The sequence below is a fragment of the Tinamus guttatus genome, unplaced genomic scaffold (genome assembly GCF_059628265.1).
Source record: "Tinamus guttatus ecotype Peru unplaced genomic scaffold, ASM5962826v1 Tinamus_guttatus_pri_ptg000288l, whole genome shotgun sequence".
In the NCBI taxonomy this organism is placed as follows: Eukaryota; Metazoa; Chordata; class Aves; order Tinamiformes; family Tinamidae; genus Tinamus; species Tinamus guttatus.
In genome coordinates this window covers 3,983,262-4,045,457 of record NW_028288822.1, presented here as the reverse complement: position 1 = coordinate 4,045,457, position 62,196 = coordinate 3,983,262, and the positions used below count along the sequence as shown (strand labels likewise).

The 62,196-nt window shown below is 36.9% G+C and overlaps 1 protein-coding gene across 4 annotated transcripts; it reads right to left on the bottom strand.

The window, feature by feature from the left end:
* Positions 1–8,562: 8,562 nt before the first annotated feature.
* On the bottom strand, positions 8,563–59,962 carry PDE5A (phosphodiesterase 5A). Of its 4 annotated transcripts, none has more exons than XM_088527686.1 (21): positions 59,839–59,962; positions 46,747–47,329; positions 45,241–45,330; positions 35,828–35,899; positions 34,732–34,821; positions 33,808–33,945; positions 32,675–32,742; positions 30,435–30,543; positions 27,501–27,585; positions 23,276–23,451; positions 21,641–21,691; positions 19,753–19,899; positions 18,329–18,454; positions 16,351–16,445; positions 12,867–12,954; positions 11,643–11,743; positions 11,468–11,545; positions 11,023–11,086; positions 10,001–10,075; positions 9,434–9,517; positions 8,563–8,818 (listed from the first exon to the last, which is right to left on the bottom strand). In XM_088527686.1, exons 1-21 carry the CDS (start codon positions 59,940–59,942, stop codon positions 8,681–8,683), a joined length of 2,562 nt encoding a protein of 853 aa, XP_088383812.1. In that variant the 5' UTR covers positions 59,943–59,962; the 3' UTR covers positions 8,563–8,680. The 4 variants fall into 4 exon arrangements, with proteins under 4 accessions (XP_088383812.1, XP_010224241.2, XP_010224240.1 ...); XM_010225939.2 differs by having other exon boundaries at positions 21,632–21,691; positions 59,839–59,961; XM_010225938.2 differs by lacking the exon at positions 59,839–59,962 and adding an exon at positions 58,881–58,984 and having other exon boundaries at positions 21,632–21,691.
* Between the last annotated feature and the right edge of the window lie 2,234 nt (positions 59,963–62,196).

Below are 62,196 nucleotides of genomic sequence, written 5' to 3'. Positions count from 1 at the left end.
TGTGGTTTTTGGCTGAATAGTTTTCTTTGTGGCTTATTCTTCAACCTGTCAGTTTTAGAATACTAGGAATAGGTTGCAAGACATCTTAACTTTGAAGTTTGATCTTTGAATGAGGTGGATGAATATAAATTATTAACTTATATGGTCATGCTAATCTCATCATGCCAATATCTGATAATCAAGTACATGTCACATCAGATTACGCTGTGAAATTTGACAATGAGATTTCAAAGATCAGGGTGAAAAATTGCTTTTGCAGAGAGTTACATTCTTCTGTCCATTTATTGTGTCTTGTCTTCAAGTTGTTTAGCCTAAAAGGTGGAACAGTAAACTCCACAGAATGACAATTGGCTCAAGGCTAAGATAAACATATTAAAATATATAAATTAAATAAATGCGAATCATGCTAAAGCCATGCAGATTAACTGGTTTCTGCCAGGGAGCTGTGAACTGAATTGGTAGCACTGAGGCATGTGTTCTACTGGATGATTCTTCTAGGTGTCTTAGCATGGATAATAAAGGGATTCAGGCACACTTAAGCACTTCTGGTTCCCTTATTGTTAAGTTTTACCATAATGCTTAAATGACAAAACTCAAATTTACATTGACTTGGCAATTAGTTCTTTCTTTTGTTCTCTTATACCCATGTTAACTTTCTGTTGGCTCCCAGTTTTATTTCAAGAATTAAAATTCAAGTGCCTAAGATGTGCATGAACTTGCAGTTTTAGCAGGTGTAGTATGAAATTACTAAACTCAAAGGGAATGGTATCAAATCCCTGTAACTCAGTAGAACACCCCAGATAGATAGTTCATTGCTTTGGGGTTATGTCTGCATGGTCTCACATCAATAAACCAACTCTAGTGTAACTATAGATGGAGTATAAACAAGGAGCTTAGTTTGGCCTAAATAGTTTAGCCTAAATAATGCCATCTCGATGTACATTTTGCAATTGGATGCTGTATTGCAGCAGGATTAGATCATGCTCAATCAGGTTTTTTTTTTTTTTTGTTGCTGTTCAGGAAGAATATTCTTGCTGCTGTTGATGCTGCAACTTGCTCAACATCAAGATTCAACTTAATTGGAATTTTTCTGTGAGTATAGAATCCATTTGTGTGATAAGTTAGTAGTCAGCTCTGGATCTTAAAGCTTTCACTCATACATCAAAGTGCTGCATGATTTAAGCATTGAGTATTGTAGAGAACTAAAAGACATGAGCCAATAAGCTCCAGCTTAAAAAATCTAGAAACAAAATGCAGAAGGTTAAAGCTCTGCCAGCTTTGGTATTTGCTTCATCCATTGGTTCATCCTAAAATTAGTCTTAAGAGTTACCAGAAATAGTTGAATCTGGCCTAGTTGCAGTGAAGAAAGAAGGTGTGGTATTGACCCATTGCCAACATAAATACACCTAGGACCCAGATCTCAGTTCTGCTTCCAGGTCAGAAACAGACTTTCTGTGTAACCTTGATCAAGTTAATCCTTCTGTTTATCTGTAAAATGAAGATAACACTTCTCTTCCATGAAAATCTCTTGTCATCATAAAATCACTTATGGCAGTGACTTAAATGCTACAAAGAATATTTTGAAGAAATACACGTATATGAATGTATCACGTGTAACCTAGCGGTATGAGTTAACGATGTATTTTACTCTGTGTGTTTGTGTGTGTGTCATTTTTTATTTTTTTTCTTTAAAGATCTTGTGTTGGACAACTAAATATAGTTTGTTCAAAGGAGGTATTCTGGGGTACTATGTGTAGGTGCTGTGGTACACATTCTGATACACTATAAAATATATTGATTTGCTACAGAAGGTACTTCAAACTTAGGTGTTAAAACAAAAGAAACTCATGCAAAGATCAACTATGGATCTATTACCTTACTATGAACCATTGGATGGGCAGGAACAGACTATATCTGAATTGATTATCCTGGTGATTCATCAGGAAAGAGGATTTTATCTTGATAGTATTGATTCAGAACAGGAAATAATACAGCTGTTTGGAAAACAGCTTACTCAAAAATGTAAAAAAAAAAAAAAAAAAAGAAAAGAAAAGAAAAAAGAAAAAAATCCACCTTAAATAAAAGACTTGGAATATTGGGGGATAACAGGAAGCCAAGTTTTTAAAAATATTTGAATTGAGAATATTGAAGTGAAAATATATTTATGAATTGTTGAGATATCTTTCAACTGGAATTGAAATTCTGAAGTTATGGTTTTATAAGAACTGAGATGTGCTACCTGCCTCTGAAAGCTGAGAAATTCAGTGGCTGTCTGACTGCATAGATCACTAAGGATCCTAAAGCTCAAGAATCACTGTAGCAAACTCATACGTCTGAATTATCTCATTAAATTTTTAAAAGGTGAGATTTCAGAGGAACGTGCCATGTATTTCCACTAGAGCTCTTACAGCTATTATTAAAAATAGGTCTGGAGGAACACGCCATTGACTTTTCCATTTGTTAAAGAGTCATGGTTGTTGTGCATGATGTGTAAGATTTTTCACTTTTTCAAGAAAAAAGACTGTACTTCAAGGCTATGTTCTTTTCTGGAGTAGTCAAGGAACATATTCTAATCCTCCTGGTAAAAACTGTGCTACCTCTCAGGAAAGAACTCAAATACTGAAGTAGTCCAGCAGGAGCATGACCAAGCTGGTGAGTGAGTGGAAAGCTTGCAGTCCCAGCAGCACATGGTTACCAGATATATGTGTATGCACATAGACAGTTGTTCAGTTGCACTCGCCAATTGCAGTTGGTTTGGGCGAACAGTGCTCATGTTTTGTGCTGGACTAAATCTGGCCCTTCATAACTTTTTGAATAGCACTGTTGTTTGTCAGGGATGTACATACTTGTTGGTTTTGCCTAGAGCTAAAAAAAACCCATCTGCTGCTGCAGAGAACTTACTTAACTGGCAAAAGAGAGGAAGTGCCAAGAAGGCTGCTGGTCTGGATCTATTTCTTCATCAGCACTTTACACAAGATGTGGCTTTATTGTCAAAAATGTTTTTCACACACTTTTTTTTTTTTTGAAGTCACTGGATTGACTGTTTTGGTATATCTTATACACTGTTGCCCCCAAGAAATTGATACTTGGGGGCAGAAGGTAAGGATGAACACTGACTAGTTTTATTCACACAATTCCCACAGTTGTATTTGCCACTTCTACTTGTGCAATAAATAGCCTGCTTTCTGACAATTCTTGGTAAGTGTAGCTGTAGTGCGCTCTAGTGGTTAATAGGAGTGAATTATTTTGTTGTTACTGCTTTTTGACAAAGAATACCATACCAATGACAGTGCTTATTTCAGGAGTATCTTGATATTAATAGTGAAGTTCTTCTCAATAGAAGGACCCAGAGAAGTTGTTAATATATGCAGTGAATATTTATGGAAGCAATTATTTGAGCGAAGGAAAAATCAGTGCTGATTTTGATAATCTGATTATCCAGATAATCACTGATTATTGATTCAACCTCAATAATACTAATAGACAGTAAAATTACATTGACATTGGTCATTTTTATTTTACAAATCATGAAAACAGTACAAAGAGAAGTATGAGGAAAGTAAGTAGTTAAGCAGTAGTCTGACCACAGAAAACAACCTATGTTCTCTAATTGTGCACTAAGGAGGACAAATGATTCTCAAAAGTAATGTAAATAGTTGTGGGACAGCAGAAGCAAGATTGTAACATTCTTATGACTTCAATACTACTAAAACGCAGAACATAATATACAGAGTAACCCCATCTCAACCTGATACAAAAATACTGTGCTCAGAAACTATATATTTGATCAAATATTTTTAAAAGTTAAAAGAATACAAATAGACAAACTCAGTGGCTAGTGACCGTGATTAAGATTTTTATTAAACTATAATAGCAGTGTATATTGAAACTATTTACAGTGCATTTCACACTACATTCTTTGAGACACATTTGTGTGTCTGCCATATGAATACACAGAGGGCTCAAATTCTAACTTCAGTTACATCTGTAAGGTACCTTGGACATCATCAGGAATAGCTGAATACACTAAAGAATAGGTAAAGCAGATGTTACCAAGGGTAGGAGTTTGGTCCCTCTTTATACGTATAGGCAAAAAGGTAGTTTTGACCCATTCCTTCACTTTCTGTATAACTCAATCAAACTCCCACTGAGGTAAACTGGAATCATTTAGTTAACTGCAAATGAGGATTTAAACATATCCTAGGCCCTGGCATGACAAGTTCAGTTAATGGAAACTAGCTATTCAAATAGCATTGTCACATTAGTATACATTTACAAACAGTGGTATTTAGATATGAGTTTCTCTATGGAAATGTATTTCTTTATGTAGAAGGTAAACTTTCCCATGCAATTTTCATTCATCTAGCAATGACAAAGATAAAATATCTTGATAACACAGTTTTCTATATTAAGCAAGTATCACTATTTGCCAGGCTAGACTCTAAATTGTTTCTTATTCCAATAAAATTCAAACTGAAACTGCAGCTTGTTATTTCTCATCCTTTCAGCAAACTAAAATTTCTATTTAAGCTCCGCAACTCAAGCTTGTGTTTCAAATTAATGCCTGTCCCTAAAGCAGCTCTCTGGGGTTGTATTATATAGTGGGCAGTTGTAAAATAAAGCTGAATCTCTGGATTGTAAACTGCATGTGATTTGACATGAAGAAGAACGTACACTGTCACAGAGACAGGATTTCTAAAGCTAATATAAAACTTTGCCTTGAAGGTGAGGTCTCTATAAAATCCTTACAACTATATGAATTTATTTTGATGTTTTTTCCATCAGCAGTCCCCACTTTGACTCCCATGCATAATTCAAGGAGTCAAAACCAGATTGCTCAAGCAACACCTCATAATTTTAAATTTCTCTATGCCGGGTTGAAATAGTCAATTACTAAGATTTGAAAAATCTTAGATATGAATTAGACACTGCTCTGAAACTGGCAGTTCATGCCAGTGCCAGATAAACTGGTTGGAATGGAGTTCCAACTTACCTTTATGTTTCCAGTTGGCAGAGGGCAATGCATAAAATCAGGCTGCAGTCGTCTCTTCTAAGAGGAGACAGCTAGCAGTGAGTGGAGTACTTTGTTCGCTTTTAGCTCGAGCCCACTTGTACTTGCATTCTGCTCAGTGATCCACGCTTAACTACTAATCAAAGATCAATAGTATCTCTACCATCTGAATTACAAATAAGACATTAAAGACCGATGGTTTATTTTTCTCTCCTTTCTTTTACTGTGTGAGATAATGTAAAACCTATACATTCTACAGCTAATATTAGATGAGTGACTAACTTCTTGGAAAACAAGTGCTATCTACAGAGACTCACTGTTCTTTTTAACTAGAACTAGGGTCAATCAACAAATTTTTAGATGTTACTATATATGTTATTTTTTAAAAACAGGAAAAGAAAATCAAGTGTACTCTAAGCACTAAACTGCTGTGGAGTGACTTCATAGGAAAAATACGTGTGTGTCTGCGAACAAATAGGTTCCTAACTTAGATGTATTTATCAAGAAATATATTAAAAACATAGTGGCACAAATACTGCACCCAAAAATTTCAACATCAAATTTCACAGTAGCTCTAGTGGAATTAAGAATGAACTAATAAATTGGTAAATTCCATTTCAGTTTGTATCTTGCACAGTCCTTGCTGATTTCTTTATCTAGGCGATGTGAATTAGGATGGAATATGTCTGAGAACTGACTAAAATAATTGGATGCACAACCTATGATGAAATTAATGACCGCATGGCTATAATCCAGTAGCTATGTTTGCAAATCTTGAGCCTTGAATGCAATATATTTCAGGCAGAGAACAGCCTGGTATTTTTCATGTTGTCACCTATATGTATTATAAAATGTAAGAACAATTTTTCTGCACACAGTCTTCACAAAAGCTATGAGACAAAACACCACCTTTGATTTTACTTTCAGGCAGACTGAAACACCATATAAATAACTTACTGTCTGAATTTTCAGGGAGCAAATTACACTTTTAAGGTCCTTGCAGCAGTAGTTTAAAAGGTTTCGTTTTATAGAAATACATACAAGTACAGGTGAATTAAGACATTTAGATGGTATATTTGCCATAATCTGTATTTTTATATTTGTTTTGATCTTTGATGTGGAAGAAATTCTATGGTTTAAATGTGTAAAGATGTGTACCTAAATATATGCATATGTTGTATGACTAGGTACACTTTAAATAGAACTTTGAAAAAATGCAACCTGTTATGTTTATTTTTATCGTGTCAAGGTATGAATCCAGCACTCCTCTGTATGCAGTTACAAGTTTGTCATAAAGCTGTGCTGAACACACAATATAGCAGAGAAATATAAATACTGGGATCTTAATGTAAATGATATGTCACTATACTGTAATATTACTATAGTTGATTTGCTGTGTTACCATGAATTACTAGTCTCAGCTGTACTAGCAGAATATACCTTTATATACATATACTTTGTTCAGATCTATATTAAATATATATCCTACCAGCTGGCTTAGTTAATGATTCTGTTTCAGTGTCTGAAGCATCCAAGGAATAGAATGAAAATACAAAGGCTATAAAAATCCTGAAGCAAAATGTCCTGTTTATCAAAAAGGAACTGAAAACTTCTAGGAGGAGTACTATAGTTTTTCTGCATATATAGGATGTATATTCTAAACGTACACATACCTTGTACAGTATGGGTATAAATACACATATGAACTACTACATAACAGTGCCTCTGAAATTCTAAATTATTACATTATTCCATAACTTTTGGGAAAAATTGAAAAAAATAGCTATTACTATAAATACTTTCATAGAAAAAATGTTTTCAAATTTATGTGCAATAATATATTATTGGTAGTTACTAGAGAAATCTGAGATAAAATTTTATCAGTGACAAAAAAATAGGTTGGTAAAAATGCTGCAGACCATGCTGCTTCCTACATTTTAATAACTTACAGAACTCAGTATTGTGGAATATTTTGAAACATTTGCTTCATCTTTCATTAATTTTTGGTACTTTTTATCAAATAGAGACAAATAGAGATAGGGGTTGTTTTCCTGGCCAGCAATTAATTTCTGGCTAGAAATTTTTCTGGCCACAATTAATAATTTCTTGGGAAAGAAGAATTTTTGCAGTTTCCAACTAAAATTTTCTGGATTACTTTGATACTAATAAAAGCTTGCACTTCAATGTACAATCCCAAATGCATGTATTTTACCTAAAATTACTGCCAATTTTAATTAAAGGTTCATTGTTACAGATTTAAATACTTAACATTTTTTTGCGGGTGCATGCACCAAAGGTGCATCTCTATTACTAACCAGTCTTACACTGCTGACATTAATCTCATAATCCTATATAGAGAGGTCTATGTAGACCTCTCTTAGGCAGTATGTTGTGGATTTGTCTTGTGCATATATTTTCTTTAATTGCTTCCCAATGACCAATTCAAAACAATTTATTAGTCATCTTCATTTAAATAAAATGTCAGTTCCTACTTTTCCTACTGCAAGTTAGTTGTTTCTTTTTCTCTATTTCAATATTTGTTGATGTTTCCTATACAGATATTTTTGTTGTCAGTCTTCCTTTTTTTTTTTTGACTTGTTGATTAATAATTGTTGAAAGTAACTAATACTCAAAATGATTTCTAAAAAAAATGTTATCATAAAATTTTCTGAAACATCAAGCAGTTCTTCAAAGTGGTCATAATCATTTCACAACAGCACTGGCACTAACAGTTGCCACAAGTCTGCCATGCCCAGGTCATTCTCAATCAGACTGTCAGTTCTTGCTCTTATAGTCACATGGTCTTCTACCTTTCCTGCCTTGCTTTCGGTGTTTATGGTGATGTTAAATTTATCTTCAAGATGAAGATGAAGCCAGCATACAAAACCAACCTTGTTTAGTTTCCATTTCTCTGTTTTGCTTCTTGAAGCCTTCTTCCAAGTCAGCCTGTCACTAATGTGGAGTTCTGACTTTTTAGCACTCGTTAAGCAGACATCCTCATCTGTGGATAACTGTGACACTTCAATGCTCAGACTCATAGTGGCAGGGTTTTTCTTAATACTTCTCCAAATGTAAGACATTTTGTTGTGATATTCTTCTAATGTGAAAGAGCCCCTGGGTAAACAAATTCTGGGGCTTTTCCATTTCAAAGACCCATTCTGTCTCCTGAAAGGTTAGCATAGTATATGCTGGATTAGGCTCCCCAGAGTTAGTCCTAAACCTTCCTCTAAAACCTCTGGGAAAAGAACAGGCAACACTGCTCCTCACTTACTTATATATCCTAACACAACATGACTGAAAGAGGAAAAAAGGTGCCAAATGCAGTAGTCTTTAACATACTGGCCAAACATGATCACTAAACAACTATATACATCTCTAAAGTAATAGGCTCTCAAGGACAGTCAAGTAACTGCACTCGTACCATCTTGTAGAACAGGGTAGCATAAACTAACTGCATTTTTTTTCCATTTTAACTCAAATGAAATAGAAGAAATATACAGTCTTTACATACCTTGTCATATACACGGTCATGCTATGTTTTAAAATGTGGAAAAATAATACAGCAGTGGCAAAACATAAGCCAAATCCATACAGTGTTTAGCAAAATGCAGTACTACCCAATTACTGTCTTCTGTGTGTAGTTAAGCTCGTGGTTGTCAAATCAGCACCTCAGTTCCGTTTAGCTTGATTGCTTTCTCCATTAATGAGATTCTTTTCTTGTTGTTCAGCTAACGACTGCCATTTCTGCCTATTTTTTCTACAGCCATCCAGTAAGGGGTAGCAGGCCTCTGATATGTGTGTTAGGGCCTGAAATAAATTAAGAACATGTAAAACAGGTTATATGTGACAACCAAATAAGTGTTCTTAAAATTTCACACTGTATCTGACCAAATACCTGCTTAGAGTGGTTTGTGACTATGATGAATATTTCCAGTTCTCTCAGGCATTTTTTGTGTGTGTGACAAGAGAGAGGGAGAAAAAAAGGCATGGGGAACGTTAACCTCAGTGAATTTCCTACATATATAGCATGTCACTTTTTGCTTGACAAATTCAGAATGCTTTAAAAGTATTTTAAGAACAGTCTTTATCAGTCCAGTAGATGGATACTGTTATTTTCATTATTAGCGAAGCTCATAGCAGCTCACTGGCAGAACCACAAATATAATGCAGAGATCTAACACCCAGTTCCTAGAACCCAGTATTTACTGTTTTAAAAAAAAGTATGTAACAAAAGTCTTTGATGGTAAATAATAATCACAGCAATGAAACATATGTAAAATATACCAAAGTAATTCGTCTTTTTTAGCTAAGGAACTACAACAAACTTGATTCTAATTTTAAATTTGCAGCTATTACAGGCCACAGTGAGCAGTTCCGGTTTTAGATCTTTGCAATCTTTTTTTTTTTTTTTATGTACCCTACCTCATACAGCTGTAAACAAACAGCATCTATGAATCCAACCTGCATGCTGGGAATTTTATTCTTCTTCTCTCTGTTCATTAGATCCTGAAAAAAAAAGTAAATAAGTTTTATATTTAATACATTATATAAAAAGGAAATTGAAGAGAAAGCTGGAATTACATAGTAGCAGCTTAAAACGCACAGTAAGCTCAGCATAGCAGGCTATCTATGTGCGGTATGCTAGTAGTCTGACTGCATGACTCGCCTTCCGAGCTTTGGACCGGCGCAGCCCATTTTCCCGGAAGAACAGACAAACTCACCTTCTTGGGATAGGTCACAAATAGGCACCAGCCTAGAAATATATTTCCCAGACAATTTAACAGTATCGCCCTGGAGGAAATAATGCTGTCTGTTCTTCTGGCTCAGAGAGAATGAGACAGTGTTGGTTTGTGAACCACAGAAGAAAAAGTGACTACTAGGAAGGCAGGGAAGGAGTCGGTTCCATGGTTACTAGCAGAAAAGCTGTTTTTTGAAAACTGTGCAAAGTCCTGTTTGAAAGAGGTGATTCTGTGCAACTCTGTCACTTACTGTTGGTTCTATGTTGAGTTCCTTCCGCTCTTTATCTCCTTGGTCAAAAAACTCTGTAGCTACGAGCTCAGCAATCTGTAAGAAATGTCACACATTGAGAGCTATGTAAGTTTAATTGCTACCTATGATTGAAAGAGTTTTCTTGTGTAGAGCTTCTAGCCTATATGATGAATACAATGAATCATAAGAATACATACATGAAATATAAATATTTCATGTATTGTCTCATGTCTGTGTATAACACTCCGGACTTGTGTAAACTCTACTACCAAAGCTACTTTACGTATTAGTTAAATCTCAAAATAATCCTACGAGGTACTGATGTACAAATTAAAAAATATAAATGCTAAGGACTGTATTTTAAATCTACAACTAAAAGCAATTACTTTCAAAAATCACTAATGATTTTAAATTATTACTTTCTGGATATTCTACCTGTAAAATCTGATATCTTGCACTTAAAAAAACATTAGGCACCTGCTGTTTGAAAAATCATTTCAGTTTAGAATATATCAAAGTTGGAGCTGCTATCATTAGACTCTTCAGCTTAAAAGTTGGTTTAGAATTATTCTTCACATGCTGTGCAGAAAAAAATATCACCTGCATGTGCTGATACCTACTCTGACAGTGCAAGCCAATTGAATAAAATGGCTGGAATATTTGATGGCTTGTAACAGCTGGCATGATAAACACAAAAGTCAGCTGTTTTGAAGTAGCGTGTTGCATTAGTTGACTGCCTTGTGATAACACAGGAATGTTCAAAACTACAAAAAAATATTTAAATGTGCCTTCAGATACACCTTCAGATACTTCTAACAACATGACATAGCTAAATGCACATATCTTGCTGTAAATACTGGAGAAAATCTTTAACCCTCCCATTTAGCTCTTTGGAGGATGGCTTCCTAAAGCTCTGCATTCCACCAATGCTTTTACAATACAGGAGACTAGATAGAAGAAGCAGAGGCTATTATGTATTACGTAGAGCTTATGTTTAGCAAAACTTAAAATTAAGCATATACCCGTTGTTGAACTGGCCAGGGTTTGGTGATGGCTGATAAATCACAAGCAGTCATCAGCATTGCTCTGTAGGAAAAAAAAAACAAAAGAAAAAGAAATCTATGAATCATTGTACAGTGAAACTTATGTAGCCATCAAGTCAAATGATTACTAAATAGAATATCCAGTTTCCAGAAAAATCAAGGTCAGGAAAAAAGTGAAATGAAAGCAAGTTATGAAGATGCCCTAGGTTTGATAATGTGGTAGACTCCACATGCTCCTTATCCAAGTTTATTATGCAGGCTACAGAGCTAGACCCAGGAAGTCATTCAGTGATAAATGTCACCTGTACCAGTTTGCACAGGCCCGGAGTACACAGATCTGATGTTTTTACTGAAATTCACAGCAGTGGGGCATGGAAAATCTGGCGGCTATTATGCGGCTTTTTAATCATCTGTATTTACTTACAAAAATAGCTCCTTCTGCACAGGATCTTCCCAGTTAAATTGCTTCTTCCTCAGAAGCTCAAAAAACTCTCCTCTCCTCCTTTAAAATAAGTAAAAACAGGAAAAAAAATTACAGCATGTTGACACAATCCAAACATGCAACAAAGACTATCCAGCCAAACTTGCTTCTGACTTACTTTATATATAGTGCTAGATCTGTTGCAAGAATGGCTTGTTTTATCATTTTCAGTGTGGCCTTGTATTCTTCAATGGAAAGGCTGCTGAGAATCTGATTTCCCTTTACAGAAAACAAAACCAATGTTAAGAATAAAATGTGCAACAACTCACCAATATGTTAAAATCTCTCTTAAATGCTGAATCATTCTTATTGGTTTAGTAGTGTCTCTTCTTACACTTTTATCCTGCTACACCTTTTTCAGATTCCTCAATTTAAAAATAAAAATAACAGTGTTCTTGAGTAATGACAGCCAGTCCTGCAGCAGCAGTGTCATAACCAACTCTATTACAAAATGAAACTGCAGTCAGAGCAATGTCAAAGCCTATAAATTTCATCCACCAGAAATCAATTTGCTCCTAGCCATATTCTAGCATTTCTTTTCTTTCTTTCCTCTCCTGAAGTAAAGGAAGCTCATATATACCTGCTTATAAAACTCACGCAAATTAAAATACTTTTCTTTTATGAAGCAACATAAATAACAAACTATTACATAAAAACGTAAGATCAGCAGCCCATTGTGAAACTGAAGTATTACAGAGCTGATGGGGTGGCAGTTTGCCTCTGCTTTTTTTCCCATATTTTCCTGTCTGAATAAGAGACTCACTTACATGAAAGGTGCCAAAACTACCAAAGCTGTGATAGGAAATGAAGACTGAAAATATACTGCTTTGAAATGACTGTCCATGCTGAATAACTGATCTTAATTAATAATATAGGAGAAGAAGAATGTGGTTTTACTTGCGTATTTAGTTAACTTAGGTTTGGCTTCACTTGGGCGTTTGGAATGTCAACAATAGCCGTGTTTAGTTTGGTCTCATCAGGACTGCCTTGTGTATGTGTAGGCAGCAATGTTTTTTTGAAATGAAAGCAGGGACATGAGTTTATATGGTGGCTCATAAGAGGCCATGAAAATGGCAACAAAACCTTTTGTTTCATTTGGTCCAAGGAAGCAGGTACTCAAAAGTATATTAGCAAAGCTTCCCTTATCAGGCAACACTTGGAAATGTTTGGTGGCACTCAGAAATGGAACTGTAATTTCAAAAGTGCTGCATTTGCTTTCTTTACCCAAAAAGGAATAAAGTTCATTTAGGAATGTATAAGGGTGGGAATCTATCCAAAAGCTAAAAATAAAAGTGAAACAGGGAACAGCTTCCTTCAGTATGCACAGAAATGAGGCACTCACTGGACTATTCAGGATCATAAGGCATTGATCAAAATGGTGATGCTCCATGATTGAGTGGCAATACAGTTGAGCCAGTGGATGTTCACTTCTGAGGAGCAGAAAAAAAAGCACACATATTGAAAAATCAAATTAAATCAGCCAGAATTAATTGGCCAACTAACGTCCGTGGTATCAACTCACCTCTTCAAATGCTTTTTTTTTTAACCTGTTTCTTTCCCCCTACCCCAGTGTAATTGGCCAAACAGAACGAATGCATTTGAAAGGAGGCAGGGGGAGTACGGCTACAAAGCTGAGCTGTTAGGGAATCGTTGTGGCTACAAAGACAAGGCTGTTACCTCATCAGGCCACTGACAATTCTAACTTCTTACCTTCTGTTACCTGTAGAGATCGCATGAACACAGAGTGAGAAAAATCATACAGTCATTTTAAAGTGCAGAAATTCTTGTTTGAAAAAGAAAGGTAACAAGAAAAGTTCCTTCACAAAGCAGAAACTGTTAAGTGGCATTTTTTTTGTGTCTGGCATTTTAGACATGTGTCTAGCATATTAGTCAGCTCAACTATCAACTGTGCAAGTAATAGTGCAAACCTAATGCAAAGCCCAGTGGTATCAATGGAAAACCTTCTATTGACCTCAGTGGGATTTGCTGCAGGGGTGGAAGAGTTATCAAATTATTTCCTATTGTGCTACTAATCTTAGCAATAGTGCATTTGTTACCACTGTCTTCATAACGAAACTACTTCAATATCATTATCTTCCCTCTGCCCAGTGAAAAATCCAAAGGGAAACAGGATATCAGCTGCATTACAGGCAGTGAAAAACAGTAGTGAAAAAAGAAAAGTCAACTGGAGGAATACAGATTTTAAACTTGAGTTTTTAACACAGAATTTACTGCTTTGGGTAGCTTTAGACAGAATACAGTTCTTCCTCTCTGAGGATTTCTATGCTTTCTTCTCCTTCCTCATTGCATAATAAGGTTCTTAGCTTTTGCTGCTTTTGTCTTCATTTGCATCCGCTCTTCCAAGAATGTTTATCTCATCTCTAACTAAATTGGGATCTTGGAAGTCTGCTTCATTGATGATCCTGAATCTAGTAGTATAATTATAACCTTGTTATAAAATGTTAAATGTCTAATCATGTGAGAAATCCTTTTCTAACATAGAGTTCCACAGGACTTTTTATATGGTTATGGATCATTCACATGAATAAATGATTTCAGGATTGGGTCACTGTGTGAGTGACTGCATACATAAAACTCATAAAAGACAGAAGAGGAGACTCCAGGGATTTAAACAGCACAGAAATGAGAGAAAGATGGAAAGACAAACAGAAATACAGAAAGGAAGATTAAAGGATGCAAGCCCCTGAGGATTATGGGCTGGCTGCCCAGCACCTCCTCTGAGACCACTGCGAAAGCAGTATAATACAAATAACTCTGTGTTTCTGTAGGGAAAGAAATTGTAAAATGGTGCCAGCACATCCTGGGTGAAATTCCCATTGAGTTAACTGGGATGTATCCTATTCCTAAAATCCATCCTGACTGAAGGGAGAAGTACGTGAGAAAAATCTGAGGTTATCTTCCCAAGAATGGCACCAAATGAGGGCTTGCTCAGGACTCAGAGACTCTGTTTGGGTATCTGGAAGCCACCAGTACTGGAAGCACCAGTTCCTGGTGCTGTACGGAGCGGGCCAGGGGCCAGGCCAAAGGGGCATCATTGCTTTCTAAACATAGTGGCTTAGTTACACAGTTTTCATAGGCTAGGCTTGCTGTCTTTACACGATGGTTTGGAAGGAAAACAAAACAAAAACCCTGCATATCTACCAAAAGACCTTAAAACAGACAACTTCCTGTAATTTCTGCTACCAGAACAGTTTTAATTTTTGAAGCCCTGTTGCTTTAGAAAAGAATCATATGCCAAGTATCCACTCTTCCTGCTTCTAAGTGAGAAACAGAAGCAATCCATTCCTGGAAAAATAACTTTTCAGTTAGATATAAATGAGGGATTTTAAAAAACAAGATTCAGGAACTGTTTGCACTGAAAAAGAATTACTAAGTTGTAATCATCTCTGCTTTACAGTGTGTGTGAATGTTAGATTTTGCTGTCTATGACACTTTCCCAGGACATTTTTGAGAGGAGATGACGCATCTCCAGATGTTTTCCAGGAAATTTATTTTTAAATAAATAAAGCAGAAAATAGCTAACTGGTTCAGATTGTTGCAAGGCTGCAAGTTACTGGATTCCCCTATTAAGGAACTAGAAAAAGGTCATTTTCTTTTTTTTTTCTTTCTTTTTTTTTTTTTTTGCTTTACACATAAGAGTTAGTGTAACTATTAGCAATATATCTGAAAGGCAGGAATTTATCCTGCTTCAGCTCAGTGAATACTACTAGTATTTTCTGCCTCAAACAATCTTTTCCTCCCTTAATATCTTAACTTTACACACAGCAAGAAGAGCAGATCATTTCTTCCAGAGATACCTTCAAAACCACTCTCCAGCTCTGCCATGAAGAGATATAGGCATACATTTCTGGATGTCTTTTGCCCATCTCTGGTAAGATCAGGACACTACAATATTACAGTAGTTACATTATAGCCATGTTTAAGTCAAGCTGTTTATTTAATCAAAGAATCACATACTTTTATATGTGGAATTCTCTGAAGCGAAGTTCTTCTTTGGGAAGAACTGAAACTAATAATAAATTGTACAAAAACACAAACCCACAATTTTTAGCTAAAAATTAAAATAGGGGGAAAATTTTATAGTAATTGAAATGCTTCATTTTGGTAACATGAAAATAAAGGATTTTGTTTAGTAAAAAAAAAAAGTTTTATTTCAAGTTTTAAACTCATGTTTTGTCTTTTTGTTTTGCTCTTGCTTTGCTTAAATTTTAAAAGGGAAGAATACATGTTATTCCAAATCAATGCAAAACAGTTATGCCTTTCGAATGTGATTTTAAATATGCACCTTATCCAAAGCAGTTCCAAATTCATGGAAAGCTTGGCTAAATTATGAGTGAAACAATCAGAGCTACAAGTGATACCAGACCCTTTGTATCACTGAGATGGCTGCAAATCCCAAACTCTGTGCTGGCTCAGCCCGGCGAGCAAACAGCCACTTAGTGAAAAACTGGTTAAAAGCTGCATGTTTCTCCTACGTGAACTCCCTTAGGAGCTGTGACCTTTCACTACTCTGTACGGGAAATGGGGAAAGGGACATCTTGAACAGGCGCCAGGAGATATTGCCCCTGCACAGTCTACAGAGTCTGCATCCACCATCAGCAGTTAGTCAGCTCAGTGAGGTTACGCATCTCTGCTTTGTATTGCTTAAATATTTCTGACTCTTCTTGTCCCTACTGCTTTGCAAATGCCTGCTTCTCTATACAGCCCCACACTGCCAAACACTGTCAAATCGATGAGGCTGAACTTCATTTAGCTCTCTGATTTTGGTATTCAGTTGCTTAACTCCTCCTCTCTGACTGACTTACCTTTGTATGTAGGAGTTGTTTACTCCTCTGTGATCCAAATCGTGGCTTAGAGTTGCTATCAGCAAAGCAAGTGTTTCTAAGTCAGTCAGTTTGCTCTGTAGAGGTAGTACAAGTGAATTAGTGTTGCATTAGGGTTTTATTTTGCACGTTGTATATTATATTTGTTGTCTTTACTATATAACTGATAAAAACTCTAGCCCAAAGAGGACAAGGACATAAAATTTTATGGCAAGAATAAAGAGTTATCTCTTAAGGTGTGGCAAATAGTTATAATACCTGTCCATGGACCTCAAAGTAATTTACAGAGGGAAGTAATATCCCCTAGCCCAATATTACAGGTGAGGAAATTGATCTTGAAGAAGAGGATATTACTTGCAAAAACCTGACAGGAAAGAGACAGCATCTCTTTTTTTTTTTTTTTTTTTTTTTTTAATTCTAGCTCTTAAAAATCTGATAAAAAATCTTTAAAAAAATTTTTTTTGACTTACTATTAACAGTTTACTAACAGAGCCCCCCAAAGATTAGTCTTCCAATAACAGAAAGAGAGCTTATAGTTTTCTCTCTCATTAATATATCATATCCTTAAATTGATTAATACTGTTTTATAGATACTTCATTTAAATCAGGCCAGTAAGAAGCAGAGGCTGGGCAAAGCTGCAGTATTCATGCAGTATTTTTTTAATGGGAGAAGAATAGCAGACACAACAGTCAGGACAGAAATTTGAAGAACAGTTGGTGATAGCACAGCCACTGGCAGGGGGATTGTACCCTGAGTACTATACAATCAAATTCAAATTTTCTTTAAGAGGTTACAACTTCTCTGGAGTTATATCTGCCTTCCAGATAATGAATCCTGTCCTTCATGTAGTCAAAAGACAAATCATTTTGGAAATGGCTGATCTTACGTAGGGAATTTGATTCGCAGTGCTTGCTTTACCTCCTGGAGCAGAAAAAAAATGAGAGATTTCAATGTGGGTTCTGACTCCAGAATTTAAGCCATGAAAATCAGTGGAGTGAATCCAATGTAGTTAGAAATGAAACATTTTATAGAAATCACAGTGGGGACTGTCAGGATTCCAAAAATAGCAAGCAACCAAATTATCAGAATCATCTGAGATTGCTAGACTACACAGAGCAAAACTGCCATGCCCATTTCTTTTCAGTGTAGGAGGATCCTAAACGTGAATGTCTTTGTTATTTCCATGTTCTTTTTTTTTTCTTTTCTTAGTGAAGAGGGGAATGCCTCTTCCTTATTGGTATTGGTCTTTGCTCTACAAATAGGATTTATTTATCCTCTTAAAAGGGACTATTGTAAAATAGGATAAAACAACTTATATCAACTCTCCAATTGATCAAATTGAAGAAAAATGTTAATTCCAAATAAGCAGAAGCATTTTGTTTTCATTAAGAAAAAATGTTTGGCAGAAATCTTGAACAATCTTTTCTTAGCTAACCCTTCAGTATTTGTAAAAAAGAATCATTAAATTGTTTGGGAATAATAATTTAAGTGAAAGGTTGAAGCACTGTTCAAAAGCATTGAAATGAAGATGTCCTTATTTCCAGAAAATGCTCTATTTTTTGTACTCAGATGTTTCTGAGTCTAATGAAAATTAGAAGGAAACGTCTTGCAATATGGCCAGTCCTGTTCTTCTACAACTTCTTCACTGACTTGTGGCATAATCATTAACTTTATAGAAGGACATAATCAAGTGCCTCATTTGAGAGATTCCCATTGGGAGTATCCACCTGATCATTCCCAAAGGATTTAACTGAACCCAAGTACTGAACCCAATTGTTCATGTGAGAACAATTTAATAAATCAGGCACTTAAGGCCAGAATTCTTCAGCAGAAATATTTTGATTTTACTAAGGAGACTGCAGAATGATACATGTTTTACTGACATCACAATCAAAACTATGCATCATTACAGCATTTGCTTAGTCAGAAGGTTCTTAACGTAGAAACAGCAAAACGTACCTGAATTTTACCAGATTTTAAAGCAGCAAACATGCATTGGGCTGTATTAAAGGCATGCCTCCAATTATGATAGGCAACATTTTTCCGATAATTTTTCTTTACACTTAAAATCCATCTGCAGAGAACCTTTAAGAAACAGTAATATGTAGTTAGCTGCAAAGTCTGATTTTTTTCTTTTTATAAAATAAGAAACACATGGTTACAGTAACTAATTTAGTCTCTTCAGTATGTAACATGGGTGGCTGCGTTTTTTTTTTTTTTATCATAGAGGGCTAAATGTTAGTCAGTTGCATTGCTGTTGATCCAGAAAATGAGTTACGCTGAGCTAAGTGGGAGGAAAAAAAGGTTTGCTTGTAACCACTATTTCGTAGAGACAATTAATTCTTGAGTTATAGAGATTACTTAGGAACTGTTTTGAAAATGATCGTGTGTTTTTTTTCCACTCATATCAGTTTGTCAAAAGACAAACAGAATTGGACTTTGGAAACAAGTAAGTATGATATAAAGGTACTGATTACTATATTGCAGGATAGTATCTTTTTTAATGATTATTGTGTAGATTTTATGTACATAAGTACATATGTAGAAGGAAAATATGTCCTGACTGCTTTGCAGAACAGATTTACAAATTGTGGATTGTATTTCAGTTTTATGAAAGTGCAAACTATAAAGGCCAGAGTGTATTTTGATGTATGCTGGAACAGATCTCTTAGCTTAAATGGATATATCATACTGTTTTGTGTTATGTCTGTTTTGAGCATCTAATTTGGTTTAAGATTATTTTTAGGGTTTGTAGTGAAGGAGTCATGTCATATGGACAGAAAAGGATGTCTAGTATCCATCCATCCAAACAGAAGACAAGAGCAGCAGTATTCTGTATCTTTCTACAATGAATTAAGAGTATCTTGCTACTTCTGGTGTTTTTTAGGTCTATTAAGGAAAGAGGAAAGTGTAGCTTCAAAACTGTTAATGCTCTGTTGTTTTCATTGAGACATATAATTGTGTCTGTTGTCACAGTGTTACCTTGTTGATGCAAATCTATAAGGATTACTCCATTAGGAAGCAGAAGTTCACCCATTTCTGGGCTGCCTATCACCGTAACTCTCCTTTATTGAAACATATCCCTTAAAGAAGTACAAGTTCCTGGCATTACTGCAAAATGAAACTTTCGCACTGTGGTATTGAAGAGATAATCCTAGATAATATAATACTTCTGTCTGCCCTTATGCTTTGCTAATCTAAAAGTATATATAAATTGATCTAGAAATTAAATATCTCTTTTCCCCTTACTAGTTTACCTGCCTATTTCCACAAATATATAATGGAATTTCTACAGCTGCATAAGTAATCCCCTGTAGGCTTATTTCATTATTTTCCTGATAAGTTGTCTCATTATGTGAAATAGCATTTGACAGTAGTCGTACCTCATGCTTCATTTGGAAATTTTGCACCAGGTTGAGGTCTGTGAACATTCGAATTGTGCACAGGGTTGTTTCAAAATCCGATAGTTCAAAATCACTGAAGTTGAAATCAGTTAAGTTGAGAGATTGTGCAGATGGTACTACAGCAGCCTAGAGAAGAACAAGGGAACAACATTTAGCAATGGAAAAGAGAAAGCATAATATAACTGGAGAAAGAGTAGTGCAATCTAGTCATTTTTTCTTTTGTTTTATCTTTCTTTAATCTTTCTTATTTGCTTCTTAGAATTGACATATGCTTCTTTTTTTTTTTTTTTTTTTTTTTAACTCAAGCAAACCAGTCTGTTACCTAAATCACCTAACACAAACTGTAACCAAGAATATATGTGAAAATAAAGATCTGGGAAATAAAACAGTGAAATTAAATGTTTGGTTTTTCGGATGGGCAGAATTCAAAATCAGTAATTGCTGGCATTTTTTTTTCTAAAAATAGTGAGGAAAGACATGTCTGTAGCTAGAATCATAGAACCAGAGAATCATAGAATGCTTAAGGTTGGGAGGGACCTCTAGAGATCATCTAGTCCAACCCCCTGCACACGCAGGGTCACCCTCACTTTTAAGAAGTTTTTCCTTAAGTTCCTGTGAAACTTTTGGTGCTTCAGTTTGTGGCCATTTTCTCTAGTTCTATCAGTGGCCACCACTGAAAACACAGAGTATCTAGCAGCATCCATATCCAGCATTATTGTACCCTGAATCTGTCCATAGGCAGAGCTTTCTCAGGGCTAGGATTCTGTGATCAAATTATCCTTAAAAGGTTTGGACAGTGTTTCTGAGTAAGATCCCGTTTTTGTGAATTTGTTTTGAAATTCGGAATTCTAGTCTCATCCATGAGGCCCACTGACGATGGCCTGTGCTGTAAGCTTTTATAATGGCTTAGAAAGCGTTGGTTGATATGGGCCAAGATTGTGCTAAGAAGCTCGTGGTCAGTGAAGCAGCAGGGGTGATCAGTGGTGCCACAGTTTTGTTTTGTACGGCTGTAAAGGTGCAGCCACAGAGATTAAGGCAAGTGATAAAGAGAAACCATTAGCAATGAGGAGTGCATTGTAGCATCAGTACCTCTGTATGAGTGAGCAACAGCACATCCGGACTGAGGCTTAACATGCATGTGCTGCTAACTGTGCCACATCTAGGCACTACTGCCTCTCTCGTGTATGAGCAGCAGTCTAGGGCCTTGTTTTGTGGCACCTTGCCTTGTCTAGTCCTGTCCCACTGCGCACTACCCGTCTTGTGATCCCCTGCGTCTCTTCCTCTCCATCCCTCCTGTTGTCCTTACCATAGCCATGATGCCGTCTGCTCAACACCTCCACTTCAGCGAGAGAGCAGGAGGGAGTGAGCTCTGGCTATACATTGAACAACACTTGAAATCACAGCTTTAGTTACTCCTAAGGCAGTGGTTTCTAAACATACAAATAGATATGAGTAGAACAGGGCACTGCATAGAAAAGTAATCACAGAAATGAAAATAATCATAGAATTAACAATTAGAGAACTTCTGTGAAAAGCCATAAAGCTGCACCCATATTGTGGAAGTCTGAAATATAAAAAATACAAAAGTACAAAATTTGGACTTAATAATACTGACTGATTTGGAGTTGACATGAATACTGCATCAGTGAGTACTGTCATATTGTCACTTCAATTCTTGAGAATGATAGTAGTGTATTTGTATTTCAGTTTTTCCGGTAAGTTCCAACTTAGGCTTCGTTCTTTTATTTCTGAAAATATGATACCTGACATGCAGGGACACATATGGGTAAGGGGCTGCCTTTCATTGTTTCACCTCTTGATAAAGCATTTCTAAAGGAATAGTAAAAAATTCAATTACCGCTGTTACCTGCAGCTCCCTCGTTTCCTCCTCAGCAGCAGAAGCGTGGTATGAGAGAACCTGCAGGAAGAGAAAAAGAGCCCGTAGTACAAACAAAGTGCAATTCTATAAAAAGCTCTTTCTTTTCTTTTCTTTTTTTTTTCCCCCCTAAAGCAGAAGTTACAGCCTGCAGCTGCAGTCCTGCAATGCACTGCACTTGCTGAAACCAAGGGTCCATGCAAGGCCTCTGCTGGTTCTAAGGGAAATCTCAAAAGGCATCTGGGGAGATATCTGCAGCTTTTACAAATCTCACAAAGTCTTCTTGATTTAACTAGGCCAACAAAATGTAAATAGTTTCTATAAATGAACAAAGAACTCTGATTTTCTCTTTGGAAAGTTTTCATGCCCCACTTTCAAAGACAAATAATTCAAGGAACAGCTATAATTATGGGCCTGACATTGTTGCCATAATAATCCTTTCAGGGGTTTACTCAGACATAAAAGAGTTTTGTCCTAGCTGAAACTTGGCAGAAAAGTCTGAAAGAAAACATGGTTCTTTTTAAATTAACCAAATAGAATCGTAGAATCACAGAATGCTTAAGTTTGGAAGGGACCTCTAGAGGTCATCTAGTCCAACCCCCCTGCACACGCAGGGTCACCTAGAGCACGTGGCACAGAAAGCACGAAATCAACTTACATTTTCTAGCTGTAAAAATGAACAGAACATTGAAATGAAGTTCCTTTTAGCATACATGCAACTGAAAGAATAACTATTTTATGAAGAAGATGTTTTAAATGTTAATTTATAGGATTTTTCTCATATTGGAATTTGCATGTATGGACTGACCATAGTATCTGAGAGATGTTAAAGTAGGAAAAATACTAATTAGTCTTAAACAAACAGCTCATCTCTTTTAAAGCACTGAAACTATTTTGACAATAATATTACCACCTTTTCTTATCACTAAATACATACTTATTTGGGAGTTTTAATGTTTCTTTTAGAGGCTACAAGGCACATTTTAGGAATTCTGTAAACTCTGTGTTTATATAATGAACGTTGGATGATCCAAAGTCTACAAAGTTTTGACTTCAGCCTCAAGTTATCAGCACAGAGTAATTCAGCTTCTTAGGCTAAAATCTTGTTCAGCCATTAAACAGAACAGTATCCAGCTCAATGACAGGGACCAGGTGACATTCCTCTTTATATGGTTTGATGAAGTCTGAGAAATTGCAGTTTTCTCAGACAATAACCCTGCCATTACTCCACAAACAGGACTGAGCCACAAACATCACAGAAAACCTCTGAAAAAAAAAACAAAGGAAGACCCTAATCCCCCAAACCATTTCCTTTTCCTATGCAACAGAACAAACAAGCTATGTTGCCAACATGTTGCCTTATATAGAGGAAAAATTGAATTCAACACTAAATATAATAAAGTTAAAATATAATACCAATAAAATAGTGTGCAGGCAAATATGGAAACAATCAGAACAACAGTGTTTCTGTGCAACTCCAGGGACCAAATGCTGTTCTCATGTGAGAGAACAATTTCTGCTGAGCATTTAAGTGAGTGGCAGCAGTTATATGTAGAACAGGCAGGGTATGGTGAAAATTAGAACCTGTACTGCACCAATTAAAGACCACCAAGATTTTGAGCTTACCTCTAATGTTACCATCTGCTTGGCCATGGCTCTTTCTACAGCTTCGTACATCTGTGTATTCTGGATTCCCAAGCCACAGAAGATGACAAATGCTTCCAGGAACTGTTCATCATTTCTGTTGAAAGCCTTGATTTTGCCTGAGTTTTCTTCCATCTTATTCACAAGCTGGCAAACCCCTAACCAGGATACCAAAATTGAAAGTTGTAATATAGAGAATTGCCAAACCATCACCTTATTGTAGGAACATCAACAGAAAAAATAAGGTTCTGTTTAGCCTACAGTACAAATCAATAGTACACGTGGAAGTGACAAATGAGAATACTACAGAATACACCCCAAATTCTTTTAGAATGATTTCACTGTATTACAGAACAAATACTTAAAATACTATATACTGTTTAGCAAACTCAAAAATATTTATCAGGATTTATAAAGCAGAAATGTCAGGCTTTACAGGCTTGATTATCTTGCAAAATTCTAGGGTAGTTTTCATCCTGACTTTTATTATTAATTGTATTCTAGATTGATTTAATCCCTAAAGACAATTTGTCCTTTGGAGGCTAATTAAATTTTTGTAACCATGCCAGAAGAACATTTATGAAAGTCAGAACAGTGGTACACAGAGTTTTCACTTCCTTCTTTGAGTCAGTACGGGATTTTTTTAATGAACTAAACAGAAAATACTGAAGTTGAGGTTCAAAGTTCAATTATACTTGATGATTCTATGAAGATCCGACTACATTACAGCCTGGTGCAAAGCATATAGTCAAGGGAAAGTCTCCAACTGCATTCAGCTTGTTAGCAAACTTGTTGGTGTTTGCATTTGTTTATTTTTTTTCATTTGTCTTTTGTTAATATTTCCTAATGATTCCATTCAGTATCAGAATTTTTTGCGCACATGCCATTGAGGTGTCTGACATAAAACTTCTACCAATCCTTGCTTCAACTAGAATACCTGGTTCCATTTTAAGAAAAGGAAAATTCACATATATACCTCGCCTTAGCTTTCCCTAATGGATTGCAGTTTCTGCTAAGAAATCACAACGTGAATTAAAGCAGCTTCATTGCAGGTATAGAATGCCCTTGGGCAGCAGTGTTGTGAGGATTATTGTTATCTTAAATACAACTGCTTTTTACCATTTTCTATTTTTGAAGGGGAGAATAAAAGCTGCAAATAATTATCTCAGTGAAAACCATAGTTTAATTTGCTATGAATTGCTACTACTCATGAATTTGCATACTACATTTTATGAAGAACATCTTGCAGTAGAAACAGTAATCTATTAAATATATATTAAACCAGTAAAAATGAAAGGGAAGATAACTCTTTAGTAGGATGTTTCCAGAATATTGTTACTAATTTTTATGTTTCCTTGCTTCAGCAAGATTTACATTGATATAGGAGAGCAGGACCTGCATGCTTGCCTCAGGTACTTAAAGTTTGCCACTATAAGGTCTGCAAAGCCAGATGTGCTCTCTGCTTATGGATAAGGAAGGAATTGTAACGAATACTATTTTACATCAGTGAACATAATCAGCAGCTACCATAAGGTTTTTGAGGGCTCATGATTTTTTACATGGGAATATATCTACTATTTTAGCATTCTTCATTTTTTGATTAAAATAACCCTTCAGGTATTTCATTAAAGGAAAGAAAGTCAGTGAGGGATCGTGTGTGGTCTTCCCTTTTAACAGAATGTAGAAGTATTAGAAATAAAATGCTGTACACATGAGAACAGTGTTTTTAGAAGAATATTGGCCTTCTCTGTACAAGCTTTAATGTGAAAATATAAGAACACTATCCTGATGCTTATGCTATCCTGGAAGAACACTGTCCTGGAACTTACTTTTTGCATGGGATTCTGCTCTAAAGAGATGACCTGTAAACTGGTGGGGTGGGAATTGTCATGTCTGAATATTGCGAACAGAATTCTGAAATTCAGCAGACTGAAACTACTACATAATTCAATCATAGTAAAAATACAAAATTTCAGGAAAAAAGAAATCACTAAGAATGAGATTAACTTTTTCCTGGCAAAAAGAAGCTGACTGTCTTCTCTGAACTCACTCTTCAATATCTGTTTAGTCCTACTTAGGAAATTACAATCATTTCCATAGCAATGGTGATATAACAAACACAAGATTTTTAAGACTCAACAGAATAAGACACAAGAGCAAATGAACTCTTAAAAGACACGGATTTGGGGTATCTGTAAATTCCTCTTAAAAATGAAGATAACTACATGTATCTTCATTACATGTATCTTCAGTACAGTAAATATACTATGTAATGTATAAGAAAAATACTCTTTAATTGAAACAATTTCAAAAGCTTCCCCAAACCATCAAGGGGTCCATACCCCAGAGTTAATCTTGTACTGACATATACTTACAAAACCACAGAAAGATTCTATAAAGTTTTCACCTGAAAAATGCACAAGTCAGGAGAATAAAAAAGGTTTTTTTTTAATTTCTCTTGCTAGTCAAATTTGCTTGGTTGTGTTGTGGACAGCTTCTCCCCCCACCATTTGCTCCACTTCCACTCCCCAGACTCTGGTCTCAAAAATACTAATCTTAAAAATAAAAAAGGAGACCTATAATTTTCTTGAATAGCATACAGTACACTAAAGCAACTTCTAGGGATTGTTCCCAAGGCAGCTTCTTGCTCTATTAAAGATATGAACATTAGCTAGGCTATGGAACCTTAAGAGATTTTGAAGAATATTTCATATTGACAATTATTCAGATTTGAAAAGCCCACAAAAATCAATAGGCCAAACTGAAACATTCAGTTTGAATGCATATGAGCATGAATGCATCCACAGCATATGAGATCAGATGAAACTGTTTTATCAGTAGCTAATAACATAATGAAATAGCTATAGTTAAAGCCCCAAGAGTTCAATCTTCATTTTGGTCTTCCAGGTCTGGTAGAATATTTGAAGGAAAAAAAATAAAAGCCTCTTCATAGAAGAAGCTGGCATCAAAGGAAACTTCGCAGAACTAATTAGGTAGCAATGTATGTCTGCTTTGGGTCTTCAAAAAATATGTCTTCTTAGAAAAAGGGCCTCATATTTATTGCAGACATTGATTAGGCTGAATTGTCGTAATTTACAATGATAATTACTTGAAGACAAAAAGATGCATCTTTGAAACTCTTGCCAAATTTTGTAAAGATGAAGATGCTGAACTCAAACTGCTATCTAGAAATCAGTACATTCTGTATGCTTGTGGAACTTACTGATGCCAGGAAAACAAACTTGCATTTATTCTACTCCCCTTAGGACAGAGAAGTCCTGGTAATTTTCAAAACCATGATCCTCCATTGTCTAAAGTGAATCTGAAATCCAGAAAAAGTCTTACAACTCATTAAGCTTATTGCCTGAAGTGTTGTTAGGACCTAGTCCTCAAAACTATTTAGGTGTATACTTATCTTTGAGGATCCGGACCACAGCCACTTAAGTATTTTTAGGGAATTAAAGACAATTAATCTTCTAAGTCTCCATACGGCTCTAGGCCTTTGTGGACCTAAGTGATGTCAAAATATTTCTGATATTTTTACCTCAGGAATCCAGGGGTGATATGGCCACTCTTTAACATAGAAGAAAAAACAGAAGGAACACAGGAGACACTGCGGCAGGTATTTAGAATAACTTTAAGCACCTAATCTAGTGTTTTAAAATAGGATTGTAGACACAGATAGAAGCAGGTACCTCTGAAAGGCAATTCACAGCACCTAAAGTGAACATCACTTAGTCTTCTAACGTGTGTAGTTTTCGCAGCCAAGTCTCCTTGCAGGAGAACAGCAGTGCCCGTGCCGCTGAGCTTGCCTTCCCCAGGCTGCCGCCGCTCTTCCGCAGAGCGCAGCACTACCGGCCTGGAGAGCTTATTTACTGGTACACATTTTCTGCCTTTCACTGCCGTTTGAAAGGCTTGCACAAACAAGAATGAGATCTGTCCCTCTGAACAGGAATCTATGAAAATAATTTTACTTACAAAATTTTATCAAATGTGAAGAAACTATAAAACCAGAGAAATATCACAGAGGGCTGTAGATGGTAATTTGGTACTTAAGCAATTTATAGTCAAGTTTGCAATAGTCTTAGTCATGATAAATAGGGATTTTTTCACATGCTTTTTGATTCCATGCTGCCAGGGTTTAACTGTGGAGCATGTAGCATGCTTCTTCCGTGAAATGTACAATTGTTTTTGTAAAGTTACCCACCTATCACCTTATTCTTTTTTCCGTTTTTGATTGGTGTACACAGCAAACTCGTTATGTGTTGGTTTACATTTTCTGCATTGTCATTCTGTTAAGCAAATAAAAAAAAAATACAGTTACAATATTACAGACAAATTTAGTTCAAGTGTCCAAAGTGAAAAAAACTGCAGAGCTGAGATCTGTAACTGTTCTTGGTCTACATGTCTACATACTCTTTTTTTCAAAGAGTTTTGCACATCTTTGGCTACTCATTATAATAAACATTGCATTTGATACAAGCATTGGTGAATAATAATACAGATGTTGGTAATCATTCAGTAGGAGTTTACAGTGATTTGTGGCCATGAGCTACTTTGGTAGCAGGTTTTTTCATCAGAAGATACCTCTTCCATTAAAATGACACTTGTGCACACTTGCAATATACCAGTGACCGAAGAAGATGTCATAAAAGAACCATGGCTACACCTGGCATTCTTATTATTATGCATTTAATGATACTAAAATTTTCAGCAGCTGTTTTGATTTGTTCAAGATTCCTTAATTAAAGAGATCTTTAATCTAACATGGCTATGAAATATGCCTTAGTGGGTGAAAGCATGATCCAAAGCATGACTAATTTTCTAAAAAGGTCAACATTTCTGCAGTCTTGTCTTTGCTGTGAGTTTATCTCGTGTTCCCAGTGAAGGAAATTGATTTATTTGGGGCAGGGAAGGGAACGGTGAAACAAAAAGACAATATATTTTTTTCCAAATATCCAATGTGAAAAGTTGTTAATTCTTTTCTGTTGCGCTTAGTCCTGGAGTAACATGGCAGTTGCTGAGAGAAATATGGTCCTATCTCTGACTGCATGTGAGGCAAAAAGGTATGCACTAATATTTCAGATCCAGAGATTTTTTGTTTTAATATTGCTGCTTTTATCTGTGGTGTTGTGCAAGTGGAGTGGTCTCTGCAGGCAAATGCACAAATGCTTATAATGGGAAAAGGAAGGTAGGATTCTTTGGAGAAAATCTGAAAGCTAGATCGAGCTAGATACTTCACATAACTCCAGGAATTTATTAATTAGTAGCTGATTATCAAGAGAAGAGATGGAATACCTGACAAGTAGAATTTCCTGTTTCGTGAACTGTGGTCTGGGAAGATGACATACCTGTGAAATTAGCTGTAAAAGAGGAGCTCCTGTATCTCTCCCTTGACCTCTCTAGCAAGGCCAGCTGAGAAACACTGAAGTCGAGCTGTTTTATGGCTACTGTGAGGAGAACCTGCTGTTTCATAGTGAAGTTCAGATGCATCATAATTCAAATTTGACTTGACTGGATACATGACCATAGTGCATAGTGCTTAAAAATGCCTGACATTCATTCCTAAATGAACAGGAAGGAGGCTGTATAAATGAACAAGAGCAGGGGTAAATGGCTAAAAGAACTGGTATAGATATTCAAGCTTTGTCTACTCTGCATTAATTTTGTTGATTTATGGAGGAACTTGTACATCAGGGTGCTAAGGCTTGGAAGGACAGCAGGGAAGGCACAAGCTAAGTAGTCTGAACTTGAGGGAGGCAACAACAGGCCTCTGTCATGTAAAAAATGAGCTCTGTGCTCTGTCTAATATAACCACATAGGTGGTTGAGGCCACCCAAGCAGCTAAAAAGCACCAGTGTTTGTTCGTAAATTGAGTAAGGATGTCATTGAGTGCTCTAAAGAAAGTGGCAAGCCAGGGTGTTAGGGCACCAGGTACATCTTGGACTTCCCTCGTGTCAGGGTACCTCAGCTTTAAGAAGTCTTGAAACTGCTCCTATTCAGTGGTGGAGGTGCAGTCACAGTGACTGCATTGACAAAGCGGAAGGCTCTTGTTTGGAATGACTCTCAAGGGTTTTGTTTTGTTTTAAAATGTCTTCAAATAGCAGTCTGTTTTTTATTGATATAATACAGAACATCCACCTGATTCTGCTTTTAGATTCCACTCTCTCAGTTAAGACTTTGGGTCTTACACTGTGAAGTGCTGAGCTCTCGATTCCTGTGTCACACAGTCCTTCATAGAATCCCACTCTAGAACAGCAGTGACCAGCAGTGAAACTTTGCACAGGCAAAAGGGGAAACAAAGGTGTGAACCTGCCCCTCCTTTCCACTTACTGAAACAATCACACTGTATTTACTGACCTTCACATTGTGCAACTCAGAATAAAGAGTTTGGCAAAAACTGAACTGCTCCTGTAATACCACCTCCTTCCTCTTATTACCTTCTACCTGAGCCCCTCCAGATAAAAGGCTTAGATATAATGAACAGGTATTTTTCTAGCTTCTGTATTGAGAGAAAAATAGTTAGAAGTTTGCTTTTTGTTGACAATGACTTTAAAAGGCATCATGACTTTAGCCTGAATCTTGCCAAGTGATCTTTCCTCCTAATTCTCTCATGCCTGTGCGCTCACTCAACACACCATACCACAAGCTGACACCACTTGAAGCATGAAGCATAAGCTGCCAAAGAAATGTGAAGTTGTTCCTTTTTCAAAACAGCAAAGAATTTGTATCCATAACATTAATCTTTGCCAGAACAAGAGAGAAAGGAGGGAACGAAAGGAAAGGAACTTCTAGACCCTCCCAACAACCACAATAAACTACAGAGGGTTACTTTGAAAACCTCCAGCTGTTCTTTGCTGATGCTTTCCTTACAACATACTGAGCTACCTCTCAACCTTGCAGTGTGTATTTATTGACAAACAAATGTTAGGCTTTTTTAACTAACGTTGTAGAAAAAACACTGATTACCTTGCTCACTGAGTATTGTATCATTTGCACATTGATAATGAACTCGATAAAAAAAACTCTGCCTTCAGTTAACAAAACAGGAATAACAAGAGGAAACCAAAAAAAGATTGAAAAGAAAATTAGAAAAATGTTTTCCATTACTGAATTTCAAACCTAAATGTATTTTACTTACAGTCCAGGGAAATCTTCCATCTTTACAAACATCTGGGATGTTGAGTGGCTCCATTGTATTCTTGACATATTCAGCATACATATAATTGATTTTGTTTGTATCATAGTCCCTGTAAGAGAGAATATTCCTATTATATCTGTCATATAGCAATGGATTTTTTTCCTGTATAAAGTCAAGGAAGATATAACAGTACCTATATGATGGAGCTGATTTCAAATCCTGTCTCCTAATCCAGCTGCCATCAGCATTCCATCACAAATCTACCATGTCATTTATACACTACACCATTTTTTTACTTTTCTAAAATGTTAAAGAAGCCAGAAACACCAATTTAAGAAATAAAGAAACTGGCTTATGTAGATGAAGGATAATGAATGGACAAAAGAGTTGCTAGTGAAATTATCAGAACCTTTTAAAAATAATATTCTTTCACAAATCTGGAAAAATTCACCATCAGGTAAAATTCACTGAATGCGGCTGGTAACACCATGAATTTTCTGATTCTAAGTTCATTTCAAATGTCTTTTGAAAGAAAATTTGCGATCAGTTGTTTGAGGATCATATTATTGAAACAATTTCTTATTTTCCAAATCAGGACATCTAAAAACGTATCATTACAAAATCAATCATTTCTCTCCTATTTTTATAGCCATGATTTATTTAATTTAATGCATTCAATTCTATTGACCCACCCCTCCTGTTTTGGAGAAGGACATGTCTTAATATGTGCTCATTCCCATCAAGTCTCTGCAGTTTCCCTCTGATACTGCATTTTACTTTAGTTATCCTTCTCCTTTAAGTGCATTTCCAGGGGATATTGCCGTACTGGGGAAAAGGAACTGTTCTCTCATTATTTACCTTGGCAATATATGATGACACCCTGCTATTCTGGAAACCCATCTGATTTGGGGTTTACTCAGGGTCCTTGATTATACAATCAGCAAAAAAATTTCTCTCATAAGCAATATTTCCCATCTGTGTCTGTACTTGTGTCTTCCCAAACCCGTGACCTTAGAGCATAGTAAAAGTTTAAGTCTGGTAGCTGAGTCATAGTACAGGCCTTAGCATAAGGCCTCACGTAACTGAGTGCTCTCTGCTGAACAAGATTTAGATATGCAATTAAGTCTCCAGCATTCCCTCCCTATCAGATATAATAGCAATTTAATAGTGGCCCATGCAAGCAGTAAATTAGATTTGGAGCACATTAACTAGTAAGCATAAAAGGAATAATGAATAGAAAAGATACATTCTATCACTTTGTCATTCTCATAGTATAAAGGAAGAAGTAAACAGGAAATTTCCCTTTTATCCCTGTGAGCTTGCTAGCCTTTTGTACTTCTCTAGTTTCTGATCACATATTGTCTAAGATGGTTAATAAAATCTTAATAAAATCATAAGCTTAATAGTTTTTACTTGCTTATGCCACACTCTTGGGAATTAACTTTCAAACATGCATAGTTTTAAGTTCATTGCAAAAAAGGTCTAGTGGATAGAGAAATCTTCACTTCCTTTCTAAACACTATACACATAGTAGTGCATTTTATATGCAACTATGTCTCTGTCTTTTGACATTATTTGAACAGCTTTTTATGACAGAAAGCTAACAGACAGTAATTTTCAAAAACAGAATACAGAGGTTTGGACTATGTATGGAAACTATTTAATTTGTGTTTTTGAATTCAATCGTTCCTAACTCCCTTCGTCCCAACTGAATTTCTTGATGGCTTCTTGAAAACAACTTAAGGACTTTAGTCAATCAGTCATGTTCTCTGACTCAGTTTCCCTATATATAATATGAGAATAGTGTTTATGCTTTATTACAAGTATATACCCTTCATTTACAGAATTTTGATAAAAGTCTTAAATAGAAGTACTAAGACCATAATATCTACTAGAGTAGATGTATCTACAGTAGACAGCAGTCTATACAGATTTTTTAGAGAACAAGAAGAAAAAGATATTTACATAAGTTAGAATTACACTATAAAAAACAGAACTACAAAACTATGATTTTCATAGGTACTGACATGTGGCAAAGAGAAGAGAATACACCATATTCTGCATTCAGTATGACCTTTTTGGGGCAACAGAAGTTGTATATGTATATTTCAGGGCAAATCCTGCTCCATAGAAAATAGAAGTAATATAAAAAAGGGTAATTTTTTCCTGGAAAGGACCTTAAAACCTAATTTCTTCAACACTCTCCTGTGATATACCAAAGTTTAAATATATTGTTTTACCTCTTCAGATTTTCAGCTGAATCTTCTAATTCCTCAGATTCCATGTGAAACACACTAGAAAATGAATCCTGAAATATAAGAAGGATTTTTTGGGGGGTGGGGGAGGGGGTACAGAGGTAGATTGGAACAAGTCATAATAGCAGTCATGAAGACAAAACAAAAAAAAATGTTGTGATTATCTACACTAATCTGTAATAAAGGCAAGTATAAAATTATTTAACTGCATTTCACATCTAGAGTCAATAAATTGGGGTCCTACCACAAAAATATCTTTAAATACATCTTTAAATATCACTGAAGTCTCTTCACTGATCATTCCCTCTGAAAAGAATTGCCTGTGCACTTGCGTGCAGGAGTGACTCTCCTACACTGAGAAAAGTGATGATGGCAGATAAAAAAAAAGCGAAGACAAGAGCCATGTCTGTGCCACAGGACCTGCAAATACTACCTCACCTCCAGGTCTTAGTATACCCATACCCATAAAGAAGAGTCAAAGTAAAACTAGGAATGCCAGGTCAAGGCCGAGGCACACAATATCCTGCTTGTTGTTAGGCAGACTATTTTCCAAAGAAAAGAAATACAGGTGGGCAGATTGGAAAGGAACTGTGCTTTGCTCCAGTGAGCCAGGATCCTGAGACTCTCCACGATCCTGTTTAGATACTCCCTGTGTAGATAAATACAAAAAAAAAAAGAAAAAGAAAAAAAAAAAACTGTCAACACTGTCAAGAGTCATTCTGCACAGCAAGTAAAGGCCACATTGTTTTTCTTCAGCCTTTTCTGTTTTTCCTTCCTTTCTCAATAGCCAAAAAAATGAGTTATGGAACAGTTGTACATTCAAGATCTATGCCATAAGAGAGCCGCCACACCGAGTGGAAGAATGGGGAAGAGCCATGTGGGGAACTTCAAGCCTTAATTTGCCAACAGGCAATGCAACTTGACTGCATAAAATACCAGAATATGGCCTACGCAAAGACCTAAGCCTCCCAAATCGACACCTAACCTGAGTGATTCTATGGAAGCAAAGGCAGAACATGCAAAGGCTACAGAACATACTTTGGGGAGGAAATGCTACCCAGGCAGAGGGGGGAAGCCCCTGGTCCCAGGGATAAGCACTTCTGTCTCATACTACTCACAGTACAATCTTCATCCACTATAAAAATGGTACACCCTTGCACTTGCATGAAGGATATTATAGTGGCAGCTATTTTCTTCAAAATTACTTCCAAAGATTGCTGCTCTTCAAAAATCAGGCTAGCAAGATCAAGAAGCACCTGGAAAAAAAAGCCCTTTGTGACAATTTGACTAATTATGTTAGCAATAATAATAATCACTAATTTCTTTGATTATTCCCATGAATCAATGAAGTCAGCTTGTACTTGTGTGACAAAAATTAAGTTTTGGCTTAACAATCATTAATACCCAGTATGACAGCTTTGATGGAAGAAGCATAGTTAGCTGTCTGAGGTTTCCAGTGAAAGAGACGAAGACACTTAGGCACTAATAGGCCAGTGAGCTAAGGAATTCATCAGGGAAAACTTGTGAAGTTCAAGCAGCACACAGTATTTTGTCCTTTGCAAATCTAATGGTTTCCAGTGGCTCGTGTGTGTATATTGAAAATAGCAAAAATGATACCTAAATTACTTAAACCTTTGAAGAGAATTATTAGCTGTTGCAATTCTAGTAGATCCTAATGAACTTTGGTGAAAATACTGTTACAACGCAGTATGGCAAACCTCTCAGCTGCAGTCAAATTATATTCCCTCTTTCCCCCACAATGGAATCAATTTGAAACATTATCCAAATTTCTACCAGTTTACTAACACTGATAGTCACTTGGTAACTCAAACCTAACAGAAAATTTTAAAACAACTGCTACTTAGTTACTTCTTCAAAACCTTTTCATACTGAACTTGGCAGATATATTCTACCCATAAAGGCCATATTCTACCCATAATTAACCTATCAGTAATACAGAAAGAAGCAAAATACAATTACATTAATTAGTAGAAGATTTAGTTTTGTATCATTCCTGAAAATATTGTGACTGTTTACCATACCTGGTTACGTCTGTTTTCAAGCAAAGATGTCTCATACAACTGAGCGTTGTGAAGAACAATGCCACAAAATGCCAGATAAGCAGCAAAATCCTGAAGACAAATAACATCTAATGAAGATACTGTCTCACAGCATCTTAACACTATTCAAAGACAAGCTACTAAAATATCTTCTTGTTTTCTCCTTGAAGTATTGATTGATTTTAAAATTTTTTTTGGTGACATTCAATGCTGGCATTCCCTCAAGATTCTCCTCTCCCTTTTTAAACTCACAGTCTTTGTAGTTTATCCTAGTAAAAGTATGAGTGGAATAAGAAACAACAGAGAGGAATGAACTCATTATGTAACAACACAGATATTACCCAGAAGAGCTGAATTTAGACAATCTCCTGGAAATTCAATCTCTTAGAAAGCAGAAATAAAATTCTGCTAACATAGTAAAGCCAAAAGTTCTTTCCTGTTTGAAATGAGAATATTTCTGATATCCTGCAGATATTCATTATGTACTTTGCTTTAAAGGGGAAAGTTTTAAAAGGGAGAGTATTGAGTTGTTGTTTCTGAGGATTAAGGCAGTTCCTTCCACCTCAGTCCAACCACTCTTGCTATCCCAATCTAAATGCGAAGTTTGTCAGTGTTTGAAAAGCAAATGCAGTATAAGACTTTGGAATTAAGGTGCTTTCTGCACTTCTGGTGGTTTCCTATATGTTTTGTTTATAATTTACCCAAATATTTTTTTTAAAGTTTAATATTCAAAATATGTATTGTTGGAGTTGCCAGTAGACTTAAAATCACTTCATAACGTTATAACAAATGATCTATTAAAAGCTAGAAAACTGTTTTCCAGGATGTACATTTCGAGTAAGTCTGTGTTTTAATGATGTAGGATAGATACTATGCTGATCCAGAAATTAAACCACTCGATATCTATATTTCTCATGACCTCATAAAGCAAGAAATTTACAATGTTACCAGTAATTTTTATGTTTTTGGAGGTATTTAAACTGTAGTGATTTCTTACTTTTTAATTAGCATGAAAAATAAAAATAAAGTCTCCCTCCTTCCCATACAAGAATGGGACAGAGACATTCATCTTTCATACCTTTTCATCTTGTTCAGTGAAAGTCCCATCAATTCCAGATTTCTTATTGATAGCCTGAGCCACACCAACAACCTATTGTATTCAAAACAGAGTAATTAGATGGTATTTAGGATCTGTCTCTGAATTCTGTTTATAGGCATATTTATAGAAGATACTAAATAATCCTTACGTGTATATTTTTGTTTGACTTTTGGAAAAGAGAAAATATTTAAACCTATTTTTCTTTTCAAATGTATTCATATTTCAAATTGCTGAGCATTAATCTGAAATATCAAAAAACAACAACAACAACAACAACAAAAAACAAAAAAGAAAAGTGGGACGTTCTTGGGAAGGTTGTTTTAATCTAAAACTTATTCTACATTCTAGAATAATCCTCTGCCAGAAGGACAGCAGTGGTTTATGCTTCTGTATTCCTAAGCCAGACAATTCAACAGCTCTCGTTAATGTTCCCCTGCTCTGGAGTGGACAAAATGCCCTTCATGCCAAGTCTGACGACGTTTCCATAACGTGGCCTCCTAACTGGAGCTCGGCAGAGGGTCCAGAGTTGGGCTCTATCAGTGTTTCTGCATTGTGGGAAACCAGTCACATGACTTTTCTGCAGAATGGAAATTTTGTACACAGATTTTGTTCTGAGAGACTCAATACTCAAACTAAGGATTTTGTAAAGGTTAAGCTTTTACTAAAACCACAGTAAAGCAACACTGAGAAGAGATATTTTATTATTCTTCAGATGAGTACTTAGACTGTCCTCTTGCCATGGTATGCTGACTATTTTTAAGTATTTTACCTTCAAGAAGGGATTCATGAGATTGGAAAGAAATACAAAGGTAAAAAGGTTAAACAAAGAGTAAAATAATGGTTCACACATCCAGCAAGAAATCTGTGGCGGGTCTAAGAAGCAAAGTTATATGTCCTGATCAACATTTGTGGCCTTTTCATTACATAGTTCTTTCTGCACCTGCCACACTGCTGAAATCCTGTCAAGTGGAATATGTACTAAGATGACCAGCCAACAGGCTTCATAAAATAAGACTGCCACTTAACTTAATTAGTGCACAGACAGTGTGCTAAGGAGTGTTTCCTGAATTAGGAAAAAAATCTATTATTTTTGAAATAATCATAAAGAAATCAACAGCTCCATTTACTATTAGAATGACTTTCTCTGTTGGATGGTCTCCTTTTGCATTATAGCAGAAGAAAATGGAATCAAACATTAACAGAAGCCATATTACACTAAGTCTTATTCTTATAAAATTCTGATTAAATTAATTATGTTAAATTCCTAGCTGGTGCTTTTTAGTATAATCCCAAATAAAACTTGATGTTAAGTTTCTAGACATAATTCTGTGAATTTTGAGATAAAAATAAGATTTCTTATAAAGCAGAAAAGAATCGTGGAAGGACCTTCAATTAAAGTCCAAATTTCTGGTGTTTCTGTAACTTTTTAGTGGCTAACTATCCTCTGTCTAAGTGTGATTTCTTGATATGGGATGTTGGTTTAGATTTAAAAGAAATAAAAGATGAATGCAAGAAGACACAGCTGCTGAAGCATGATGCTGTTGTTACTGCCATTCTTTGTGCACTCCCTGCATTCTGGGGAGATCTCCCAGGAAACCATCTGCCTTGCAAACAGTAAAAAACCCTTTAAAATATAAAAGTGGAATTCAATTTTTTACCTAGTACTGATTCCAGTTTCTAATGCAGATCATAATTCTGAAGTCTGTGTAGGAAGGAGATTAGATGGTTGCTTTGCACTTACTCATTCTCCATCCTCTTGTGACCAGTTTTAAGGCTTGCATTTTATACACACAACACAGATTTAGGGGAGAGGGGAAGAGAAGTGAAACTTGGATCTGTTTCAGAATCCAAGGAAAACAAGAGAATTTAGATGTTCAGAGGAGCTACTGTAAAGATAGAAAACATGTCTTAAAAAAAAATCCCTGGGATAGTAAGTCTCTAGATCTCCACTGCAGTCATGCAGGCTCTCCGTGTGCCAGCTATGACCATTCCATCCTGTAAACTAGGTTAAACTTCTTTTGGACCCTGGACTTCAGTTTATACTTACTGCGCTTATCCTTGTGCTTACATTTTTGTCTTCTTCTAAGTCATAAACTTAACCTTGCAATTTCATAGCACACTAAAATTAGAAGGGAGCAAGAAGGAGATAGGACAAACAGGCTAATTTCAGTTGAGATACTCTTGACTTTCAGTATAAATAAGGTGAAAATGAGAGGCTTTCAAACTCAAATATTTTATCATTCCATTAAAAAGCGTATTTATTTTTATTGTTATAGTACCAATTACTTTTGTCTTCTATTTAATCTATTTGTTACTATGAAAAGTGTTCCTCTCTGTTGCATAAACATCTCCTAGATCATTAGATTATCTCCTGAATCCTCCATCTATTCCCTGGCCTTTGCCTAGTAGAATTCAGTACTCCTGAGACAACTTTGCAAATTGTTACTAATTTGACTTTAGGCTTAAGAGAACTGGAAGAGGTACAGTTTCCTTGACTCCCATTAACTTAAGTTAGAAGTATTTCCTACCCTGTGAACTTTCTCTATGTCATAACAACATACAACTTGGCTCTTCAGCAGGAGACTTCAAATAGTAAGCAAATTCCTTAGGCAGTTTATATGCTTTTATGTTAACCTATATATTCAGAGACTAATGGTTAGGCATTTTCTTCTACCATTGTCTGTCTTCTGATTTTTGGGCTGCTTTTTCTAAGCTTTGAATATTGTGAGGTAAGATTATTTGAATGAGGTCAGAGCCTCTTTAAGGCCTCCAAAAGGTGAGCATTTAGCTCTTGTGGAAGCATGCCCCTCCATGAAGGAAAGCTTAAAAACACTAGGAGGGACAGTAAAAAGACCATATTAATACAACAAAGAGACTCTTTCACATCCCTTCACTAGCACGGTAGCTTTCTCTGACATTAGCAAAGGCACCTGGGGAAACGGCCATTTTGAATCCAATAAAAGGCTTTAACGGAAGGGGGAGAATTAAACTGTTGAAAATCCATTGTTTTCTTGATGATGGTAAAACTTTTATGCAGATGACAACCCTTTTTTTCCTTGGTTCAGTGACATGCTAAGTTTTTAAAGACATATTATTGGTATGTGTTATTTCTTCAGAGAAAATTAACAATTTTGGAAACTATACTGGTCCAAATTCTGACCTCATTTATTTCAATACAAGTTCCAGTGAACTTCTCTAATTTCTGTACAATCTGGTGCAGAGGCAGTAATGAGAAAACCTCAGACGGTATTATTTAGCCATTGGAGTCTTGCCTGCAACCAGGTAATTAGGGGAAGAAGTAGAAAACTCAAGAGGATCTGTTCCTCTTACTAAAGTAATTATGCAACTAGGACAGACGTAAATCACAGGGTAGCGTTTTAGGTCAGAACATAGGCCTGCATTTTAGAGAATTCTAAGCACGATATGAATCTAAATCCTCAATTTTTAGAACTTAACATAAACAAATTTGAAATCACAGTAGGCCCGAACTGCAGCTGGGGAGTTTTGTTTGCTCAGTAGAAAATTTGAATCAAGGGTGGCTGTCACTGCTTTGAGCTCAGCAGTATAGGAAACTTTCTTGGAGACCAGGTGCATTAAAAGTGTGAAATCTTCGTGGTGACAAAGATAATGCATCTCCATATCCGAGATAAAGCAGATTCTCTGCAAGCCTTGGAGAAAGCTGTAAAAAGTGACAGTCCACCCAAACACTTACTAATGAGAACACTGTTGCTGTCTAATAAAATTTTATTATTATTATTATTATTTAAGAACTGTCATCAGCACAATATTTTGCCTTTCTTTAATTCTTTAACAAGCAGGCAATGTGTGGATCTTGTTGAAAGCTGAATCCTATAGTCCTAAGGCAAAAATGCTTGTTTTTTGATTTCTTGTTACTCTCTTAATATGCCTCTGGAATTACCCTCCATATTTACTGGTAGCAGAGAAACCTGAGGCAAAACAAGTAGGCAAGAGGGGTTAAAAACAGCCATAAAGGAGTGACAGCTAGAAACAGGTAAGGAAGGATTCAGGACTGAAGGCAACCAAGACTAAGGGAGTGTAAGGACTGAAATAATTATATATAATTATATGAATAATATCTTCTAATACTAAAATCCCTGTAAGTGTATGGCCACTTCCCTAAGGTAGCCAGTGACCTGCTGTGCTTAATGTGACTTTTTCAAGAACCTTACTCCCAGTTGTACTCCATAGGTAGGAGAGAATGGAGCACAATGTTATACACTATCTCAGTTCTGTTCTGCTCCTAACAAGATCCAGATTTGATATATTAGAAGTGCATAAATGATACATGGAAAGGGACAAAGTGTAGTTGAAGGACCACAGACTTTGGTCCAGCTTCCTTTAAAATCAGCAGAAAAGTTCCCCTTGGTTCAGAAACCAAAGACTTTGGCAGTTACCATTCAGTTCACACAAGACAGGCCTACCACAAATACAAAAAGGAGTTTGGATAATGGAAATGGTTCATTCTCTTATTATCAGTTCGCCAGAAAGAATTACTGGACCACCATCTTTACATGTTCTACCACATCAAAACACAGCTCCTACTTGTACTCAAGCCGCCAGTGTTGCTGGTTATTCTGGAACCTTTCTTCAGCTATATCAGTTACCCAGTTTAATAGAGTGTGATCCACATTACAAAGAGACGTTTATTTTTTAATAATCATTTTCTTTTAATAGCTGTCTCCTACCTCTAAAGGTAGCAGGTGACCTACACTGTTTCTCTTTAGATTATGGCTGATGGCAGTGCTCTGACTTTTATGTGGATTGTTTCCTGCTGCATTTTCTGTACATTAAGATTACAAACGTAAATATGTAAAAGCTATTCTGGCTCTACAGGCAGCTAGCATCCTTTTTATTTCCCCTTTAGCAAAACAAAATACAATTTTGCTTCCTGAGGTTTTATGAGTCAATAAAACTAGCACACAAAGAAAAATGAGACATTAAGCCAAAGAGTAATCACAGAAAGAGGAAAACTTAACTTTCATCATGTTTCAAAGGAGCAAAAATATCCAAATGATAGGATAGCCTAAGTGTTTTGAGACTTCTTCTGCTCTTCTGGTTTTGTGGAAAGCTCTTGTTCAGGTTTAGAAAATGATCCTATAGGTACAGATCTGTATTTACAGACTTTCGGTTTTAATCAAGCAAACTTTCACAACCTCTTCTAGTATTCATGCTGAAACTGTTCAATACAATTCCTAGCAGTTTAGTTACTACAACACATGTGTCAGCATAAACTGAAAATCCACCCAAGCAGCAAATTACTCAGTCCGTGTTGATCTCCATAATCCTGCAGCAAGACTGCTACTGGAACTTGACTGAGTTTGTTTAAAGTTAGCTTGGCTGAATCTGCCCTATACTGTAGTCACTGTGATGTGTTAAAGTTTTCACTGTGGGGGAAAAGAACTTACCCAGGTCGCTGACATCAACATGCCCGATTAACTTTTATAAAATAAAGTTTGGCAAGATACTTAAAAAGGCACTCCTGACCTGTTGGGAAGAGTTTCCCGGTGACATGAGATATGCCACTTAAAATCAAAAACAAACAAACCAAATTACTGGAGTGAGAATAGAATAAAACATTTACCTAGAAGCACGTTCAATCTTATTTCTATTAAATTCTTACTCTGTATTTAATAGAAATTAAACAAAAATAGGATTTAATGAAAATTATTTTACACAGTCAAAAGAAAATATATAGTCATAACAGAGAATTATGTCATTTCTATAGACATTCTGGGCCAAATATGCTGACTGTGTAAATCAGGGACTGTCTTTCCCACAGACACTCTAACTCCTTTACAAAACTAGTGCTTAGAAAACTAATCTCTACTGAGATTTGTATCGAGTCAGGATAACTCATCAAGTTGGTTTAATGGACTAAGGACATCCATTCACTATTTGGGTCTGTTAGAATTTTTTCATAATGAATGTTTATAAAGGTCTGCAAAACCAGATAGCTCCTCAAGGGTGACAATTATTTTCAACAGCTTTTGTAGTCCTTTTTGGGGGGTCTCTGAATCCAAGACCAAACAAAAATCAGAAGAAAATGCCACTGCATTTACTCACTTTATTATAGGAACTCCAGTAGGCAAATCAGTAGCATTTGGAGCTTCTGAAAATTAAAGGTTTAAAGCACACACATTAAGGAATGAAAAGCTTCTTTTTGAGATACACAGTAGAGATTAAAATTCTAAACTGCCACAAACTTAGGACTTCTGCAGCTGGTGTTAAAAATCCTGATTTCTGCAAAAAGAAACTGTAGCACTAAAATGGTTAGCATTCATAGCCACAGCTAAAGCCCATGGCTAGAAAAACAGTTTCCTCTTCATAGAATCACAGAATGCTTAGGGTTGGAAGGGACCTCTAGGGATCATCTAGTCCAACCCCCCTGCACACGCAGGGTCACCTAGAGCACGTGGCACAGGACTGCGTCCAAGCGGGTTTGGAAGATCTCCAGAGAAGGAGACTCCACAACCTCTCTGGGCAGCCTGTTCCAGTGCTGTCACCCTCACTGTCAAGAAATTTTTCCTTAAGTTCATGTGGAACTTTTGGTGCTTCAGCTTCCGGCCATTTCCTCTAGTTCTGTCAGTGGCCACCACTGAAAAGAGGCCAGCACCATCCTCCTCACTGCCTCCCTTGAGGTACTTATAGACACTACTTATAGACTCTTGTAAAAGAAATAACCATGGTTACTGTGTGGTAAAGGCTGGCTAATACTAACTTTTCATTGGTGTTTTAAATACTACTGAGGAAAAAAATATATCATTCCTTTTTCATCTGTTTCTGTTACAGACTGATAATCAGAGTGGCAGTAATAATAATGTCTAATTACGGTTATCTGCTGTTGCAGAACAGACAGAAGAGAAAAAACTTTTAGGAGCAAAATGATTTTATTCCTATGGCTTCACACTTATTGTATGGTAATTCTAAATATGTGAATAGCTTGAAATGATTTGGCTTATAGCCTTTTTGTTTTTCTTTTAAAACTCAGTTTACTCGAGGCCATTCTTCCCCCTTGTTTTCTTTATTAGCCATAAACATGAAATGTTATAGTCTAACATGCCAGTAAGCAGCATATAGCAGTACTTTTGGCATAAGGTATGACAGACAGAATTTTAGGCATTGTGCATCAGTGGCTTACTGATAGCAGAACTTTCTTCGAAGGCCCTGAAAGGAGATGCACATCTCGGCCACTTTGCATCTGTAATTTTTCATGCCAAAATGAGAACTCTTTACAAAGCTAACAGTCTATAATCTGAGTTTGAAGAATATAATCAGAATTTTCCGTATCCAAAACATGGTATTTCTGCGGATTCAGTCAGAATAGGTAAAAGAGGACACCAAGAAAAGCTTTTGTACTATTAATGAACATGTTTTCATTCTTTGTCTTCCTGGTCCTTTTTATGAGATCTTCTGTAGAAGCAGCAAGATGGTTTGGGTTTTTTTTTTCCCTTCATCGTCTATGGAATTTCTTATTAATTGTTATTTTTAAGTGGGAATTTAGTTGCTCACATTCCTCATGGAAATACAGACAAATGGGAAAAACATCTATTGGAAAAATCTCCATGTTTCAACAGGCCCAGAGGATTTAATAATCATCATGAGATTTTCTCCATCTCCATTGCCGACTCTTTTGTTTTAAAGAATTGTACCAATACAAAACCAACAAAAAATAGTACAGTTGCTTGTCTTTCTCAGTGGTTGTTTTTGGAGATCTTCCAGATACAGAAGAATGATCTTTTGGCTATGACTGCTGATATGCTGGCTAAGGCAGCATTCACTAGCTTCAAAACTACTTGAGGGACTTGGGGGGATGTTTTTCTTAATGAGGGAGGAGACAGCATTCTGATTATTGTTTTAAAACAGAAAAAGCAGCAAAAGCAGATGGTAAATTAAGGATTGATTCACTGACTAACATCTGTCCAGAAACATGTCAGAAAAGCATTATGGTGAGAGTGATGCAAACCTTCTGCTAGAGCCTTTAAGATAGAAAATTTTTAAAAGTGTCATTCCTTCCTATAAGAAATTTTATAGTTCAGCCACTATGGTTTATTGCACATAAGAGTTGGTGTAACACTGTTCTCAAGCTTCGGGTTGGCTGAAGTTTTCAAAATAAACAAATACCTGCCTCATTTCCTCTTCCTGATGCTCTCAGGGGTAGGAACCTAGCCGAAGATACGGCCGATTGCAGGTTTATTCAGGCTGCAAGTCATGGTGCATTTGACCAACTGACTATAGCTGTTCTTTCTTCCCCACCTACCATCAGAACATGGGGAGAAGTAAGTGCTTAAATGCCTTCCCGCTCCCAGCCGGCAGGATTTTGGAATTCATTTCTGCTTCAAATTACATAGACACAGTCCTTTTCCCGCCCCACCTCTCCATTCAACAAAGAGAAAAGGGAAGGCTCTGATGAAGTTTGTTTTTTTTTTTCCCCCATAGATGCATTTCTTTTTGGATTTTGAATTTTTCTGGGAGCAAACTCTAAATCCTTTGAAAAATGAGGGAAGATCAAGCATTAGAATGGGTGATATGGTTGAATGGTGCTCCTTCCAATATCAAAAACAGGAAGAAGGGGGAAATGGGATACTGGAAGTCTCTCCAAGTAAATAGTGAACATTTCTTTCCATTCCAGTTTTATTTTTTCAATGATTTCGTTGAATGCACTTTTGAATTACTCTATGCAAGCAAACAGCACAAGTCCAATAAAAACTCTCCTTATTACAAGAGTATCAGACAGGCAGGGAGAATTTGTGTGAGGAGTAGCACAGATAGGAGATCTGCACTAGATTGCAAAGAGCAGATTCAAATTGTTTTTAATTAGGAGTGATCTGCCTTAAACTTATATGACTTTTCTAAATCACATTAATACTATATGTGTTTTAAATGCCTGATGCTAAACACTTAGCATACTTCTTAATTTATTAGCTGGTTAACAGAATGTGAGAATGTGAAAAACAGTCTTTTAGGTGGTGCTAAAACTGACTTGTATTATCTGAATTTAGAAATCTAGGTATAAACTAATGCCAAAGTAAAGTAACTCTTTATTGCAATTGGAGTGTGTGCTGAACTAGCCCAGCAGAAGTGCCGCAAACTTGGATGAGATAGAGACCAGGTGCAAGACCTGGGAACAGCACTTGAGTGCTTAAACACGTGCACTCGGCTTCTGCATTTGGGGTCGAATTCTTCCTGAAAGCTCCATTTGGCTTATGTTACTCAACTGCGTAAAATAAAATTCAAGCAATTGTAAGCATACAGTCCTTTTAAAAAGGGGGTGGTTTTATATTCTAAAATAAAGACTGACAACTAATAAAATTTTAATGAATTAGCACGGCTGGAAACACTGTTATATTAAAGGGATGCAGGTTGCAACTTACCTCTTCTCTGTGATTTTTTATTGGCATACAAAGAATACTCTGAGTCTTATAGCCGGTGATCTGGTCGACCTCTGCATTGAATCTTGGATCCTGATACAGAAGAAAAATATAATTATTTAAAGGCTGAATTAAAGATGTGTTCTTTTTCTTTCCTGATTTAAAGACTAAAAAAAAAAAAAAAGTATTTAACTGTTACCCAGGATAACAGTACTTCCATTACTATGTAATAACTATATAAAGTCATTACTATCAACATGCATTTCAAGAATTAAAAAAAAAATGTGCCTGTGGATAAATATAACTGTCAGAAAGAAATACCCTAAGGAAAAGCATTTTTAGCCTAGACAATCACTACGTGAAACTTATATAAAGAATAACCACAAGCAATGTAGCTTTTATCTTCAAGAGGAAATTGCAGAAATACACTGAAAGACATATAGTCCCAGATAAACAAAGTTTCATCAACGTGGTTAATATTTTTGCTTATAGTGGAGATTTTGCTTCTGTTTTTCAACTGCATATTGATAAAAACTGATTTTTTACATCTCATTAAAACCCAGCAGAATGGTTTTCTTTCTCTAGTAGCTGATTTCAAATTCAGAATGATTGTCCCAATTCAAGAAAGAACTTTTAAAAGATAAGGACAGGTGATAGCTTGCTGGAACCATGTGCTTAACAAGTATTTTTGAGCCAGTAAGTAAATGTTGAAAGTTAAAGCATATGTAATCATACTCCTTTTTGCTGCTCTTGAAAATTACCTTGTAATAATATCACCCATCTGTGTAAATATGCTCAGATTAATGAAGAGATGATCAATTAGAAGTGGTAGTTTTCAGCTTTGTATGCTTTATTAGTTAATAAATTTATCAACTAAGTAATTCAGGAATATTTCCATCACTCTATGGAAAAAAGACATGTGATTCTTTCCCAGTGCTGGACTTTACTTCTTTGTTTTTCTAGCCTTGTCTTACGTTATTCAAAAAGCCGAGTATCCCTTAATTTGTGAGACTCCTATACAGTTCAAACATTCATCCTGATTTTCTTCATTCAGATCATAGTGCCTTAGGAACAACAAAATTCTTGGAAGCATTTTCAGTTGCAGGCTGCAGTTTTGCAGATAATTATTTATACTCACAATTTTGGTACAGAAGTATCTTGACTCTTGATACAAACAGAAATGTAAACATGTAAGTCTCCAAAGCTAGAAATGCAAATTCTGGTGTGCACATAACTGGTCAAGACTGAGCTGAAAATATAACTGCTAATGTCAATTTTTATCATTTACCTTGATGTTACCTTTCCCCTAGCATTAGTCATAGGTATATGTGTCTGTATATGCAGATGTATATATAATACATGCTTCATAACAGAAATCTGGGGCCTGGTTTGCATATTCACTGGTATGAAACAGTTTGGCTCCAAATACATGAATTAAAGTGGTAATGTTACATCAACTTTTTTTTTCCTAGTGTCCAAAATGATTCAAGATACATTTTTTCAGCTTACCTCATAAGCGTTCTTGATGTTCAGAGGCTGGCCTATAGCTGCCACGTGCCCCACGATGCCCTTGTTCCACTCCAGGCGAATGCAGTTGTTTGAAGCTTCTTCCAGGGTGGAGCCTTCTGCCACATCAAAGAGCCTGCTCACAAGAAACTTCTCGTTAGAGCTGTCCTCACAGACCAAGAACAGGGAATAACGATCAGCTGCTATCAGCTCATGGATATGTAGGAAAATTTTGTGGCAAAGCGCTGTGACATCCAAATGACTAGAAATATCTTTCACAAGTTCTAAGAGTCTTGAGCACTGATCCCCTGCACTGGTCTCAATCCGTGGAGATTGCAGAGGCATCTGTTCCTTCTTTTCAGATCCAGAGAGGAAGCTCACTGCTCCCACCGAGTCCGTGACAAAAATGGGTCTTAAGGGTCTGTCAAATTCAGAAGCAGAGATTTTCCTCACTGGAGTCCCAGAGTTGGTGGTCTCAGCACTGGCAGGCTGGTGGCAAGAGCAGGATTCGCTCTGGGTCTTGGTTCCTTCCTTACAGACTGGAATAGTGTGAACTCTCTCAGCAAACCATGCGTTAACCATTTCTCTATAAAACAAAAATGAAATATAGTAAATCTTGTAAATCATAATAAATGTACCAACACAACATTGCCAAGCAGATAACATTCAAACCTTTCACACATGCTGCATCTTCAGTGCTTTTCTGTACCAGTGTTCTTCAGTTTTAGCCACACTAAGTCAAGGTTAAGCAGTAATGTTTTATGCCCCACGAAAAGGAAACCATTTCTGCTTAGAGTAAACAATTAAATAGTGCAGAGGATGACTGCTTAGGTGCCATCTTTCAGAGTATATAAGATCAAAAGTTTACACTGTAATTTTCTGCTTGGAAAATTCTGGTCCTCCCACTCCTAAGACATAGAACCTTTTAAATAAATTTCTGTTTTAAGTCTATTTTTCCCGACCTTTTCTCCCTTTTTTAAAGATCATTTTGAAATCTAGTTCCATCAGAGTACCTGAAATCCCCCCTATTTTGTTGTCCGTAAACTATTTTAAGGACAGCTTTCTTCATTATTGCTGACAGGACATAGGGAAAGTTGTTTTTAGACTCAAAGTACAGAACTTTTGCTTTAAAACTACCCTTCAAAATTATTGTCTGTTTTCATGCGTCACTTCCGCTTCCTTCCAGATGAAACTCATTGCCTACTTCAGTCCAAAATATGGCATATTCCCAAAATGGCATTTTTAATGAGTTTACTATCAATCAAAAGATCTTTGGTATTTAACTGCTTCTGAAATGGGCGAAGTGCTATTGTACCAGACCTAATATGTCCTTCCTAAATACAGCTTTTCTGAATTACTCTAAGCAAATGCATTATTAATAGCATTAATGTAGTTTTCTTGTCACTGTAATACTTTTATGTCCAAAATCTTTTAATAAGGGGCTGTTAATTTCATATATTCAGTGAAGAGGCTTCTTTACAGCACATGCTCAGCTCTCAGAAGTTTGCCTCAATTACATAATGTATAGGCTTATGAACAGCAAAGCTCCTATTAAGAAGTCTGATCTTTTGGAAACATCTCGTGGTGGTCATGTTTTAAATTTGGTATTTTTTTTAATTTGCTCAGCAGACCACAGGAATTTCAAGAGTGAAGCTGAATGAAGCCATGGAAATTAATCAGGTTAGTCAGCCGGTGATTGGTTACACTCATTAGTGTATGTTCAATATGAGAAATATGGTACCTAGCCTCCATTTCTTCCTACAGAGTAGCTTTGACTGTGCTGCAGAATGCAGGGGTGCGAGTGCTTGCTGCAAATGATGAATTGCTAGCCAAACTGCTAATCAAATGTAAAGTAACTGACTGAAAACCACAGATATTATTTTTATTAGTAGCAGTCCATAATATGAAAAAAAAAATGTGTCCTTGGGTAGGAAGGTTTGAAAGAGTTTCTCAGGTTTTACAATCATATATGATTTGGAGGCCTCAACTATAAGCAAACATAATTTGAAAAATTAAATAGCTTAGATTTATAAAACTATGCAAGTGTAAAGGGAGCACCAAGGCAAAAGAAAGGCATATTGCTGCACACATTCCACTTTGATGTAAACTGCCTGGTATTAAATAAGTGATAGAATATTCTTTACTTTAGACTCCATCTGCATACTTTATTCCTGATCATGTAAAACCTTACAAACATGGTTAATATAATTCATAGTCTTACTGATCTTCAAGGCTGAATGGCCCCTGTCATATAGGACATTTGTGAATCATGTGACGATCAGGGTCTTGCGTTGTTAAGGCTCTCTGTCCAAAAGCACAGAATTAAATGCTGGTGATTTTTGCCTCCAAGTTCCACAGAACTAGGATTGCATTCCCATGTTTTTACATTTTCCATGAAGCTCCTGGAACACTTTTTGCTGTACCAATAATATATCTCAATCAACATCTATTATAAATTCCCCAGCAATCTTAAGCTAGTCCAATTACTGAAGACATAGTGCCAGAGAACACAGTGAAATTCCATTGTTATTCTGAAAGAGTTTTCATTCACTGCTTAGCTACTTTCTTTTTTTAAAGAAAGTAAACTCTACTTTTTAAGTATATTAGTAGCTCCTAGTGTGCTCTTTTATTATGGCAGAAATATATACATGTATAGTTGTTAAGAATCACTTCATCCCCATGTTTCTTGTAGTGAAGGAACAAAAGGAGCAATTATATATTATTAGGACTCCGATTTTAACAGGATTTCTTTGTAGTACTTAAAAATCATACTTATTAGAATGTGGGAGGTATAACTTTGTATTGCTGAAATACATAGTATTATACCATGTCTGGGACAATATCACCACCTTTGCTAAAGCTGTTTCAGTGAGAGTCGAAGTAAGTTAGCATTTGATGATATTTTAAAATACTATTTTTGTAATTGTAGGAGAAAAAAAAAACAGTGATGAAAATGACTAAAAATATCTTTAAGGAACTTGGATTGTGGAATAATCTTTTTAAACTAGCCAGGGATTGGGTGTAGGAACCTATATTTTGTCTAGGCATGTTTGAAAATGCACAGAAGTAAAGCTGGACTTCCTTGCTGAGTGGCAGCAGCTTTTACAGGAAGCTGATTCTCTGCTTGTTTGCGCTTGAGGGAAGAAGACAGAAAAAGCTGCCATTTTGGCTAGCTGTGTTTTACAGTGAAGTTACATGGGCAGATGTGTTGATGTAAGATACGAGGCAGAGAAAGAATTAGGTACCCTTTGTGGATGAAGGAAAAGCAAAAGCTGAAATTTGGTTTATCAGGTGATATGTGCCATTTTATTTGAAGTTTTGCATCATGTGCCCTGGCCTTAACATTGAACTAGTAACATTCAGTAAGAACAATATATTCTGTATTCTAATACCATTTCTCAAATATGGCAATGACATAATTTAGTTTTACTGCTTGGCTGTTTTCTGTGTAAAATACACATTTTAATGCTTCTCTAACTTATGGAGACTGAGGAGGGATTTGGGACAGAATTGTAAAATCTTTCCTATTATAGTAACCACGTTTCTTTAATAAGAAGTGACTATGTATTAGACGTCTGCATTATTTATAAAGCATTTCAGCATTGAACAGAACTTTACATTATGCTGTGTTACTTTCCTTGTAGAGTTGTACAATTATGAGGAACATGCCCCGTTAATGTATTTTAGATGGTAGTCCAATGCCTTGCCAACAGCCTGTGATTCTCAAAAGCTGTGTACATTACTAACAACAACAAAAAATCCTCAACTGTGCTGTTTAAAGCATGTTCTCCAACTTCAAACCATTTAGGCATTTCAGTTTAGGCAACAGAAAAGTTGTTCACATTTAGCTGGAATAAGAACAGTTTTCACTGGCCTTTACTGAATGCCTCTACTAACAAGGAAACTATTTATCTCCTTTTACTTCCACAGTTATATACACGAGTGGAAAAAAAAAAAGCATTTTACATTAGCTGAAATGTAAAATAGTATTCTAAATCTATTCAAACTCTTTCAGAGGAGGTCTTGATATGCATTTGCTTGTTGATGTTCCATCCTATTTTTAACAGTGTTTGACCAGAAGTGTATGCTTACAAATGTGACCATTTTCTCAGCATAGAATTAATCTAATACCAGACACACATAAAACCACAAGTGATATTTCTGAAAATGAGTAGCAAGTGCTATGTATGAAAGCACTACATTAAGGAATAAATACTTGTGACTATTTGTATGAGTAATCTTGAGTGAGTATTGCTATTGTCAAGAGCTGATGCTAAGGACCAAACCCTTCCTGTAAGAGAGAAACTGTTCAATATAGGAGTATTAATCAGGAACAAATACTGATCCATACTAATCTAAATGTATAGTTCAAACTACACTGTGTTTCCATCCCAATCAATAGCCCTTCAATCACTGGGCCTTGCAGTGTTATACCCATGTGTGTCTGTTCTTTGTGTGCTGCCATACATCCTTAATATTTACTTATTTAGTGTAAACCTCTGCCCAAGAAAGCCATATTTATCTTAGAAGTCATCAATAAGAATAGTTGACTGTAAGTTAACCTTTTTCATAGGCTTTTACATTAGCCAAATCCAGGCTTTCCTCTATAAAATGCAAAACTTCAAAGGAAGTTGAGAATAGTAACTGCTGAATGATAAAACCAGAGAGGAAGTTTGGGTATGGGAAAGGGATGAAAGTACAATGGAAGATAAAACATTTGAACAAAACAAAAAAGATGATGTGATCCTTCCCTCTCTAATCACTTGTATACAATTGCACATTAAGAAATCTGCATTACATTAGGTCTCGGGAACTTCAGAGGGTTTAAAGTCTTTGAACCCAATTTGTTAGGTACAGCACAGAAAGTAGAATTGTCCCTGGAGCAAGAAGTTTTCAATATGTGCAGGCAACAAAAATAGGAAATCAATGGGTGGGAAAACAGGCACAGAGACAGGGCTTGAGCTAGGTCATGCTGGACCCAAGCAGAATCCCAGCTTGCTTTATTTCCCATGCCTTACCTGTCAAACCATGCTGACCTGACACTAATTACTATTACTGGGAGTACTGAATAATTTCTTTTACCCATCTCCATTATGCACATTTTTAAAATCATTTCTCTTTTGAAGATCAGCAGGCAGTGTAAGATGTTTAATGAGTTGCAGGCAAATTATGATTGCCTTGCTAACACATGTAACTATGCTACATAGGTAAGGCAACACCAATGAGACCATTCAGCAAGATATTTTTAGACAAAACTATTAGAAAACTCTATTGGAAACTCTATTGGAAAAAAATGGAGAGCACAAAATGAATACTCAGATGTGGCTGGGATAGCATACTGTGTCTTACTCATCTTGCCCATAGAGGATGCATCATAATTACTGTACCACAGAGGCAGTGAGTAATGAGTGCATTTCAGTGAAACAACAAATCATTCCCAATACATTTTTTTTTTGTTGCAATGTGCAGGGCTTTAAGCATTAAGCATTTTGCAGCATCATTTGTGCGGACTGTTCTGTGAATAATACACCTCAGGGGAGACATTTGACCCAAACTTGCCTACTATGGAATACCAACTTCCAAGTGCCTATATTCCTGCAGCCTAATCCTACAAGAGTTGAAATCAACAATATAATAAGCCAACTGTTCTCTCAACTGCCTTCCTTAAAATAACCGCTAGATGTCTACAACATCTTTCCCAGGTCTTGACATAATTTAGATATAGAAATCATTTAAAGGGTTAGCAAAACTTGAAATCTAGCCAATTTTAACAAATGAGTTTGAAAGTCACTTAGCTATTAACCTTGCCTTCCCATTTTCTTTTCACAACTTCCTATTTTACAGTGACATTTTAAATGTTTTGTCTCCCTTCTTGCTATGTGAAAGATTTAGATTAACTATATAAGGCCTTGTTAGATGGAAATGGTAAAAAAAAAAAATCATATACAAAGTCCTATTACATGAACTCAAAAAGTGAATTGACAAAGATTGTTTTCCTTAAACTCTTCCAGGCTGTTGTTACTTGAGATGCTATTTCCAACAGTGGTAGACGAACAGTTTTTGAACACAAAGGATGACTTACAGTCAGTGTCCATTTTGGGCCACAAGTCCGTCAGAGATACACATTTAACTTTAAACATATAAGCAATCCAATTAACTTCTATTTGAATCCAACTCTAAATGAAAAATTTTCATTCTTGATTCAAAACATGCTTAGGAAAGAGTAAAATTAACAATTTTCTGGATCTATAAATTCATGTAAATCTTGTCCTAAGTTAGTATTATTTTTTAAAATAGAAGACAGAGATTGATTTATTACTTGGAAAAAAAAACACTAAAAATGGGGGACTTCGTTAGAAAAAACTGTTTTTTCTTTCCAATTTTCAAGATTTTTTTAGCAACCAAAATGCAAGCCTAACTTTTCACAAGAATAGCTATCCCTCCCTGGAAGGAACTTTCTAATCACTGTGGAAAGAAAGGCAAACTGTAACCTCAGGGGTATGAAGGTCAAATTCTAAAACATGAACCTTTATTTCTTTTCCAAATGTTTACTTCTTATTCCAACTTACAAAAAAAAAAAAAAAAAAAAACTTTAAAATAACTGTGAACCAAATCATTTCTTTGATGACGCTTTGCCATTGTTTTGGTGAAAGAGGTTTAAGAGTTAAGTTCACAACTGTCTAGAGGCCTAGGATAAGTCTTATCTACCATTTCAGTTAAGTTCCCAAAATAGGGCTTAAGTAGGACCTTAAGTGGTGCAGAGGCTTTGGGCCGGCCCTCTGTGCTGAAGAGGGTTCACCATAATGCACAAATAATTGGGAAAATACATATCTTTTATTAAGCAAATATATTTTGTGGCTGTATTTTCAGTGCCAGACCTAATGTAAAATTACAATCATTGAGTCATTTACAAGGACCATTTGAGGAGGGCTTATTTTCTGGCATTTTGCAGATGCCTCCGTTTGTATTTAGCACTTTATTCTTTTAGTAAATCATATAAATTTATATATACTTTTTGGTCAGTAAAGGAAGACTTGTCTTAATAATTACATTTGTTCAACACAAAAAGACAAAAGCAAGACAAAGCTTCCCTTTTTTTAAAAAAAAATAATGAAATTGAAAAGAAAAAAACAATGGTGTAGCATATTAGCTTGAGATAGGAATGTCTAAAATTGCTTTGTAACACTTAATCGTGTATTCGGACACAATTCAGCTTTACTCTAACATTCAAATCAGTCTGGAAGTGCATTATTATATTTAGACTTATTTTCTTCGGTCTGAAGACATACTAGGTGATCATGAACTCATACATCATGAATTTTTATCCTTGTGCAGATAGCTAAAACAATGTCTGTAGACTATGGAAGTCTTACTTTAGCTTTAAAAGTTGAATAACATGGTATTTTGTTGTACATACATAGTTTTTCTCCCAAAACATATGTAAACATGTGAATGTTCTCCTTGGTTAAACAAGTAATAATTATGATAATTCCTCATTAGCAGTCCAACAAAAAAAACTTCAATGAATTTCTACAATTTAAAAATAAAAGTATGAAACTTTTCTTTCCTCTCACAATGGCATTACCACAGCTCCACCTTTTTCCCTCCTTTCCAGTAATTTAGGCCCTTTTCTGTAAAGTCTTGCCATTAACAGCAATAGAAATGGAAATAAGATTCCAGATGCCTGTTGGCATTATCACAAATCCTGTAACACCCTAATAAAGTTACCCTGAATCAGAAGAAGGCAAATGAGCTGTTAACTGCTAAAGCAGTTCACTCCATCTTTTCTCCCTTTCCTCTAAATTTACCAGTGGTATTTTAATGAGTGTTGTGTATGCCTGCTTGTTGCTTTATTACCTAAGGCAAACAGTAATTGGTAAAAGCTTGTTCTCCTGTGGCTAAGGGTACACTAGTTTACAGCTGATTCTTTTACAGAAAATCCATTGAAGAAAGAAAGGAAATCAGGTTATGGCTATTCAGAAATTAAAGATGTAAATTATCATTTAGTGATTTCATATTGTTCCCTGAAGTGTCAGTCTCTTCAGTCTGCAGTAACTGTTTTCTTAGACATTGTTCCCAGAATACTTAGGTACAGACCTAACTTCACTTCCAAAAATTGATGCCAAAAATAGGCATTTATAACTTTATTAATATGGGTAACATTCCCTTTTAAACTGGGATTTTAAGGTATTTGGGAATGATCTTAATACTTCTCACAGTTATTGAGAAAGGAATAAGGATTTGGAGACAATGAATGAGGCAGCTATGGAGATCTGTGGCAGTAACATTTTTATGAAGAATAAGTATCCGAAGAATAGAACGTAGAAAATTTTAAATAGCTCCATGTTTGATAATCTGAATTTTCACATACTTGCTCCAAAAATGTCCTGATTTCCTTTCAATTTGGAAAATAATTAAGCACACATATATTTCCAAACAAAACAATGACATAATGCATAGGACAGATCATATTTATGAAATTAGACATCAACTCAAAATGAAAACATCTAAGTGTCCTCAGCAACTGATACTACAGGCAGCACATTGCAAACTGATCATCCACCAGCCACTAATAAGTAAAGAGATTAATGTACTTGATACATTCAGATGTTCTACGTGTGAAAGCCAGCTAAAGTTTCCCAGTGAACGCCACGTTGGGAACCCTCAGCAACGCGCTACGAAGTACCATGCTACTGAGAACATTTGTTTTTCCAAAAATGACTCCACCTTAATTCATTTGTAAATGTTTCCCAACCATACTTAATAAGCCAAGATGTATTTATAGCAAATAACACTCTTTCCAGTGAGATCCATACAAGACTAGGTTTAACAATCTGCATCCATCATGCCATACATTTAGGAAACCAGAGGAACAGTGTTTGGAGCAATGCCATTGCCTCTAACCCAGAGCAGTTTTTACTTCTACTGTTTTGGTAGTTTGCTGCCTGCATGTGCAAAGAGCACAGAAAGAGAATCACACCTGTATTTTTAAGGGACAAATGAGTCAGGAAACTCAAACAGAAGTATTCCATAGACAGTTACAATAAGCATGTATTTTTTTTTTTTTGGAAGGACTATAAAGATAAAACTTGAGGAAGACATAAAGGGAAGTAGATACAGCTATAAATGCAGTATAACTTTGTGATAAGGGTTACAGGCTCTACCCTTAAAACATTTAATTATACTTAATAGCTTTGGAAGAATTGTAAGTTTAGCATCAAGTACAAAGAAGCTTTAACAGCAGCATACATAAACACAAGTCACACTATAAAGGAAATTGTTTGCTTGAAAAGCATTTCTGCTTTCTGGGAAGCCAAAGAAAGATACATAATTCTAAAACTTTGAAAGGGAAAAAAATAGCAGGGCAAGCAGAAATCAAGGAAGGAATAATAATAATAAAAAAAATCTAGTAGGAACTAGGCATTTTGGAACTCATGAACTCTTTAAAATCTGCAATAACAAACCTTCCAGCTAGAAGATTTGTCAGACAGCAAACTGAATCACAAAGTAAACCAAATTCATCTCTGATAAAATTTCACTGAGTGTGCTGGCAATGTATTTCCCCTTTTCTCCTCTGCACTTTGATCATACTGTAACACTTCATGGATAGTTATATGGATGGATATTTATATACTCCCTGTATGCTTCTTGTCTCCACAGTACAAATTAAAGTAATAGAAAGCCTGTATCAGATTCAGCAGCTTCCTACTCAAGGGATCACACTTTATTCACATACTGTAAGTTGGCATAAATTTAAAGCAGTTCCTCTGGATCTACATGGTTGCAGGATTGCAATTTTGCACTATACAAGTGGAAGTCAATTCATCACAGCTTTATCACAGAATATATCAGTATCAAAGACTTGAAGTAGGCATTAATGTGGCTTGATTGCAGATACTATCAACCTCCCTCAAGACATTTCAGGATCAAAATATGAAGTGTTAGCTCTCTGGATACAATTACGTTTTAAAGATATTTTAGAGGAGAGGAGAAAAGCAAATGCAGAGTTATTAAACAGGAGACTTGCGGGCTTTCTCCTCAAGGATAAAGAATATTGTTTTGTGAGCCTATCAATTCAAAAAGTTTTTCCACCCAGGGTGAAAGTAGCTAATGCAAACTAATTTTTTCTTTCAAAGTGTTGCCCTATCAGAAGCTGTTCTCTCTTTAAATCCTAAAAAGAGGTATATTAATATCAAACTGATCTATGCAAAATAGAAGAAGATGATGCCACTGCCATGTTTATAAAAAAGCCAACATCAGCAGGCATAAGACCACCCCAAAATATTTATTTTAGAAGGACTGATTCTGCAAACAGTTATTCATATAAGAATTAGCAGAAGAACTACTGTATGAAGCTCTGCAAGAATTAATTCCCGAGAAAAGAATACCGTGTGTAAATAATTTAATACCTATCATAAAACGCAATTGCTAAATTAGATTGTGATCCAAAGCTGCTGCTATCAGTGGAAAGGGTTTATATTATTCTGTAATAAGTGGCTGAGCCATGCAAGCTGTTCCTGTTTCTGCGTATCAATATTTGAAAAACAGATACAGAGCTATCATTTCCCATTAACAATTATGCTTAGAAATGTAAGTTGGTGTATGCTCCATGAGCTATCAAATTAATTAACTTCCTGTTTAATTACTTGCAAAACCTGTGAGAATTTAGTCATATTACAAAGCAAAACAAAAAAGAGCAGCAGTAAATTAAGATTAGAAAACAGTTGAAACTTTCAAAGAATGCTGCTTTACTTGACAGAGTAAATATAATGGTATTTAACCAAAACAGCACAGTCTTTGTTCTATGTATTGTTATCATACAAAGATTCAACTAAATTCAACACAGCGAAAGTTTTGGTGTTTTTTTTTTCCTCTTTTCAAACTCTAAGATATCACTACAATGTAAACCTCTTTAACTGCTTTCAAACTGCTCAGGCTTACAAGGTATCATTTTAGTAAATAAAATTAGAACTGACAGAGTCCAGTAACTCGCAACGTGTCTTTTCAAATACAAATTGACCCACAAGATATTACTGCTTATATATTTATAGATTCCTACTTAAACAGGAGGTAAAAAACAGAACAAACAAGCGTGCATGCAAGACAGACGAGAAGACAGTTCCAAAACTAATGCAATGTTTTCTTCACTGTAAAAACAACACAGAATTGTTACTCAGCAAGAATTCAAACTCAACCATTTTTTCAGCAACACCTTCTCCAACTGGAAAAGCATCGCCCTCACAGAGACATGACTGACTTGTACTTTGTGAACTACTGCCTATTTCAGACCTCCACAAACACAAAACTCTGCCTCAGCATTAAAGAAAAAAAGACTAACCAAACCTCTCCATAGGGAAAACAAATCTGACACAGCGGTTACCATTAATTACTATTCATATTTGTTCAATACTACTTCCAGTTTCCAAAGGAAGTGTGGCAAGCTGAACTAATAAAATGCTACTTCTCAGAGTTGCTAATATCCTATTTCCTGGGCAAACTAACTGCCCTTCAGTTATATACCAGGCAGTAATGTTTTTTGGAATATCGAAATTAACTATTCCAGCAGCTACAGCTATGCAGTTTTTTTAATCAACATTTAAGAGACATTTCAAAAGACATTTTTATTATTTTTCTGTTAAATGAAGCTAAAGAAGAGGCATAAGAGGGAAGGGGACTGCATGACAGATGGTCACAAGAAAGCAGGTGACCCCTGAAGCTTCCTAGCTTGCTGCGAGTCAATTATTAATAGGGATTTCTCTTCTTACCGCCCCATCCCATGCATAGGGGAGCAGCAGCAAAACTCATTCAGAATGCATCCATCCCTGCTAAGTGACTTGGGGAAGAGTAAATCAGCAGTGATGAGCAGATGGTGCAAGCAGCTCACGTGCAGGAGAGGAGAGAAGCGAGCCCGCGGAGATGGGGTGTCCAAGAGGCAAACCGCAAGACTTACTAACTCGAGCTCTCCACTAAGATAAACCGTGGGAGCCGCAGCATCGCCCGTGCTCTGCATCCCCACTGCTTTGTTTATCGGAAAATATTCAAAATGGAAACCTGACTCCACTTCCAAAAATAGCTGAATTTACTCAGTTTCAACTTTTAGGTCCCACTGCTGGAGCGTGGCAATGGTGAGCAAATACCTCGTCTTATCTCCAAAAGGCAGCATGTCAAGCCAGGTAAAAAAGCCGAGGCGAGCTCCTCTTGCCGTTACATGAGGTCTTTGCAAAAAGTCCAAACCAAAACACGAAAGCGGGGAGAGCGGGAGAGCAGCCACCCTCCCGCAGTGAGGAGAAGGTCCCGGCTGCGCGGGCAGCGCTGCCCCCTGCCGGCCCCGCGCGGCCGCCGCCGGGACACCCGCGCCCGCTCCGCGCGGCTCCCCGCGCGCGTCCTCGCCTGCCCCGGCCCGGCACCCCGGCGAGCGCCGCCGTGCTCGGGCCCCGCTCCCCGGGGCTACGGGCTGCGCTCCGGCCGCGGCCCCGCGAGGCGCTCGCCCGGCTGCAGAGACCCCTCTCGCTGGAGCTCTGCCCGCAAAAGCGGCCGCCGCGGCGCTAGCGGCCGCCTCAGCCTCCGCAGCGGCCGGGACACTTCGGGGTGTCAAAAACTTCACCAGCGCGCAGGTCCGCTAAGCTCTTTAAGAGCAGCACTTTGCTTAGAGACTATTAAGTAATGACATAATCTCCTTCCCCGCCCGAAGGGATTAGATGTTGTCTGAAGCTTCGGCATATTTCTATTAGTTTGCAGGACCGGGGAAAAGATAGTGTCTGCTGTCAGGAGGATTCACGTAAACTGGGTGGACTATGTAGGCGTTAAAACAGCAAAGGCAAACGGAATGTAGGGAAGCGAGCTGAGAGTTTGGGCGAGCTTCATCCGTCTGCCCGCGCCGTGCCGCGCACGGCAAGTCCCCGCCGCCGGGCGGAGGCTGCGTGCGGGGCGCGCCGGGCTCCGCCGGGAACCCGCGCCTCTTGCTTTCACTTCTTTTCCAGGGCGGGGTTGGGGGGATCCGCTGTTTTATTATTTATTTTCTTTAAAGGCAGCAAAAGGAAAAGAAGAGCGCCCTTTTACTGAAAGGATCCGGCTCCGCCGCCTTTCTGTCCTTACCTCGTAGCTTTCCTAACAAAGTAAGAGCGGGTGAAGTCGCCGTGATCGTCCAGCCACGCTTCCAGCGCTTCCTGCTCCGGCGGGGGCGGGCAGCGCCGCTCCATGCTCCGCTCTGCTCCGCGCCGCTCGCCGCCGCGCTGCCCCCTGCCCGGCCCGCCGCCCGCCCGCAGGCCGAGGAGCGCGGCCGACCCCGCTGGCGGCCGCGCCGGGAGCCGGCGCCCCCCGCGCGCTGCCCCGCTCCCAGGTGCGGCAGGAAGCGGCGCTCAGCGCCGGCCCCAGCCCGCCCCTGGCTCCGGCGGCGGCGCCGCGCCGGCTCTGCGGGACCTCGGCGCATCCTCCCGCAGCGGCGCCCGGCTCCACCTCCCGCCGCGCGCCCGCGGCCCCGGGGCCGCAGCGCCGGGGGGAGCCCGCGGCCGGGCGGGCAGCCGGGCAGCCCGAGCGCAGCGGGAAAGGGGAGACCTAGGAGAAAGCGGAGGAGTCCGGCCACGGGATTTTCTCCCTCCGCCCGCCAATTCACGGTTTGCAAGGTGTGGCCTGTCTCAGCCTGTTTAGGGAATGGGGTGAATCAGGTGTCCCCTTAGAGTGTTTCGTTGTTGGATGGAGGTAGGTGTTGGATGTGGATCTGTGGTAGAGCTCAGCCCTAATGTAAGCAGTAAGCTCTGAGGTTTGCTTCCTTCGGGTCTGCTGTCAGGCTTTTACAGCCATTTTGGGCATTTGCTTAACACACCTGGCTTTGAAGTTGCTCCAGACTCACAGTTCCTATTTTCTCTGACATTAGACAGACAGGTTTGAAAATGTGGATTAATGCTGAGCATCACTTTCACGCGTTGTCCTTCATCTGTTCTCACATATACACACGCACACATTTTTAATAATTTCCAATTTCCAATCACAAAAGGCCGTCTATGAAATATCACCAATGACCTGCATCCTGTGCCTTCACAATATCATTGAAGCTAAGACATGAATGACAAATAGTAGCATGTTCCTGTGGAAAGAGACTCTATGGGTCTTCAGAATGATTCTCCTGTATGATCCTCTGTATGAATTCTCTGTCTCCTGTATGAAAAATACAGACGTGTATCATGCTTTTTGTGTCCCATAGTCCCCCGCAGTATGCACAAGGTGGTGAGCTTTAAATAAAAAAGAAATCCCCACAACTTTTTGGCCTCTTAAAAAATTTTTTTTGTGATATGAGGCACATAAAATGGGAAGTTTTACATGAACACAATCCTATTGTAAAGTTAATCTCAGGAGAAACGTGCATGATGACACATGAGCAAATCGAGAAGATAAGCTATAAACCAATAGGATGTGATCTCTATAGGTCCCTTCCAACCTTAACCATTCTGTGATTCTGTGATTTTGTGATTCAAGGCACTAATGAAGGCAAAGAGAAATCTTTCAACAGAGAAATTCAGAATGCTCAAGCAAACCACATAAACATGACAAAAAATAAAGTGTATGTCAAAACCTGGAGAGTATTGTCTGTTAGAAGAAAAGAAAATAGATCGGCATTGACACATAGACCTCTAAATTAACTTTCATTTCAGGGATGGGATCTTGAACTATGCTAGACATAGAATAACAACTTCTGAGCTAGCACATCAGTTGGAAAATAACATTATGTTAGAATGCATAAGAAATGCAACAGATAGCAAAATATGCAATTATAAAAGGCAGATTTTATAAATATGTAAAATGGCTTTCCCTGGGTGGTCTCATGTGGAATACTGAGCACACTAGGGCTCATCCCATCTCAGAAAGTTACTGCAGAATTGTCAGGGGAGCTCAAGAGAGAGAAAACACGAAAGAATGAGCAAGAGCACGGAAAAATCTCTTTTATAAAGAGAGATTGTATACCAAAGATGAATACAAATGTATAATTTAATGACTAGTATTTAAAGAGCAGGATAGGATTCTCTCTGTCTCATAGGATAATAACAAGGTAATGGTCAATGAAATTATGTCAGCTGCAATACATACGGTCTCATTTCATGTAATTAGGAGTAGCACTAATAGGAATTAGCATCTCTACTATAGTAATATTCAGTACGCCCCCCCCGATCAAGAACAGATATGTATTGTACTGAGCACTGCAAAAACTAATATTAAATACTAGGATAGGAAGAAGTAAGCATATGGCATCCTTCATACTATATGCCTGCTTCATACTACAAGGCACCTGAAAGCTACGGTGAAGCTGCCTGTACTGTGGACGCGTGCCCAGCCTGAAGAGTTGACACAGGGTAGTTTCTCAAAGGAGGGGCAAGTTGTGTAGTGCGACAACACTGTGCTTTGCTCAGGGCTGACACCAAAGGCATTCTTTAGCCTATAGGTAAGAACCAATAAAACCAA

Coding starts and splice junctions, on each gene's coding strand:
- PDE5A (XM_010225939.2), bottom strand. CDS start 59,942: ATGGAGCGGCGCTGCCCGCCCCCGCCGGAGCAGGAAGCGCTGGAAGCG. Junction 18,455..19,752: donor ATTTCCAAATGAAGCATGAG/GTACGACTACTG, acceptor TGTTTCTTAAAG/GTTCTCTGCAGATGGATTTT. Junction 10,076..11,022: donor CCTGGCCAGTTCAACAACGG/GTATATGCTTAA, acceptor CATTTCTTACAG/ATTGCTGAGCTCGTAGCTAC.